The following is a 72,089-nucleotide window of genomic DNA, read 5'->3' as shown; positions in this document are numbered from 1 at the left end:
TGACCATTTTTTGTTTTTTATTTTGTTTTTATTTTTCATATTGTGAATGCTATGGTTGTGGATATAGAACTTTTACAAAATTTGACACACAGACAAAAGTTAAAAACAGTTTTCGTCAAGAGTTCAAAAACGATTCTTTTCTCACAAGAAACAAGCATGACTGTGTTCTCAAGTGTTCTTCTGATGAAGATGCAAATTACTTTGTTTACCTTGTGAGTATATTGATAAATCAATTGTTTTCTTTTTTCTTTAATTTAAAATCCATTTAGCCCATGTGCAATACCAATACAAAATGAAGTGCAGCAGCTTAGAATTTTGTAGGAAGCCAGTGTACCAAAAAGGAACTTAGCAAAACCATCGTTTCAATTGGTCAAACGTATCGACATATTGAAATAAAATAACTGTAGATTATATCAAGCATATTTCATGTCATTCCTTCTTAATAACCTGCAAATATAAAATATATATGATAAATCCTAGAAATGTATTTGTCAACATTGGCTTTGACTCGGTTGACAATGTTACCTCGGTGGATTACTCTGTTCTACCACCTTCCCAATGTTGTGTCATTTGTATATATAATGTCAATCGATATATTTTATAGAGGCTTTCTTGCTTCCACATTTTGAATTTCATTGAACATGATGAAAAAAAACATTATCTATAACAAAACGAGTTAATAAGCTTCAATTGTCTCCCTAGTTTTTTAAACAAAATGGATGCAATCATAACTTATTATTTTCTTTTACTTATATTTTATAGGTTACTTTATAAAATGTAAAATAAAATAACAATGGCGTGTAAAAATTAAGCTGATTTTTCTAATCAAACAGTCATGATTACTTATCTCAAATATTTAATGTATATCACATGTTTACACACCTGTTGCTATTTATTTGTGTCCTTGATGATATATTAATATATAATTCAAACTGAACTAGCTGCAAAATGTGAGTTACGACATACTATTCAAGCTAAATAACATATATGAAAAACTAAAACCATTTACAAACTATTAAAATATTCAATTATAAAAAATTAAAAATAAATTCGCCTAATTTGACAAAATTTCAAATTATACAGATAAAATGATAGAAGTTTGTGTAGTTTAAGTAGGGAACTAAATGGAACAAACGACTTAAATAAAACTTGTTTTCTGTTCAAAGGTTTCCTTTAAATTTAATGTATCGCAGTGCTATTTGTACTCTACAGTAACATGTTAGATATCTATGGTAATATTTGAATCACGTGGCATGGGGAAGTCCACTTCAGTTTATGTAAGCTACATGTAGCAGTGAGTAGCTGAGACCCTTTTGATTAATAACAAATATTAAATAAATGTCTATACTCTTTATGATATTTCACACACACAAAACGATACATGTAGCTTTTTACGATTATAGCAATATAGAAGATAACACTACAAACTGCTCAAAGTCTGAATTGACCAGTTTTTGTGCTCGACCAGTAAAATCGAGCACACATTTTACTCGACTAGTCTCGACATTGTCTCGACTGTACTTAACTGTACTTAAGTGTACTCGACTTTACTTAATTAGTCTGATTCAGTACCTGATGATCTTTGTGTAGTCTGAGTTTAGTTTTGACTGGTGTAAATCAGCCCATCTAACTAAATTAAATATTGATTTTACAAAATTCAAGCTTATTAGGTAGTTTGATGTGAATTGAAAGAATTTAATTTTACAATAGGTAAAAATAAACATTATTATATAAATTTAGATAGGCATCTTTAATTTTTTTTATAACTTTTTCAAATCAACTTGAATTTTCATCCAACTCTGCAGCTATCTTAGATATATAATAAGCTTACTGAATCCCATGTCATTCAGTTTTTTGTTGTATTGCTGTAAAATTTAAGAATTTAAGTAATATTGGTAAAAAAAAGCCAGGACTTGCAATTCGGAAAAAAAGAGATAGTACACTTTAATTTTTTTAATAACTTTTTCAAATCAACTTGGATTTTTATCAAACTATGCAGCTATCTTAGATATATATTAAGCTTACTGAATCCCATGTCATTCAGTTTTTTGTTGTATTGCTGTAAAATTTAAGAATTAAAGTAATATTGGTAAAAAAAGCTAGGACTTGCAATTCGGAGAAAAAAGAGATAGTACACTTTAATTTTTTTAATAACTTTTTCAAATCAACTTGGATTTTTATCAAACTATGCTGCTATCTTAGATATATATTAAGCTTACTGAATCCCATATTATTTTGTTTTTTGTTGTATTTCTGTCAAATTTAAGAATTAAATAAATCAAGGTCAAAAAAGCTAGAATTTGCAGTTCGAACAAAATAGAGATAGTACACTTTAATTTTTTTAATAACTTTTTCAAATCAACTTGGATTTTCATCAAGTTATGCAGCTATCTTAGATATATATTAAGCTTACTGAATCCCATATTATTTTGTTTTTTGTTGTATTTCTGTCAAATTTAAGAATTAAATAAATCAAGGTCAAAAAAGCTAGAATTTGCAGTTCGAACAAAATAGAGATAGTACACTTTAATTTTTTTTAATAACTTTTTCAAATCAACTTGGATTTTCATCAAACTATGCAGCTATCTTAGATATATATTAAGCTTACTGAATCCCATATTATTTTGTTTTTTGTTGTATTTCTGTCAAATTTAAGAATTAAATAAATCAAGGTCAAAAAAGCTAGAATTTGCAGTTCGAACAAAATAGAGATAGTACACCTTAATTTTTTTAATAACTTTTTCAAATCAACTTGGATTTTCATCAAGTTATGCAGCTATCTTAGATATATATTAAGCTTACTGAATCCCATATTATTTTGTTTTTTGTTGTATTTCTGTCAAATTTAAGAATTAAATAAATCAAGGTCAAAAAAGCTAGAATTTGCAGTTCGAACAAAATAGAGATAGTACACTTTAATTTTTTTAATAACTTTTTCAAATCAACTTGGATTTTCATCAAGTTATGCAGCTATCTTAGATATATATTAAGCTTACTGAATCCCATATTATTTTGTTTTTTGTTGTATTTCTGTCAAATTTAAGAATTAAATAAATCAAGGTCAAAAAAGCTAGAATTTGCAGTTCGAACAAAATAGAGATAGTACACTTTAATTTTTTTTAATAACTTTTTCAAATCAACTTGAATTTTCATCAAACTATGCAGCTATCTTAGATATATATTAAGCTTACTGAATCCCATATTATTTTGTTTTTTGTTGTATTTCTGTCAAATTTAAGAATTAAATAAATCAAGGTCAAAAAAGCTAGAATTTGCAGTTCGAACAAAATAGAGATAGTACACTTTAATTTTTTTAATAACTTTTTCAAATCAACTTGGATTTTCATCAAGTTATGCAGCTATCTTAGATATATATTAAGCTTACTGAATCCCATATTATTTTGTTTTTTGTTGTATTTCTGTCAAATTTAAGAATTAAATAAATCAAGGTCAAAAAAGCTAGAATTTGCAGTTCGAACAAAATAGAGATAGTACACTTTAATTTTTTTTAATAACTTTTTCAAATCAACTTGGATTTTCATCAAACTATGCAGCTATCTTAGATATATATTAAGCTTACTGAATCCCATATTATTTTGTTTTTTGTTGTATTTCTGTCAAATTTAAGAATTAAATAAATCAAGGTCAAAAAAGCTAGAATTTGCAGTTCGAACAAAATAGAGATAGTACACCTTAATTTTTTTAATAACTTTTTCAAATCAACTTGGATTTTCATCAAGTTATGCAGCTATCTTAGATATATATTAAGCTTACTGAATCCCATATTATTTTGTTTTTTGTTGTATTTCTGTCAAATTTAAGAATTAAATAAATCAAGGTCAAAAAAGCTAGAATTTGCAGTTCGAACAAAATAGAGATAGTACACTTTAATTTTTTTAATAACTTTTTCAAATCAACTTGGATTTTCATCAAGTTATGCAGCTATCTTAGATATATATTAAGCTTACTGAATCCCATATTATTTTGTTTTTTGTTGTATTTCTGTCAAATTTAAGAATTAAATAAATCAAGGTCAAAAAAGCTAGAATTTGCAGTTCGAACAAAATAGAGATAGTACACTTTAATTTTTTTTAATAACTTTTTCAAATCAACTTGAATTTTCATCAAACTATGCAGCTATCTTAGATATATATTAAGCTTAATGAATCCCAGGTCTTTTTTTTTTTGTTTGTTGTATTGCTGTCAAAGGAGTAGGTCCGGTAAGGACCGATTTTGGCCTCAAATTTCAGGTTCATCTGACGAAAGATTTTGACCACTTTTTAAACACTTAAGTGTCTATTTTATTTGAATTAATTAGTTTATGTGAAAGATTTTAACAGATTTGGTCATTAAAAACGATCCGATTCAAGCTCAAATATGAAAAATCTACCTAATATGCCGAAAAATGTCACTTTTAAGATGGTTTTTGGTAAAAATGAAAGTGGCCGCATCCGTGTTCATCCTCAACCTTTATATATGTTATGTTATATCATAAAATACAACTTACATTTCAATATTAAGGATGAACACGAATGCGGCCACTTTCGTTTTACACGAAAACCGTTTAAATTTAACTAAAATGTTAGAATTATGAGGATTTCAGTAATTTAGCATGACTTAATGGTGCTAGTACCGGATATATGTGCATTGTATTGTCAAAAACAGCCCATATTTATGTAGCAGAAGCATTCTACTGTCCAATAAATAACTAAAGGTTTACATTTTAACAATTTTGTAAAACTGCTATATTATGGGGCCAAAAAGGGGTCTTACTGAACCTACTCCTTTCAGAATTAAATTAATCTAGGTAAAAAAAAGATAGAATTTGCAGTTTGAACAAAATAGAGATAGTACACTTTAAGTTTTTCAATAACTTTTTCAAATCAACTTGGATTTCGTCAAACTATATAGCTATCTTGGTGATGTATTTATCTTACTGAATCCCAGGGTGTATTGCTGTCAAATTTAAGAATTAACTTAATTTTAGGTCAAAAAGCTAGGATAAGCAGTTTTGACAAAATAGAGATAGTACACTTTAATTTTTTTCATTACTTTTTCAATTCATCTTAGATTTTCATCAAACTCTACAACTATCTTTGCAATATATTGATCTTACTGAATCATAGGTTGTTATTTAGTTTGGTGTATTTCTGTCAAATTTAAGAATAAAATTAATCTAGGTAAAAAAAGCTAGAATTTGCAGCTCGAACAAAATAGAGATAGTACACTTTAATTTTTTTAATATCTTTTTCAAATCAACATGGATTTTCATCAAACTATGCAGCTATCTTAGATATATATTAAGCTTACTGAATCCAAGGTCATTTTGTTTTTTGTTGTATTGCTGTCAAATTTAAGAATTAAATTAATCTAGGACAAAAAAGCTAGAATTTGCAGTTCGAACAAAATAGAGATAGTACACTTTAAGTTTTGGATTTCCTTCAAAATATATAGCTACCTTGATGATGTATTAATCTTACTGATTCCCAGGTTGTTATGAAGTTAGGTGTATTGCTGTCAAATTTAATAATTAATTTAATCTAGGTCAGTAAAGCTAGGATTTGCAGTTTTGACAAAATAGAGAAAGTACACTTTAATTTTTTTCATAACTTTTTCAAATCATCTTAGATTTTCATCAAACTCTACAACTATCTTTGCAATATATTGATCTTACTGAACCATATGTTGTTATATATCTTTCCTTATAATTTGGAAAAGGTATATATAAAATAGTTATATAATTCCTCTTATGTTTTATTCCTTTTAATATATATTATATAAATATATCAAAAAGGGGTGAAACATTAAAGAAATTATTAAAATAGTTCTTCTGATTTGTGGTGATTTATAAAACAATACCTTCTGCTTGGGGCAAACTTATTAAAAGATCACATGTACCAGAGAGTTTTAAATTCTAAATACCATTTATTCAAAGTTGCAACATCCTGTTAAATCTAAATCACAAAGCTTTTTTTAATTCACTAGATAAGTAATACACGAGTTTATAAGAAAAGTAGGGTTTCTTTTTACCTGTAAAACTCATGTGTACTGATGTAATTAAACCATGTATAGTGTCATGTCATTAAATTTGACAAAAAAAATATTTTAAGATTTGATTAAAATAAATTTCTTTCTGTAACTTTGGAACACATTTCTTTTTTTTTTTTAAAGGTTATCAAGGATTGTTATGAAAGTTCATGAAATTGAATTTTTGTTTTAACAAAAAAAAGGTGTTTATTTTGTTTGAGCTGATTTGAAAAAGTTATGAAAGACACCTTTTTTTTGTTTAAACAAAATTTTAATATCATTTAATATATCAGGAAAGATATATTTCTAATATCGTAGCTTTTTGACCTAGTTTAATTAAATTCTTAAATTTGACAGAAATACACCAAACTAAATAACAATCTATGATTCAGTAAGATCAATATATTGCAAAGATAGTTGTAGAGTTTGATGAAAATCTAAGATGATTTGAAAAAGTAATGAAAAAAATTAAAGTGTACTATCTCTATTTTGTCAAAACTGCATATCCTAGCTTTTTTGACCTATGATTAAGTTAATTCTTAAATTTGACAGCAATACACCCTGGGATTCAGTAAGATAAATACATCACGAAGATAGCTATATAGTTTGAAGAAATCCAAGTTGATTTGAAAAAGTTATTGAAAAACTTAAAGTGTATTATCTCTATTTTGTTCAAACAGCAAAATCTAACTTTTTTTACCTAGATTAATTTAATTCTTAAATTTGACAGAAATACAGCAACAAAAAAAAAATGAACTGGGATTCAGTAAGCTTAATATATATCTAAGATAGCTGCATAGTTTGATGAAAATCAAAGTTGATTTGAAAAAGTTATTAAAAAAATTAAAGTGTACTATCTCTATTTTGTCCAAATTGCAAATCCTAGCTTTGTTTTACCAAGATTACTTTAATTCTTAAATTTTACAGCAATTCAACAAGCTTAATATATATCTAAGATAGCTGCATAGTTTAATAAAATTCAAGTTGATTTGAAAAAGTTATAAAAAAAAAATTAATGATGCCTTTTTTGACCTAAGATTAAGTGTATTTTAAAATTTGACAGCAAAACACCCTGGGATTCAGTAAGATAAATACATCACGAAGATAGCTATATAATTTGAAGAAATCCAAGTTGATTTGAAAAAGTTATTGAAAAACTTAAAGTGTACTATCTCTATTTTGTTCAAACTGCAAATTTTAGCTTTTTTTACCTAGATTAATTTAATTCTTAAATTTGACAGCAATACAACAAACAAAAATGACCTGGGATTCAGTAAGCTTAATATATATCTAAGATAGCTGCATAGTTTGATGAAAATCCAAGTTGATTTGAAAAAGTTATTAAAAAAATTAAAGTGTACTATTTCTATTTTGTTCGAACTGCAAATTCTAGCTTTTTTGACCTTGATTTATTTAATTCTTAAATTTGACAGAAATACAACAAAAAACAAAATAATATGGGATTCAGTAAGCTTAATATATATCAAAGATAACTGCATAGTTTGATGAAAATCCAAGTTGATTTGAAAAAGTAATTAAAAAAATTAAAGTGTACTATCTCTATTTTGTCCGAATTGCAAATCTTAGCTTTTTTTTTACCAAGATTACTTTAATTCTTGAATTTTACAGCAATACAACAACAAAAATGAATGACATGGGATTCAGTAAGTTTAATATATATCTAAGATAGCTGCATAGTTTAATGAAAATCCAAGTGTACTATCTCTATTTTTTCCGAATTGCAAATCCTAGCTTCTTTTTTTTTACAAAGATTACTTTAATTCTTAAATTTTACAGCAATACAACAAAAAACTGAGTGACATGGGATTCAGTAAGCTTAATATATATCTAAGATAGCTGTATAGTTTAATGTAAATCCAAGTTGATTTGAAGAAGTTAAAAAAAAAATTAAAGATGCCTACATGTATCTGAATTTATACAATAATTTTTATTTTTACCTATTGTAAAATTCAATTCTTTCATTTCACAGCAATAAATCAAACTACCTAATAAGCTTGAATTTTGTAAGATCAATATTTAATTTAGTTAGATGGGCTGATTTACACCAGTCAAAACTAAATTTGAAGGTCAAGACTAGTAGAGACAGGTCGAGACTGGTTGAGACTGAGTCGAGACTAGTCGAGACAGGTCGAGTCTAGTCGAGACAGGTCGAGACAGATCGAGCCTTGGTCAAGACCATTTCAGACTACACATAGATCATCAAGTATTGAATCAGACTAATTAAGTAAAGTCGAGACCTAGTCGAGTACACTTAAGTACAGTTAAGTACAATCGAGACAATGTCGAGACTAGTCGAGTAAAATGTGTGCTTGATTTTACTGGTCGAGCACAAAAACTGGTCAATTCAGACTCTGATCAGTTTGTAGTGTAATAAGAGCAGATATAAACAATATAGTAAATTTTGAAAATAATTCAGTATTATGCGATTATTAACTGATATTCAAATAAAAACAGATCCTTTAGTGCGCAAGGTGACCTGCACAACTTCCAAAATCAGTAAAAAGGACAAAAGCTTATAATAAACTGATGATAAAGGTTGTTTTTCAAGCAGTGTTTACTTTCAGATAAGATAATTGTTTTCCGATTATGATTTCAGGCAGTAATATTGTGATATATATTTATGATAAATAACCCCAAATTACTTTATAATCAAACGTTTCTATTTTCACAAACCTGTTCATGCATTTTTTAATATCTATGATACCTGAAACGATCTCGTTTTATAATGTTAACGTATTGTACCTTGAACTTATCAACCCTGTGTCTATAGGATAAGTTTCAATTTACTAACATGTAATCGTGCATTACTAAAAAGACAGGCTTTTTTAGAATCAGGGAGTCAACATAGTTTTGGAAAAGAAGCTAGCGAATTTCAAAGAATCAAAGCTGTTTTCTTTTATATAATATATCAGGTCAATAATCAGATTGTATTTGAGTGGAAATACAAATTTGTCCGATACTGGGAAATGTTGGCTGCAATTGAAATAAACTCATCATAGATACCAGGACTAAATGTGATTCCAATATAATGCCGTATCTCATTTACTTATAGTCCTCTAATTTTTATATATTTGATTTTAATTTGTATTTGGTTATTTTAAGGTAGATAGGGTGTCTTTCTCCATCTTGTATTTTAAAATACCAAAACAACAGTCGGTATAGACCTTTAATCAAATGTGCAAATTTTGAGAGTAGTAGATAATGCATGTGTAAGAATTTTCATTTCAATATAGGAAATGACATATTTTATTATACTTATGGTTGCATTTTAGAAAATGAAGACTACTACAATTTGATTATTTTTTTTCAAACTTTGCCACATAAGAGGAGGCAACTCAAATGTAAGGGCAGAAATTCAGATAATGTTACTTTTACAATATAATGTGTTATGAATTTGCCTTTTTTATGATGTTACAAGAAAACGGGTCCCGTGACCACATTTTTTTCTTTTTCTTATCTGAAAGCATAGTATGAAAGCTATCTTCTCATATGTTATCTCAACATTCTATAGTGTAGTTTTCGTTTTATGGCAGAAAATTGGGGTTTTCATGCACAAACTATACAAAATCTGTCGACTTTTGCACAACTTTTAGCGTGAAAGTAAGCCCCGTGACCCATTGTTTTATTATTTAAAAGAAAAAGCATGATATAAACTTGATGTTGACAAATTATTTAAAAAAATCTATGGATTATAATTTAGACACCCCATCTCCATTTCCAATGCACAATTAAAAGAAAACGGAATAAACAAACGAACTTTGTTTGATGTATTTTTTTCAATACAGTAAGTTTTAGTAGTAAAATACAAGGAATATCCAAACTTCATGGCGCCGTTTATCATTGCTTCTCTGGTTAGTGTATTTGAGTGCTTTAAAACATATTGATGCGTAATGCGACAGAGAATCAAGATTGAAAAGTCATAGTAAGAATAAATTTGTACGTCTCCTTGCAAAGCCCACTAGGTCCCGATCGCACTACGATCTGTGAAAAAGATGCAAATTTTGATGCTCGTAGTACGATCGTGTAGATCGCAGTAAGGTCGTATCATGGTCATGGTGAGGTCTTCAAGATCGTGATGAGCGTGGCCAACTTTGAACATGTTCAAAACAATCGTGTCGCGGTCGTGGCGAAATCAGGTCGTAGAAGAAGCGTAGTGAGAGCGCACAAAGATATTAAGCCCCAGTCCCACTAGACCACGATCGCACCACGCTCATCGCGATCTAAAATAAATTCAGATCGTGGTGAGGTTGCGGTATGATCGGATTGAAAATGTAAATTTTCGTGGCTTTCACAATGCTTCTACGTCCTCATTACGCTTCTGCAACGATCCCGCTACGATTATACCAAGTTCTCATCGCGCTTATTCTGCGATCTCACTACGCTTATCAAGATCTTTGTACGATCATCACGTTCTCACTACGACCATACCACGAGTTATCCGATTGCAACACGATCTTACCACGCTTGTGCTGCGATGATAGCACGTTCTTAACACGATTACACTACGTTCATACCGCGATCTTACTACGTTCTCAGCAATAACGTCAACATCATGTTCCATATTAACACGGTTCCATTCCTTCTATTTCTGATTAATACGTAGATTTCTCGGAAACAATACTTTAATGCCACTTAAATCTACTAAAACACGTGCGCGTGGTGATAGGGGTTGATGAAGAGGCAAAGGAAGCTCTGATAGTAACGAATCCTGATCCAGCAGAGATGACGGAATGACCAATTCAACCTGAATTACAACCTATTGCTGGTCCATATATTGAACGCGATATTTTAGTGAACGATAGCAGAGATGACACAGATGTATCAAAAGATATTTACAAATTGTTACTTGGATGGAGAGTTGTCTCATTGGTACTCATACCACATCTTCCTATATCTATTGACACATCTGTGTCATCTCTGCTATCGTCCACTAAAATATCGTCATTTGAGCTTTATGGACCAGCAATAGGTTGTAATTTAGGTTAGGATTCAATACTATCAGAGCTCCCTCTGCCTCTACATCAACCCCTACTACCACGCCCACGTTTCCAGTAGATTTTGGTGGCATGACTTTATTGTTTCCGGGAAATCTACGTATTAATCAGAAATAAAAGGAATGGAACTGTATAGATTTATAACACGATGTTGACGTTATTGCTGAGAATGTAGTAAGATCGCGGTATGAACGTAGTATAATCGTGATAAGAACGTGCTATAGTCGCAGCAGAAGCCTGGTAAGATCGTGTTGCAATCGGATAACTCGTGGTATGGTCGTAGTGAGAACGTGATGAGCGTAGAAAGATCTTGATAAGCGTAGTAAATTCGCAGAATAAACGCGGTGAGAACGTGGTATAATCGTATCGGGATCGTTGTAGAAGCGTAATGAAAACGTAGTAACATCGCGTAAGCAACGAAAATTTGCATTTTTATGCCGCTCATACCGCGACATCACCACGATCTAAATTTATTCTAAATCGCGGTGAACGTGGTTCGATCGTGGTCTAGTGGGACTGGGGCTTAACTGTTACGGGGCTAATAGATCCCATGTTGGTATACTTCCATAACCTGGAAATACCACGGCGGTTCAAATATATCTTTTGCTACCGACAGTATATTGCGTTTTTCAAAATCTAAAGGGGAACAAGACAGCAAGTTAAAATTGTAAACGGCGTTTTAAATCGCGTAGACTAAAATAAACTTACCAAATTTTATCAGTGACGAAATGGTTTGTTTAGAATAGTAATGTACAAGAAGTCTTCTTATATAATTAGTGGCATAATTATGCTCATTAAAATAGACCGTAAGAAAAACAATTTTAAACGATCATCAACATTAAGAAGTTCGAAAAATTATTAGAATGAAATATAATGTTTACATTATTCTTTAAACCAAGTGACTTTTCAATCTAACAGATATATATGAATTTAGAAATGATCAAGTTCGTAACATTGGTGATATTTTGAACTCTGCATCTTCCAATTTGTCATTATAATATTTTCTTTCATCATAAATATCTTTGTAGAAAACGATTTGTCAGTGCATTGTTCATCTCACTAACATTGTGCATGATGTGGACACCTTAACCAATTACTGTGTAGACAAGTGTAAAGAATCTTATGAAATCTACTGTCAAGGTGAAGCAGGGTTGTTAATCTTTGCAATTCATAGACAAAATACAGGTAAAACGCTAAAGTCGTTTGTTTTTGTTTTTGGTATGATAATACTGATTACTTGGTAGACATAAAAACTTATGATGCCATGTTTTGAATTGCTCCTCGTGAGCGCTAGTTTTCGCTTTAATTAAAACACTGTAATTTGAATTTCGACCATTGCTACACGGAAATCAAGGGCATGCAGATTTTACATTTAAAAAGTTGTGGTCTGTTTCACTGCTTTTGAACGGACGTATATGCTATTTTTATCTCAAACCCACTAAGCTATCTATAGTCCACACTTTTTTTCTGACATAAAATATGACCGAGGCACTCATTTTATGGTATCTTTTATAATAGTGTAAAAGAGGGGTAAAGATACCAGACGGACAGTCAAACTCATAGATCGAAAATAAACTGACTACGGCTAAAAATGAAAAAGACAAACAGACAAATAATAGTAGACATGACACAACATAGAAAACTAAAGACTAAGCAACACAAACCCCACCAAAAACTGAGTGTGATCTCAGGTGCTCCTGGAGTGTAAGCAGATCTTGCTGCATATATGGAACCCGTCATGATGCTTATGTTTTTACAAACCCGGTTAATAATCTAATTCGGTAGGTCACTTTCATTAAAAGGGAAGGGGATTGTAGTTACGACGTAAGGATCGTATTTGATATCATCTGTAAACGGTTATTCCGTAAACTTTACAAAGGGATGATTACGACTTCACCATTTGGAACTCTTGGTTTAATAGCTTCCTTGCGATCAGCAACCCTTTATTAAGGAAATCATGTTAGAAAATATCATATCAATTGGGAAATATAAACTCCGTATGCAGGCGCTGCTGGAATGTTGATTCTTAGAAATGGAAAGTTCGTTATTTTTGGGAAGCTGAAATCATATATGTTGTCGTAACGTTTTGTTTTCAACCGACCCTCATTGTCAGTTTCTAGATGTAAGTCACGATAAAAGGCAGACTTAACTGTATTTATTGTATCCTTTATCTCTAGTACGATGGGATAGATGCATTCAACATTATTAGATTTTAAATTATTTAGTGAGAGAACATCATCAATATAGCGGAAAGTAAGTTAAAGGATATATTGCTTACTTCTTATCTATCTTCTAAGAAGTTCCTGTATGAAGTAAGCCTTATTATAATAAGGAAACAAGTCGGTAAAAAGAGGTGAACAACTTGTTCCCATGGGAATGCTGACAGTCTGTCGTTGAAACACGTCCTGCAATTAAAATATGTGTAAATTATTGGACACATTTAAGGTGGATCCTTACAGATATAGCAATTTGTTTTCACCTATGATATTTTCTTACAATTTGCATATGTATTCTATGCAATGGGCTCTTTAAAAATTTGTGTTAAAAATATCATGTAACCAAATTTGTTTTCATAGTAACTGTCACCAAAGTTGGCACATCACATGTATGAATAAGTAGATACCTGAAATAAAAATTCTGGATTTTTTTCAAGCCTTTGAAATTATTTTGAAAGGTTTGTTCTTCATTTTTTACAGAAATAATATTGAAAATGTAAATAAAGCACAAATAATAGCAGTTTTATACATATTTATTGAATCCTGTCCCAATATCGTAAAAACTGGTACAAATGAAAAAAACTAATTTTTAAAATTATCCATTTTCTAAAATTTTCCAAAATTTGGTCCAATGAAATTTTATTTAAATTTACATAACACGGTTCAAACAATGAGCTTTGATAGTCATTGAAGACTGTGATCTTTCAGGCTGAGGCTATTTATATCCTTCATTTTAAAAGAACGCCTTAAATTATCCTTTTTGATCCACCTTCTTCTCTTCCATTCGATCAGCTAAGAGTTGTTTATCCACATTACCAACAGACGACAAATGCATTGTTCATTCATTAATTAATTAATTCATTCATTCATTCATTTCTTTATTTCCTCTATCAATGAACAACATATATGTTAACAGATTAAATTACAAAAGTTTACAAAACAGATAACACCTTACATATTACAATATTGACAATAACTATAATATATTACCAAAAGAACATTTTAAGAAAATTGCTGTCACTAACCACAGTTAATGTACTTGAACGCTACCGTATCATCCCTCTTGTAATTCGGCTATACTCAGCAAAACAGAATTCAACGTAAAAATGGCACAGATTGAGAAAACTGTCAGTGTTGATATTGACTGTTGTTACATGCTTGCCCAAATGATTGCAGTATAACTTTCGTTTCGTCTTAGAGGGTATTACTACTAAACCATTAGTCAGCACTTTGTTTATTTATTCTAAATTCCTATTTATTTTCTGTTCATAACATGTTTCAATTATTAGTAAAAACTAAGGCATATTAAACCTAAGACACATTTTGTACGTCTGTTCGGTATTCTTTATTTCAATTTTGAATGTCCTGTTGAATTTAGTTTTAACCATTTATTTTATTTTAACGCCACTAGATAATCTTCTATATACTTAATAGGTTTCTTGTATAGTAAGTTATAATTGTTTATATATGATCAGGTTTTACAATTAAAATTCTACACATATGAAACATTTTTTAGCTCCCAAGTTTTATTTTTTAGTAATTTGATAGTTTTGACTGATTGCTAAAACATGATTATATCTATATATTTTTTTATATTATTTTCTTTAGCTCATATGGACGAGCATCTTAATCTATTCGTGCAAAATACGCCCAATCTATTTGTGCAAAGATTGCCACCTTTGCATTGCAGTATTACAAAGAAAGGAAAACTTTATGAAAGGACAATGAATTATTGCAAACGAAAACTTGGGAATAATGATTGCGATGACATGGAAGGCAGCATCATTTTCCAAAGCGGTATGTATTAAATATGGAATAAACATCTAAGTTTTATTAAGGTATACGCCATAACAAGGAAAGTACTTTTTAATATGGGTTAGAAATGATAGTCAGCGGAAAAATCATGTATCTAACTTTTTTTTTTTGTAAAATATGATAACTCACAAACTTGTACACATTTATACAAGAAAAAAGAGATGAGATATGAATGCCATTGACAAAACTTTCCATCAAGTACAGAATGACAAAATTATAAAAAGCATGTCGTTATGTGGACTTTGAAAATAAGCACAACCCATTACTTAAACTAAAGATTGTTTTCCACTAAGACAAAAGAAGAAATCACAAAACAATTACTTAATTAAATATAACTACAAGCATTAACCACTGGATATTATAACTTTATAAAAAAAGATGTGCTTCTGATGTTAATATGAATGTGCTATTAGAGTTCAATCCACTAATGAGACTATTTATAAGTTGTTGTCTTTTTTTAGAAAAACAGGTATTAAATAAACATAAGTGACATAATAAAATATATAAGAAATGATATTGGATATAATTTAAACGCAATAGAACATAAGTTGTAAATCAGGTATTACATTTTTGAATATTACAACGTTATCATTTCGTACGTGAGACATCAATAATTATCTATGGTGAATGTTTTTGTTGATCTTGCAGTCTTGATGTAAAGCTATTTGGCCAATTTTGATGAAACTTGTTTAAGAATGGTATTTTTATGCCCAAATCTGGTTTATGTTCTAATGATATGCTTACATAGGTTTTGTTTTAAAAATACACACTTCTCGTATACAAAGAATGCTAATATATTGATATCTAGTAAACTGATGAGTTATCTAAAATAATAAATACAAAATACATTTGAAAATAATCATGAACGTTTAAATATGTCTTTATTGCAGGCAGTATCTATTTACAGTGGATGTGTAATCAGACGCAAGGTCATAATATTCAAAAGTACTTCAGGGTGATATCTAGAAAAGATGACGGTACTTATGTTATCTTTCTTAGTTTCTTTTTTATGCCCCACCTACGATAGTAGAGGGGCATTATGTTTTCTGGTCTGTGCGTCCGTTCGTCCGTTCGTTCGTCCGTCCGTCCGTCCGTTCGTCTGTCTGTCCGCTTCAGGTTAAAGTTTTTGGTCAAGGTAGTTTTTGATGAAGTTGAAGTCCAATCGACTTCAAACTTAGTATACATGTTCCCTATGGTATGATCTTTTTAATTTTAATGCCAAATTAGAGGGTTTAACCCAATTTCACGGTCAACTGAACATAGAAAATGATAGTGCGAGTGGAGCATTCGTGTACTGGGGACACATTCTTGTTAGTCTTGAATTCTTGTAGTTCAAGCGTTTTTTTATTATTTAGTAGAAACCAATTAAATCTGCATTAAGATTGCATTTAAACGCTACTGGTTATCAGAATGGAAAGCGTATTATACTTTAGCTGAACACGGGAAAATTAATTAAAGAAATATCTCTTTCCTATATGCTTTTTATGCTAATGTACTGGGAAAGGCGGGTGTTAAAAGTTTTGGGTTGAAGCTCAAGGTCTGCAGTTATTGATGCAATTTGCAATCTATCAAGTTGCTGTCTAACTGATACAAGTAGCGTAACTAGATAAATTGTAAATTCTATTATATCGTAGACAGTGAAACAGGTAAAGCGCTGGTTTCAATATGGTCGCTAAGAAACTTATCAGCATTGAAATACCTAGTACAAGTATATCTGCTAACAGTACTGGTTAAAGCTTTTAAAGAAGTAGGTCCGGTAAGGGCCGATTTTGGCCTCAAATTTCAGGTTCATCTAATGAAAGATTTTAGAATCTTTTTAAACACTTAAGTGTCTATTTCAATCGATTCGATTAGTTTATGTGAAAGATTTAAACTGATTCAGTCGTTAAATACGCTCGGATTTAAGCTTAAATATGAAAAATCTATCAAATATGCCGAAAAACGTCATTTTTCAGATGGTTTTTGTCAAAAATGAAAGTGGCCGCATCCGTGTTCATCATCAACCTTTATATATAATATGTGTTATCATCAAATACAACTTACATTTCAATTTTATGGATGAACACGAATGCGGCCACTTTCATTTCAGACGGAAACCGTCTACAATTTTACTAAAATGCGTAAATTTTTAAGATTTTAGTAATTTTGCATGACTTAATGATGCTAGTACCCGATATATGTGCGTTGTATTGTCAAAAACAGCCCATATTTATTTAGTAGAAGCATTTTACTTTCCAATAAATAGCTGAAAGGTTACATTCTCACACTTTTGTAAAACTGCTATATTTTGGGGCCAAAAAGGGGTCTTACTGAACCTACTCCTTTATATATAAAACATACAATATTGAAATTTTGAATTTACTGATGATAACGGTAAGAGTGTTGACATTCTGTCAAGTTTCAAGTTGTTAAATGAACAAACATGATATAACTAAACTATTCTTAACATGAATGAGACTCAATTACAATATTAAAGATTTGTGTAAATAGGATAGCAAGTTGAAAATATCGGGAAATTGGTAAACAGGATCAACCAAATATAAAGAAATATCATTCAGTCGCGGTATACTTTCTGGTCAAAAAATAAACATACACATATTATTTCCAGGTATCTTACACATACTTTACAACCAGTAACAATAAAGTTGTATGAAATGATCATCCACTGTTTTTGTTTACGCATTGGCGAACAGAAAATGACGAAAGTGAAAGAAGAAACAAGTGATTATCGAGTAACTTGAAAATTCTATGTACAAACCAGCACAAAGTCATATCCTCTTACCGTAACATTTTTACCAGTGAAATATTTCTTACTCCACATCACATACTTCTCGAATGAAGGTGACTGTGTGATCAAACGTTGAGAACTGCTCAACAAATGTGTGATACACTATAACTCGGTTATTCATTAAAAACAAATCCCAACGTCCGATTATCGTGATATTTCAGCTGAAATAAGAGTTTGTACAAACTAAATTGCCATAAGAGCATATCAACTTATAGATTTTAGTTGTTTTAGTGATAATCGATTTTTTCCCCATATACAATATTCTGTTTTATCATACGGGTGAGATATAGAATTATAACTACAGCTGATACAGTATTTAACTTGGAAAGACTTCCTTTAAGAAATTAATTATTCGTTTGAAAATCAGCAATTAGATAATAATATTACCGGCACCAATTTTATTGCACCATATACTCTTATAGACAATTCGTATCTCTTCAGTGAGACATTAGACATGTTAGAGTCTTTACTTTAAGTAGCGTCTGTTGACATCAGATTAAAACTTATATAACTTGTAAAATATGTATTTCTTTTTATACCATAGATACGTATAGCAAAAACAATTGAATATCAGCATTTATTTTTTCTATATTTATTTGTTATTTAGATGCCATTACACAATCGCCATCAGAAACTTGTGGACTGTTTATAATTATAATATAGGCAGATGTTACGAGATGATTGAAAATGGGAAATAGTTATGATCTTGAAAATCAAGTCTTCCTTTATGAGTATAATAATTCGTTCCTTACAAAGCCGTTAATAAATATCATAGTAAACATATCAAAAATCACTTCTTCAAATCCGAATCTATATATAGTGAATATGACTTTTAACTATGTAAAGTACATTTTGATTTTATTTGTTTGTAGACAGCATCGACATTGGCACTATCACGGATAGATATGGTGCAACTTTTCGTTCAGGTATGTTTTATTTTCAACTTTTACGACGTACAAGATAGCAGATTAAGTTAGTTGAACATGTAAAATATATTCACGCGTTGAATGGCATATAAGAGGTGCTATCCCTAGTATAAATTTAAAGGATTCACTATTAGTATGAAAAGGATGGAAAGATTCGAAGCAAAAACGTAGAATATTTTAACAACATATTGTTAACGCTATAGAAACTACGCATAACCGCTAAAAATTACAACTTTTCTAGAATTGTCGCTAAGAAACACTATAAAATAGCTGTTAACTACTACATTGTATCATATTAAACATAGTAAAAAGTAAAATATCAACATACCGAACTCCGAGGAAATTTCAACACGGAAAGTCCGTAATCAAATGGCAAAATTAAAAGCTCAAACAGATAAAACGAATGAGTAACAACAGTACTGTCATATTCCTGACTTGGTACATCACTTCTTTAAATCCGAACTAATACAAACCATATACGACTTTTACCTGTTTAAAGTATATTATGATTTTGTCTGTATGCAGACAGCAACGACATTGTCACTATTATGGATAGATATGTTGCAACTTCTAGTTCAGGTATGAGATTAATTTACATTAATCACGTACAAAATAAAACGATCAAATTTATATTAAGTCAAATTTAACGTGCAAAATAGGTTCACATGTTGGAGTTCATATCAGATTATCTATCCCTCATACTTTAAAGTAAAACGAAGCACGTTTCTATTATTCCTTTGTAAAAAAAATTTCGTGATGATAAAATTTTATATACCAGGCACCTTTTTATACCCACTCTTGAACGATGGGCCATACATTCGTTACACAAATATTTCCGTCTTACTTTTCGGAAGAACCAGAACAACCTTATATTTGGTCAGTAGCTGAACAGAGATGAGTTGTATATTTTTATTTGTTTGTCAAACTAAGAGCCCAATGGTTCAAATGTTTAAATCTATAACTAGTTAGACATACGTAAGGGTTCACAAGTATGATTCTGAATTGGATATAATGTTGAACCCAAAAATAATAGTGATATTATAAAAAGAATCACCAATATAAACAATTTACGAGTTTGTAAGTTATAATCATGTTCCAGATGTTAAGAAGGATTTCAAGTGTTTTTTAATGAACAACATTCCAATGGTAACCAACTGTACCCTCAATATTTTTCCAGTATTCTTAAGGTGGTACCCAACACTTTAACTAAAATTAATTTGGCTCGTTTAATTTTCATAAAATTTTGACAAAGTATTTACTTTAACACTTTGACAAAAATATAAAAATTTCAAAAAATTTTAACCAACCGTTTTATCAGAAAAATTACACTGGTTATATAGCAGTTTGACAAACAGCTATTTTGATCATTGAGAAGCTTAAGATTCACTAAAAAATACAACGTAATTAAAACGTTCTGCTGATTTTACAGAGTTATCTCCCTGTAGTGTTAGGTACCACCTTAAGAGGCTAAATTCCGACAGGAACTTCTTTAGAAGAAAGAAAAGAAGTTAAAAAAATGTAGCAATATCCTTTAACTTTACTTTCCGCTGTATAAATGATATTCTCTCACTAATTAATTCAACATTTGGTGACTATGATGAACGCATTTATCCAATCGAACTAAGAGAAAATTAATACACCAGATACAGTTGTCTGACTCATATCTTGACTTACATTTAAAAATAGACTACATAGACTATGACGGTCGAATGAAAACGACACTTAACGACAAGAGAGATGAAGCTGACATCATATCTCCGTAAATTTTATAGAACGCATCACGAGTGTGACCTACCGAAGCAGACTAGTTACTGGATGTGTACTAACATGATCAACACGACAGATGCCAACTTTGAAGAAGGATCTGCTTACTGTTCCGGAGCACCTGCGATCACCCCCAGTATTTGATGTGATTCGTGTTGCTTAGTCTTTATTTTGCTATGTTGTGTATTGTATACAATTGTTTGTCTGCTTGTATTTTTCTTTTTTAGTCATGGCGTTGTCGGTTTATTTACGTTTCATGAGTTTGACAGTCCCTCTGGTATCTTTCGCCCTTCTTCTATAATATGCACAGATGTAGTGTCCATAATGCAGAATGCTTTATTTATATAACATGTAACTTTTTTATATGCAGATACCATGGACAATGTGACAGATATCCCATTTAAACACGATGCAATGCTTTTTACAGGTTTGAAAACTATTTAAGTAAATAATGTACAATCATGTATTCCTTAAATACACAAGGTTGTGTGTCCAATTAAATGTGAAAAACCACTTGACATACTCTGGTCACTTCAAATGGTCAACTGTGACCATCAATTAAAAACAACTCGTCATCAGTCGATTGAATAAGACCTCCATATTTTGTAACGTTGTAACGTTAGGCTGGATTTATTTTGAAAGCTTCTCAAAACATATGATTCATGCTACAATAGTTATCAAAGGTACCAGGATTGTAATTTAGTACGCTAGACGCGCGTTTCGTCTACAAAAGACTCATCAGTGACGCTCATATATCTAAAGACAAACAAGTACAAAGTTGAAGAGCATTGAGGATCCAACATTCCAAAAAGTTGTGCCAAATACGACTAAGAACAACAAACGACAGGTAAGTAGTGACGTGCTAAAATTATAGTTTCATTTTTATGAATGAAAACTGATTACCAGTTATCATCATGAAGAAAGTATGTATTGTCGAATATAATGGCGGGAACATATTTGTAGGGAAACGTAAAATGCTGGCTCAAATTGTAAATGAATTGCATGAATTTTGAATAGAATCCATCGTCTGAAATTCTTCAAAATAGTTTCAATATTTGACCGTTATGGAATATTCGTTCGATTGTTGATTGTCGTTCGATATGTTCCTAATGTCGTTACTGCAATCCCGCCACCTTTTCTAGAATGTGATCCAGTTTATAACCTTGTTTGTACTAACATGAGGAACACGTTTTTGACCCTTCAAAATTTCGGTTGGGTTCGAATTGGTTAGTCTTTAGACTTCTATATTTTGTGTTGTGTGCTATTATTTTTCTGCTAACTTCTTTCTTTTTAGCTATGGTGTTGTTACTTTATTTTCTACTCATGAGTTTGAATGTTCTGAAGGTATGTTGCACCACCTTCATAATTCAATGTTTTGCTAGTTTTTTAAAATTTTTATTGGTAGGCATCATTTATATTCAACTCATGCAAAGATGAATTGCATTTCTCAAACATTATATACGACGAGGCATATTAATGTGTTGGTAAAAATTAGGTAACGAATTGCAGGTTAGCTGTTAAATGTGAATTTTAGTCTTGAAGTTTTATTTAATATTTTATAAACATAGATTATTAAAAAAAGTTAAATGTTTTATATATTATCAATTATTAGCTTGACCACAAATATGTTATCAATGTCATAACCACAATCCCATCTATTCATCATCGATTTGGGTATCATCTGATCTGAACTTATCATGAGTAACACGATGGCTGCTACTAGGGGGACCGGGTCTGTGTACCCCTTCGGTTTTGGCGTACATAAACTTTTCAAGGACGACAGGCTGAACAATTGCTTTTCGTCTTGGTATGACTCAATAGTGACGCTCGAATAGTTAAAGCAAAAAAAGCCGAGTAAGTACGAAGTTGAAAAGCATTTGGCATTCAGAATTCCGAAAGGTTTTACCCCATAGATAATATATTCCTTTGGTAGAAACATTGTGTTTGTATTGTAAGAATAAACTCATCATAGATACCAGGAACAAAAGTTAATATTAATGCCAGACGCGCGTTTATTCTACAAAACACTCATCAGTGACGCTCGAATCAAAAATGTTATAAAAGGCCAAATAAAGTACGAAGTTGAAGAGATTTGAGGACCAAAAATTCTTAAAAGTTTTGCCAAATACAGCTAAGGTAATCTATTCCTGAGGTAGAAAAGCCTTAGTTTTTCAAAAATTCTAAGTTTTGCTAACAGTTAATTTATAATTATAAACATATCAATGACAAATCAAGTCAACACAGAAGTTCTGACTACTGGGCTGGTGATACCCTCGGGGAAATAAATCTCCACCAGCAGTGGATTTACTCATTGTATTTATATTATAGATTTGTGCATCAAACTTATTATCGGAGTAGCTGCTTTTCTTGGAACAGTTATTGTTTTTCTCTTAGTTGTGTAAGTTTAAAATAATATTCTAGTAATACTAACCGACATTTTCAGTACAGCAAATTTTATTTTAAATACAATAGTTATGTATTTCGTAATTAATGTAAAGGACAAATACAATTAATTGGCTCTCGTGTTCAATTTTTTATACGCCCGTCAAAATTTTGACGGGACGTATTATGGTATACAAATGTCCTGCGTCCGTCCGTCTGTCTGTCTTTCTGTCCGTCCGTCCGTCCGTCCGTCTGTCTGTCTGTCCGTCTGTCCGGCGTAAACATGTTGCACCGTAACTTGAGAACGACTTATCCAAATTTCATGAAACTTAATATAGTTGTTTCTTATGATGGTCAAATGATCTGTATACTTTTTGGTGAAAATAAAATTAAAACTTTTTGAGTTACGGCACTTTGTAACTAAAACAGGGGTGTGTTTTTTTTTTTCACATGTCGCACTGTATCTCAAAAACGATTTTTGATTGTTGCTTAAAACTTTACACACTTCTTAATTATATTAATCGTAAGATCTGTATACTTTTTGGTGATGATTCAAAATTTCATCTTTGAGTTATTGAGTATTTTGTAAAAAGGGGGAGGGTTTTTTTACATGTCGCGCCGTATCTCAAAAATGATTTATGGTTATTGTTTAAAACTTTACACACTTCTTTGTTATATCAATCTTAAGATCTGTATACTGTTTGGTGATGATTCAAAATTTTATTTTTGAGTTATTGAGTATTTTGTAAAAAAGGGGGAGGTTTTTTTTACATGTAGCGCCGTATCTCAAAAACAATTAATGATTATTGCTTAAAGCTTTACACACTTTTTTGTTATATTAATCTAAAGATCTGTATACTTTTTGGTTTTGATTGAAAATTTTATTTTAGTGATATTTAGTTTTTTGTAAAACAAATGAGGGAGGTTTCACATGTCCCGCTGTATCTCAAAAACAATATATGGTTTATTGGTTATTGCTTAAAACTTTCTCAGAAACTATTTATGCTTATTGTATTTAACTTCCACACAAGACGTCGGGCGTATCATGCGCTCATGGCGCAGCTGTTTATTGTAATATAATGACGGTTATTTAGATGAATGATTGTTGAAGTAATTGTCAATTTACTAGTTAGTTTACTTTCTTGTCATAAAGAAACATATACACGACACAAAGTAGATAACATTTAATTTTAAAAGTCAGAATAATTTAATTTTCTATCAATATCTTTCCATGCCACTTGTCATTAGATTAAACACATCCAGTGTTGATGTAATTCGTTGATGTTTTCATCGTATTAGTGCAAATATATATCATTTAAGAAGTCAATAATTCTGGACATTTAGAGACGAATAATTTGACTTCAAATCACGAAATCAAATATTATTAAAAAAAAATCAAATTATCGATTCAAACGAAAACAAACCTATAATTCGACCAAGTACATGCATCTTTTCTACGTGAATGTATCTTATTCTGTTTACTTAAACATATAACTTTATGTTCACTTATAAATTTTTGAATGACTTAGTCTTTTTAATAAGAATTAACATATTGACGTCAACATTCTAAAGCATTTGCTAGAATATCAACTTCTAATTAGAGTTATGATAGAGCTGACATTTTACATAGCTGTTTTCCACTGCTGCAAATGCATAATATGATGCTTATTTTTTAAATTTAAAATAAGCCGGTTTTGCTTGATTTTGCATTGTTCATTTTTAATATTTTCATTTTTTTTTCTGTCCCGAAGAGGTATTTTGATAACAATATCAATACAAAGCCATCTTCACACTTTTTTTTATACCTTGGTATTAGATCGTTGGATATGAAGTAATCCTTAGCCATTATTTGTTTATTTTTTTTTAAATTTATATGATGATTTATATGTAAAATGTAGAACGATAAATATGCTCAAAGATAGGCTTTTTAGAAATAAACACATTAACGTTAAAACCAGTTGGTTTTATGATTTTTTTAACTTAGTTAGATGTCAGAATAGGTAACAAAAGAAATAAGGTAAAATGACAAAGACACATTAATAAACAATGGACTACCAACAGTGAATGAAATGCCAGCTCCAGACCTCAATTAAAATCATTAAAGAAAATATCTATTGTAGATTTGATCCTCGTGCATAATCTAACACCACATTGTATTTCATTTTTTTTAAACTAAATAGAAAGTAAATATATACATGAAAATGAAAATTTATAAATGAATCAAACAAAACCAACGAAACACATACAATGTATCAGATGCAACTTGTGAATTATTGAATACTAGTACAACAAAACAATACATATGGTACGGAACACTTATAAAAAAAATTATAACAGTCATGTCGTCTAAAAGTTAGGTGATATAAAACCAAAAGAAAGTAATACAAAATGTTGCATAAAAGTAACATGTAAAACCCCGTAAGAAAATTTTTCATGGAAAGTGTACGATAAGTTCTTATGTCTTAGATGCAGAATACATTTTAAAATCAACTGTTATTTTGAATGGAATTGTTGTTGAAGACTTATTTTCATCCACCGGTCGTATTTTAAACAAACGTTCCAATTTTAATGCAAGCGACATCATGACATTCACATAGTTAAGACTAACTGACCTGTAAACAAACTCGTGCTAAAATGTTCGATATATCTATACTAGGCAGTCTCAGATATGTACATATTACTGGCTTTTACATTCAACTCCCCTACAATTCCAATGCATTGAAATCTAGATTGATAAACACATGTCAATTTCGCTCTACTACAATAAAAAAAATTGAAGTAAAAATTACATATATAAAATCATATACATATTTATAGCGTGTATGAAGTTACTTGTAAGCAGTAGCATACAACACATTACTATGTATCACTAAACTACATGTAATATGTTGATATATATTAAATATATATCAGGAATCTGATGTTCAGTAGTTGTCTTTTGTTGATGTGGTACATAAGTGTTTCTCGTTTATATATATAGATTATACAGTTGGTTTTCCCGTTTAAATGGTTTTATACTAAACAAAAAATCGGAACCCTGTATAGCTTGCTGTTCGGTGTGAGCTAAAGCTCCGTGTTGAAGACCGTACCTTGACCTATAATGATTTAGTTTTATAAATTGTGACTTAGATGGAGAGTTGTCTCCTTGGCACTTATACCACATCTTCTTATATCTATATATTATCTTTATCGGTTTAAAAAATGCAGGAAAACAAATCAGAGGCACCTAAACAAACATCAAATAGCTTTCATTTCAGAATTATGACTAGTGAGATGCTTGTTGAAGAATCTCAATAAATGCGTTGTGTTTTCTATATACGTTTAATCATCGTGATGGCATATATTATAACGTCGCACAGTATAGCGTTGTTATCATAGCGTAATGTTTGTACTTCGCGTATGTTTAGACATTCTGGGGGCCGACAGAAGTGAAATACGAACGCAGACAGTTCAATGCTGACTGTTTCTGTTGGTTTAATATCTTGTTTATCAGCCAAATGCTGAGTTATGAAAAGAACGCTGTGCTCCCTCGTCAGATATTAAGTTTCATTATACCTCTTGGTCGTTATATATAAATGGTGCAGTTGCTGTTTTCAGAAGAATGTCGTGACTATGTTGTGATGAATGCATTACTCTAGTCTCGTTTGGTGTTTCCACTTCGTTTATCGCTGACTGTTATATTGAAGGCTCTGGTTTCGTACCTGGAATTACCTAATTATCTTTTCATATGCTAGTATGATGCATTCCGTTACACGTTTTGCATCGTTTAGTAGACTGACATGCGCCCACCCGGTGACCCTAACAGTTAAAGCATAACTGTTTCTGTTTTACAATTTGATTTCTTGTGTTTGCGTCTGTTACCTCAGTGCACTCAGTCGGATGGTGTTCACCGGAACAAAATATACATGTGCGTGTATTTAACGTCTTGCGTGTGTCTGTGTATTTATCCTTGTTGTATGTATGTGATTGCGTACCCATGAAAAATCTGTCGGAATTTGTGACTCCTTCTCCAGCTTCGAGTACATGTATGTCGATCTATTTAGTTATGTACGTCAAAATGTGGCAAATCTAATTTAGGTAATCTATGGTTGTTATTAAATACATTTGATAGTTAAGGCTGGTGTTTGTATATACGAACATTCTTCTTGAGTATTGTATGATTGTAAATTTACTGTCTAAATTAAACATATACTCATCCGAGTCTGTAATTTCTTGTTCTATGTTAATCCTCGTGTATGACTTCTATCATCTTCTCCTTTAAATCATGAAGAATCTTCTTTTTCCTGGTTACTGTATCCTCTATGGCTTTGAACTACTCCATTTCATTGTGTCAGAATTCTTCTTTAGCCCTTCGAATTTGGTCCATAGCTTCGTCACTGCTGCTCTGTTGATGGCACGTATTGCTTTAACTTCGTTTTCATAGTTGAACCAATTTCCCGTCAGTAACGGCACCATAAATGTTGAAGAATCTCAATAAATGCGTTGTGTTTTCTATATACGTTTAATCGTCGTAATGACTAAATGTATATAATATAACGTCACACAGTATAGCGTACTGTTTGTACTTCGCGTACTTTCCGACAATGCTGTAGATGACACCATATCAGCTCACATATAAATCTTTTATATCAATTTTTCAGCGTCTATACTCTAAGGAGAAAACTGAGAAAAGCTTCCTATACATGTCTGACAGTTCGCAGAGATCAAAACGCTTACAACGAAATAACATCTCATTTGTCTGATGCAGACCAATATCACGAGATCTTACCATTATCTGAAATGTCTGCCTCAGGGTCCCGACCACCTCGCTCACACAGCATAGATCGAAAACAAAACGTGGATTCTTCTGGATATCTTATTCTCTCTAGTGCATTCAAGAGAAATGAAAAACAATGTGATTCATCATGACACTACTCCGAAAATGATTTCTCGTTTTTGTTTTGGTATACACAAGGAATATATTAACACTATTAAATACCCACCAGTAAAAAACTTATAATGCAGGAAGAAAATTTCAAGGACAAAGAGATCAGAAAGGAGAAATATTATTGGAAAATCAGAGAGAATTTAGAAAATGACCAATACTTAATCATTCGTATACGTATCAAGATATCACTCATAATGATTAAGAAAAATTGTATTTCCCTTTTAGCTGGTTAACCGTATAAAAGGTACACATAGTCTTTAAATGTTTTTTGCATTATTTAGATTGCAACTGCTATTAAACTCTGAGGAGGATAGTAATGTTTAACTATTAACGTAATAAAAATATCAAAACAATTTTGAAAGAGTTGACATGAATAATTGTTATCTGAATTTTCAATATGATTTATCGTCTAAAAATTTGGACAAAATCATAAAACGACTCTTCATCGTCCGCATCAAACAAGATTTAAAAAAAAAACATTTACAACTACGTCAACTACAAACATGTTGACGACTACTCTATGCACAGTAGTATCAACTTAGTTAATCTGTTAAAATTTTTAGTTGAATTAATTAACATTTTTCATTTTTTAACATGTTATATCACCCCCAGTTTTTTGTGGGATTTGTGTTGCTCAGTCTTTAGTTTTCTATGTTGTTTCTTATGTACTATCATTTGTCTCTTTGTCTTTATCTTTCTAGTCATTTCATTGTTAGTTTATTTTCGATATATGAATTTGACTGTCCCTCAACTCTTCCTTCCCTAATTTCCAATTCAAAATATTCCACTTGTTACAAAGTATGAGTACTTGAGAGTTAAAATATATAGTTATTACAATACTCAATCTTACTATGTTAAAATACTGATTCAACACTTCACAATTATTTATATTAAACACTTCGCACTTATTTTTTATGACGAAATTTAAATATTTTGTTTCCGGTCTGCATTATGGATACACTCATTAGAGATGCACTCCAATAATATCCAATCATACATTAAGAAAAAGAATTTACTTCAAACGGAATATTATGTTAATATTAATCAATGATATATCCCATTATGAGTATAAATGATGAGACCAGAGATCAAATGATCCAGTAATTATGATGAAAACATAAGGGCCTGGGATGGTGTAATTTTTAATCAAAACCATTGTCTTATATCTGTATTATAATTGTACAAAGTTGATTTCTTTGACACATTTTTTGTACGTCATGTCACTAACAAATTGGACCCCTATTTTTGCAGTTGTATAGATTACAAATAAATGATTTATTTAATTGTCGTTTTAATTTTCTTTTTTTCTGCATAAATAAAGAAAACAAATTCAAATCATCTTGTCTAAAATACATATTGCCTGGTTAGTGGTTCCGGGATATTTTTCAAATTTAACTATATTATTTTGTATAATTAATCTCATAATAGATACCAGGATTGAAATTTTATATTAAAGCCATACGCGCGTTTCTTCTACAAAAGACTCATCAGTGACGCTCGAATAAAAAAATGTCAAAAAGGCCAAATAAAGTACGAAGTTCAAGAGCATTAAGTACCACAAATTTCTAAAAATTAAACACAAATTTAACACATTGAAAGAGACGCGCTGTTTATCATAAAAAATTAGAAAAAACGAAAGAAACATTTGAATTCGAAAAAAACTGACAATCACATTTAGAAAAAAACAGCCTAATAATACTACATAGATAACAAAAAATGACCAACACTTACCACACAAAAGATCGACACTCAAGAAATGATTTCGAAGGGTGGGATAATTCTGCTGTCATGTGCCGACTATCGTACACAAGTTGTGGAAAAAAAGTCACATCCAATGACAACAAAACGGGGATGTAGTACTAACAAATCAAATAAAACCGTTAACAATTACTCTTAGATATTCCATCATAATGATAAACCAAATCATAAGAGTCCTTTGAAAACTTGACGATTCAATTTTGCTATCAAGACAACCACGAAAAAATATTTTATCCTGCAATGAGCCTTCTTTTGTACAAATAACAGGTATACTAGGTAGATTAAATTATCAAATCATAATTCTTGTACCTTTGATAACTATAGTGAAGGATTTTCATCAACTGATTTTTATGTTGGATCGGTAGGAGGTTTGCCATATTCTGTGATTTAACTCTCTTGTGATTCTAAAAAAACGAAACTCTTTGTAATTGATTCTGTTAAGAATCAATGTATATAATTTTCAAACAATGTACAAAGGGGAATTTAAACTTTTATTATCCCATGTAGTCAAATGAAAACTTTGATCTTGAAAAAAAATCTTCTGAAATTCACCTGCTCATAATGCTATAATTGCACCTAAACTTTTGTAAGAAGCACTTACCTGCGATGAAGTTAAGATCTAATGTATGTTATGCTCTGTGTTAAAGTTCCTTCATCTATATTTTATCTAAAGCCATATTGTAGTGCTTAAAGTATGATATATATTTGAATAAATATCAAATTTGTAAATACAAGACGAACCATCTATGAAATGAAAGGAGGAGCTATACTAAATAAATGTATCGCTAAAATCGATATCTAAAACATTAAAGTTTAACATCATAAATACTTTTTTTTCGAAAAATTACATTTGTGAACGAGGCGAAATATACAGAAGGAAAATTCAAGCTCATAAGTCGAAAACAATAAAGTAACAAAAAAGAAAAAATGCGACGACACAGCAGTACACTAAACACAATATTGAAAACTTAAAACCGAATAACTCACACACTCAAAAGCTGAGGGTAATCTCATAAAATCAGGTAGTATATTGGATACAGTACACAAAACACACCTTGTTTGTTTCATTTTTCAAAATGAAATATTTTTATTTGTCGTTATTATTATAGTTTAATATATAACATGTTTACGATTGTAGGAGGAATTTTTTCCAAACCATTTCACATGCATAGACCGAATATTTATATTGTTCTACATGACCTTTGAAACAGTGGAAGTTGACACTTTTAAACTTAATATATTCAAGTGGTTTAAGTACACCGTTGAATCGAAAATTAAATTATTTTGATAAAATGTTCTCCGCACGTATATCTTTTTAATCAGACTCCACAATGCTTTCATATATTAGCCGTTTTTTGTTCACTATTATGATGATAAATCTTGTTTTAAATCCTGGTAAGTATGCATATAATATATAAGTTTAGATGTTAAATATGTCAGCTTGTTATACGAGATATTTAAGGGGCATTAGCTGTCAATTCATGTTCTATACATAATAATCAACAGGAACTGGTTTATACGACTTAAAGGATATATAAGGCATACAGGTTTTAGATTATCTGTAGACGTGATTGGTATATGTCCTGCGCACTGATCGTAAACCATTAACCAAAATAAAACTCTTTAAATAAAAGCAACCATAGTATAACGCTGTTCTATAATGACAAATTGTTCGAGCGAACCAAAATAAATCGATGTAACAAACTAAAATCAAATCGAGGGAAACACATCAACTATAAGGAGAAAACCCCTGAAAAACAGAGACATTGAACTGCAACAGAAACAAACCTTCTACTAACATTTATTTGCATATCAAATTATAACGGAAATAAAAGATTTCATGTTTCAGTTCTTTGATAGTAATACTAAACATTTTGTTTACTTGTATTGTATTATGGACATATTTTTTGGTAAAGTTGTATCTTTATAGCAGCTCAAATACAGACAACTATAATGAGAAATCCAAAAGATATGTCAAAACATTTACCATGGACCACCAATATCCCACTTCAAGCTTCTACAAACGTGAATGAAGTATCTTCCAGAGAAACAATAGAGGTATCTCCATGGATTTCATTTGCAGGTATTACACTATATCAACTTAGATCATTATCATGTTACTCTGATAAAACTAGAGCAATGCGACAATTAAAAACTAATAGTCAGAACATCTTTATAATTTTAACAAATCGCAAAAAAAAACCAGGTGAAAAACATATTAACTTAATCTTTTTAATAACACTATAATTACACTTACTAATTAAAGTCACTTAAACTTGCTATTACCAGTCATAAAAATAAAATGTTTTACAGAAACGCATTTGTGGAATTCAATCGGTCAACTTGTTTGAAAGACATAAAGTTATATCTATGAGGAAATATATTGTGTCATTGGGGAAATGCATAATATAAAAAATATAGTGTTTTTTTGGGGGGTTATCAACCCGGTATTTGAATAAATTTGATGATGGGCAGAGTTTTGAAATTACTTTTCACCTAAAATTCTAAATGTTTTGAATGGTTTGCTTTTTGATGTACATATTACAGTAATAAAAGATAGTACATGTACATGTATGTGTTATCATTCCATTGAATTCAATAGATTAATAACAGAATAGATGGTAAAGAAGCAATTGTTTCTTGCGTTTCATATACGATATCATGGTAATCATTCGATCGTTATATGTTAAACGTTTAAGATTATGATCACGTCACAAAACATAACATTGACAAATGTTCACAACTGTTGAATATTTCTTTTTTGTTTTTATTGTTATATTTCATATTTTGAACACTATGGTTGTGGATATGGATTTTTTTCAAAATATGATACACAAACAAAGATTAAAGAATATTTCCGTCAAGTGTTTCAACACGAGTCACTTAGTGCAGAAAACAAGTATGAATGTGCTGTAAAGTGTTCTTCCTATAAAGGTGCAAATTATGCTGTATATATTGTGAGTATATAGATCTCAATTATTTCGTGGTTTTCCTTATTTCATATTTAATTATATTAGTGAAAGGTTCGGTAGTTTAAATAAAACAATATGCACTGTTTTTTTAACTTTAAAACACGAACTTCAAATACGTTTTACAGCGTTTTAAACATTTTGCTTATAGTTCCTTCTGTATATTTCGTGTGGAAATGTACGGGGAGCATAACTAGATGATAAACCGAAACAAAATACGTCAAAGACATAAAAAAAAAAGGAGATGTGGTATAAGTGCCAATGAGACAACTCTCCACCAGAGTCGAAACGACATGCAAGTGAACAACTATAGGTTATCATACGCTCTTCATCATGGATCAATCGGTGATTCTGTTACACCAATTTAAATTCATTAAATGCACCTTATACCGAAGAATGTCCAATTATCTTATTTAAAATTGCACTAAATTATAGACTAACTATGAACCTTATTATCTATATTTCTTTGTTCTGATTTGAATTACATATACATTAGAAAAAGGCACATGCTATAGTAAATTATATCGATCAATTTATCGTTGCAATTACGTAGGTAGCTCATCCAGAGACAATGTTGGTACGTTTTCCATCGCAGTATAAGACTTTTTATTATCACTCTCATTTTCAATAGTGTATATGCCATGCAACACAATTAATTTTTTTTACATGCTTACATATATAATGAATAAAATCTTCTGAAATACCACAGAAATAACAAAAAATCATTGAACATGTTAACTGTTTTTAAAAGATACCCGAGATCATTTCTTCTCGATATAAATCTCTGAATTAAAAACAAAAAAGTAATTATAAAATCATGTTAAATTATATCAATTAAAATCTGGTATCCGCTTCCCCGCCAAATTTGTAATAATACATGGAAGATAATTATAAACAAGAATGTGTCCATAGTACACGGATGTTCCACTCGCACTATCATTTTCTATGTTCAGTGAACCGTGAAATTGGGATTAAAAATCAAATTTTGTCACTTAAAATATAAAGATCATATCATAGGGAACATGTGTACTAAGTTTCAAGTTGATTGGACTGCAACTTCATTAAGAACTACATTGACCAAAACCTTTAACCTGAAACTTGCACTATCATTGTCTATGTTCAGCGGACATTGAAATAGGGTCAAAAATCTAATTGGACATTCAAATTAGAAAGATCATATCATAGGTCACATGTGTACTTAGGTTCAAGTTAATTGGACCTCAACTTCATTATAAACTACTTTGACCAAAAACTTTATCCTGAAGCGGGACATACCGACGTATGGACGAACGACCGAACGGACACACAGACCAGAAAACACAATTCCCCTCTACTTGTGTATGTGGGACATTAAAAGATGTGGTATGATTGATAATGGGACACTCATCTCAAGATTCAAGTATAATAGTATTATATACTGTGGATTAAACTTAGATCTACATAGCCACGTTTGTAATTATATAAAGCTTGTTTGCATTTCTTTTTAAAAGAAAACAGTTTGTCAGTGTATTTTTAACCTTGATGAAACACTGGACACAATAAGCAACTATTGTGTGGATGAATGTTCATCCTTTTATGACTATTACTGTCAGGGTGAAAGAGGGTTGTTATTCTTTGCAATTGAAAGAAATAATACAGGTAAGGTTTTTTTTCTTGCTGTCAATTTAAATAAAATTTACATATTATAAGCTGGGTTATAATACTGATAAACATATTAATCGTTTGACAGACCCAGAAATATACTTTTGACAATTAATTCGTATCAACATTAGTCTCCACATTTAATAAACCAATTTATTGCGAATTTTCAAATACAAAAGTAGCATAATTCAAAAGCATTCAAAATGCAATTATTACATAGTCATGGTAGCGGACAGTAAATTATTTTTTTTTCTTTATATTCTAAAGTCGCATGCATATAGTTAGACATTTTATATTAACATTTTTCTCATTTTATGATAAAACAAATTAAATCTTGTATTATTACTTTAAAACTCGTGATATCTTAAATATTCGTATAATTCGATTGTACCATATACTAAAAATCAGCTGATTTGATTTTTTTTTTATAAAGAAGAAATGCTTGATGTGTCTATTCACGATCTTGACGGTATGACACATTTTAATTGTCTTGTCGTCGCGAAAGGTCTATATCATACAGAGCCGATTAAATATTGCCGTGAAATACTAAAGACTATACAGTATTATAACATTGATGCCAGCTTCATATTCCAAATGGGTAAGTATGTACGTTTTGTGTCAATGTGTATTGATTTATGTTCTTATTTTGTTTAGATTTATATCATACTGCACGTTTTATACAAATTATCTAACATAGGTTAATTGATGCTCTGAAAACTATCTCATCAATTTGATAGTTTAGTAAGCTAGAATACTGATGTTATGTAGCATTAGTAATTAAATTATTTCTAATGTTGGAAATCAAATATATGCCAAAATAAAGAAAAAATATAAATAGTTCACATATTTATTATAAAAAAAAACACAACCTTCTTTGAAATATGTGTGAATGTAATAGCGTACACAACTTTAGAGTTTAATTTTAAATTTTAAAAAAATGCACGTAATGATATTATTAAAAAAGTCTAAATTAAATCTTTATTTAAGGCGATAGATATTTACAATGGGATTTTCATCAGATCGAAGATTACGAAGAACGAGTCTACTTCAGAGTCTTATTTCGAAAAAATAAAGGTATTTGGTTTGATTTTCTTTAATATACATTGGCTGATTTAGTTTAGTGCAATTCACGTGTTATTAACAATATAGTAGATGTGCAAGTAGGTCTTAACGATTATTTTACTCGACAAAATATATGATTGAGGTCTGCAATATCCTAAAAGGTCAGCATTTCGTTTTCGTAACAATATTTACTATATCGGAATATGAAGCTGTCACCCATGATATCATGACGTAAAGTCTTCCGTTTCCTACTGCAATGTTCGATCTGCTCTAGAGCCAGGGATATATATGAACTAAATCAGCTGACGAACTATAGATGTGCATATATTGATTTTGTGGCAACAGTGGATATGCAATTTCCTGTTTTGTCTACTATTTTACAAAGAAGGATCTAAAAAAGTAGCGAAATCCACCATAGGTCAACTTTTTACGAGGGAGCTCACCATTAGTTTCTATATAATTTTTAAAAAAAATAACGGACAACGTTAGATAATTTTGATAAAAATAAACTACTTACGTTTGAGCTGGTGATACCCCAGTGGACTGAGATACAACAAGCAGAGGTATCGACCAGTGCTGTATAAAATAAAAACAACACATTGAAAATGTCATGCCTCTGGAAAGACCTTCATCGTAAATGTTCAAAGCCGTATAGTTGAAAGCCAAGAATGTATAAGAACCAGCAGTTGAACAGCTGTCTGACTAAAGATGATACAAAAAGTAGACAAATCCATCTGATTACAATTTTGTCAGCGTTGCTTATTTTTTTTTTTTTTTTAATTACATTACCACTCTTAATGGGCATACTTTAAAGGGTTCGTTATAAATCATGTATTTTTCGAAGTACTGCCTACTTAAGCCACACCAATTTGATTAATAGTTCTTTGGATTTCCCGCTCCAGTTTTTGAAAATTTCAAGTTTTCAACAACAACAAAACTACCGCTTCCTTCCGCATTTTTTTTTTTGGTCCGCATGCCACTCCGAAATTAGTCTTGCCTTGACATTTTTTTTCTCACAGACGCTTTCTTTTTGCATATAATCAAATCTCGGTTCAAACGCACGTGTGATCAATCAATCAAAAGTGAAAGGAAAAATCAAAATCAAAATGTCAAGCCATCAGTTGTAGTTTAGGCTCAATGCCGAGGACAGGCAATCATTGAACAAACGGCAATCCGTTGTTCGTCATCATTTACATTTGAAAATTTGTTTTATAAAGCCAAAAGGGTAAAGTCTGTCAATATTTCGTTTGATGATATCAAATATACTTGAGTGATGGGTTAGTGACGACATAGCTTATGTCGTAGATATAGATGTAGATGAACACATACAAATTAACAAATTCGACAACACTTGTCGGCATGAACTATCATAGTCATATGACAGACAAGCTGGGGATGGGGCTTGTCTGGCAAAACAGCCGTTTGACGTCAGAGAAACTTCTGACTACACTTATCAATGTTGGCACTGACATGAATATTTCTGTGCTGGAAGAGTTAAACTGTAAATTTGTGAATTTTGAAATAGATAGAAGAACACCCTCCGATCCAAACAATAATTTAAAAGAATTACCAACAGGTCCCCCTAAAAAAATTGTGATTACAGTGTTAATGAAAAAACAATAGAACTTCCGAAAAAACCTAAACTAAAAGCGTGTGGCAAGGGCAAGGAGAAATTGATAGGCCCAGAGAAACTGTTGTGTGACCTTATTGACATAGACATAACTATAGAGTGATGGTGGTCTTCAGGTTCTTTAGAATCAGGGACAATTGTGTAGAATAAACTTTAAAATACTTTGTGGAAATGTGAAATATGTCAAAATCCTACTATCAAAATAAAATATGTCCGATATTAAAAGTGTATTCATTCCCAGAGTACATCTTACAATTCACAGTAGAAGCTAGTTTTGATGGGAACACATATCCTTCTGTTTGTCTTTTAGTTTCCAAGCACTGCTCTTAATATAACAATAAGGAGATGTGGTTAATTCATGTAATTGCCAATAAGACAACTATCCACCAAAATTTTAAAGAAGTAGATGTTAACAATGATAGGCAAGCAAAAAAGAAAATCCCATGTTTTGTGTAGGGTCTTTCCAGAATTAATTGAATTGGGGGAGGAAGGCACCTGTATTAGAATTCGATAGTTGGTGGTTATTGAAGAAAGATTGCTTGAACATTTAAATGAAATATCCAATTTAAAATGTATGCATGGTGGGGTCAAATAAAAAGTGCCTTAATTCCTTCCCCCATACTTTTTGTTTTTGGAACAGCCCTTCGTGGAATTTACAAACATTGTCAAAAAAGGCTGTTCACCAAAAAGTTACAAACTGAAAGTATCAATTTAATAACTGTCATGTGTTTTGCATGCTCTAAACATGTGAAGGTCATTGGTATTGCCATTTTTAAGTCACATTCAAAAGGTTTTTTCAAATATTTGCTGCTGCAAGGTGAAAGAGTCTACAGTTTTTTGCTTAGAGTCAGAATAGTGTATTCAAATGAGATAACAGGACTCATGCATCAAAACATCAGTGCTTTTCCTTCTTATTCTGTTTGATAAACCTAGCATGTATCACATTAAAAAAACCATAACATTACAAACTGAATAGATAGATTTCGATTATAACTTCTGTTGTATTGTAGATGCAATAATCACGTTTACGGACAGCAGAACACCTACAACAGCAACTAATATGAATGCTGATATTGCAACTGCTGGTAAGTGTACTTATAGTATGTTAGTACCGAAATGTACTGATTACTCAGTTGATGATTTTCTAGTGACTGGCAGTCTGCTAGCAAAGGTACCAACCCAGTGCTGTAGAAAAGTGAAAACAACATGCTCAAACAGGAAACCATAAAAAAATAGATGATTTAATAGGGAAATTAAGTAATAATATCAACAACTACAAAAAAAGCTGTGACCAAAACGAAAAACTGTGAAAAGATAAATAACAATTAGAAAAAATTATACAGAAAACTAAATCATAAACAATACCAATCCTTCAAAATCCGGGGTTCATCCAGGCGCTCTGGAAAGGTAAGCAGTTTCTTTTTTCCATTAGGAAACAAATATACGAATGTATGGGCACATCATTAAAACATGTACAAAATATATATTATATATATATCTACACCTTCAAAAATAGTAAGTAGATAAATGATAAACAAAACTAGCAGTGATTCATTGCGATGAACCTCCATAACATTACAAGCTGAATAGATATATTTCGATTATATCCTTTTCTGTTGTATTGAAGATGCAATAATCACGTTTACGGACAACAGAACACCTACAACAGCAACTAACATAAATACTGATACTGCAATAGTTGGTTAGTGTACTTATTAATATTAGTATCGGACTGATGTTAATAATCATGTTATATATCTAATGTTGATTACAGTGAAAGTAAATGTATGACACTTCTACTAGAAATGAATTTACGTTTAAGCTGTAAAGTACTCTTTTTTTTATATTAAATATTGTAAACTTCGTACAATAGTTAAATTGGTTGATCACTTTCAGCGCTTCTGTGCTTTTTCGTGTCGGTCAGGTTTTATTGATGGAGGAACCCAGAGTGCCTGGAGAAATTGAAAGCATGAATTTGATTTTCTCATAAATTTACATGGTTCAGTGCTTAAATTCACATTGAAAAGTTTCATTTCACCCTAGAAATCCACTTTATCAAAGAAGATCAAAGGATACCAAAGGACATTCAAACTCATAGATAAAAAATATACTGACAACGTCATGGCTGAAAAAGAAAAAGTCAAACAGACAAATAAGCTCTCAATTATGAATATGGTGGATCATCTTATTATCTTTAGATTAATTCATAACTGAAAATAAATGAATATAAAGAAAAATAACAAAACAAACTAATTCTTAAAAAGACTGTATCAACCCTAAACAGTGATATGTACATACATTGTAATATTTGTTTGTAGGGCCACTTTGGTTTGAACTGAAATCGTCACTATAATTTTATTCAATATAAGATGGCACATGTTTGTTTAAACTCAATCATAAAATATGTCTGTTTTATGTCACGACTAACTGCTACCTTTAATCAAAACGATAAAATTCGTAACGCTACAGCAACAACCATATATGACATGTCTATTTTCTGGTCAGGTAAGGTCACAAAAAATTTACAGTCACATGATACGTAGAAAAACTGTTTTGGGAGATTGAGAAATATATAATTGATATTGTCTTCATTCCAGCGATATTCCCTTGCTTGTATTTCCTATCTTGATTTTCTTGATAGAGGGTTACTGCTCACAAGGAAGCTATTAAACCAAGAGTTCCAAATGGTGAAGTTGAAATCATCCCTTCGAAAATTTTACGGACGCCATCACGAGTTGGTTGACCGTTATGGAATAACCGTTTCACAAATGATATCGGATATGTTTCTTACGTCGTAACTACAATCCCCTTCCCTTTCATGAATGTGACCTACCGAATTAGACTATTTACCGGATTTGTTATCACATAAGCAACACGACGGGTGCCACATATGGAGCACCTGATATCACCCCTAGTTTGTGGTGGGGTTCGTGTTGTTTATTCTTTAGTTTTCTATGTTGTGTCATGTGTAATATTGTTTGTCTTTTTTTTCATTTTTAGCCATAGCGTTGTCAGTTTATTTTAGAATTCTGAGTTTGACTGTCCCTTTGGTATCTTTCGTCTCTCTTTTAAAATGAAATATGTGATAAACAAGTCAAAAGCCTTCACACTTATCTAAATTTGCACAATGCTAACTGAACAAATTTTGTATGTTTGACTCTTTATATTGTTTGCGACAAATTAAACAGGTCAACCATCTAAATCATCTTCCACCTTCGTAGATTAAAGAGAACCACTTATATAAATAAGGTAATGATATTTGCTATTCAGGTTAACAAGAAATGACATTTTTTATATAATGGAGGTTCAGAACTCCAATTGTGGTTTATTGGCTTACTTTAAATAACTTGTTCAACAGTTTAAATATTGCATTTAATTTGCAAATTTGCATTATTCTATCAAATTTACAAAAAAGCTAGACGTTTATGTATGTCAACAGTTGTTTATATCTTAAAGAAAAATAAATAACAGGCATTCTTTAGAGCAAAACATTCTAAGTGTAAACTATCAAGGTCATTTTCAACTATAAGCGACTCGCAATACGAGTTTACAGTATAAAAAAATTGTTATTTAACTGATTTCCCAGTGTAACAATTATTTTCTATTTTACGAATGTGGACTGTTTGTTCCACAAAATGATTTATAAAGTTAACAACGATTATCAACCTGTTTTTATTATCCTATTTACACCTCTTTGTAAAAAAAAACGATGCCTTGTCGATCCTCTTTCATATATCTACTGTATGACTCACATAAACATAAGCTTGATCAAGATGTTAAGCATAACTCTCAATAATCAGCTTTGAGTGAAGTTTAAATTTACATTGTGTTGCAATTTACTTTTGTACATACATGTGTATATTTGAAATGACATGGAGCAATACGTTCTCGTAGCAAATATCTTTCCAAAAATATATTGAATTTTATCGTTATGAATACCAACTAACTTTTTTTACATTGTAGATATATGTTTACGAATAAGTGTTGGTGTATCTGTATTTTTGTGAACTATTATTGTATTTCTCTTAATTATGTAAGTATCAAAAAAATTGAAGTATTACTGACCACGGTGAGTGGCACCATTTAAAATAAGAACCTCTGTTGTAATTTTAAAAAATATTGTCTTTAATTGGAATCTATTTCTATCATAATGTCCATGTCAAATTCTTCAATTTGCTTCAAGTTATGAGATATGTTTTTATGAGTCCATAGATATAGTTATTACAGGAATCTATAACAATTGGGATGATTTCAACCCTCGATTATCACCAGTATCATATTATCCGCTAAGTCATATGGTGTTTTCATGTCCAAATTGATACGTTACGCTACGTTACGTTATCTGCATGTTTCACTAAAGAAGTGTCCAGTAAATTGACAAAAATACTGCCCCCAGTGAAAGAGGGTCTTCAGCAATACTGTGATACTGTTTAATCGAGTAGTGGTATTAATGTTGATTCTCTTAAAAAATTCTGATAATTTTATATCTCGTTTTTTTCTGAAATAAGTCCTATCGAACCTTTTGATTTTTCAACCCTGTATACCACCATTCCCCATGTGAAATTGAAAAATCGTATATAAAAGATAATCCACTATGCTTTTTAACATAAAAATGGTAGCATACCCTATAAATTTATGACTTTGGGATACCATAAAGCATATTCGTTCTTTTTTTTGGAATTTCAACAAAGATTAAGAACTAGATCTTCCATCACTGTATTGGATACAAAAATAAATAAGTGTTCTTACAAGCAGCAGTATATTGCTGAGTATACCAAGTGCTCCACGAAACCTCTTTCTAAATTATTAACATCTATTTTTATCAGCAATCAAAGCCGATCATCAAAGTTATTGTGAAACTGCTTATTCTAGAGGTGGCGTGAATCAGATGTGGATACTAAAAAATTCCAAAGATATTTTAGAGTACTTACAATTTAAGACTCTCACCTTGCAATTGTATTGAAAAATGTGACTTTTTTACACTTACCACAATTATTTGAGAAATGATTTTACTTTGTAGTCACGTATTGTTTGTGAAACATTTTATGTTTTAAAAGGACGAATTTTCTGTATAAAGTCAATAATTATGTGGACTTTTGAAGCCCAAACTTTGTATTGCCTTAAATACATACATGAAAGTTCCGAAAACTGTACCAACACACAACGACATGTTTATGAAATGATAGCAAAACTTTGGTTTGACAAATTTTTATTCGTTATTGCAAAAAAATAAACTTTGAATATCTTACATTTTCTCCCTACCCAGTTTACCCCTATTACTTATTCTGATGTGGACCGGTCATTGTTATTGAAAATTATGGAATTTGATTGGATTAAATTATTACTAGTTTACCTTCAAACTGTTTATGCTTTTCGTACATGACTATTGGTTAAATCAGAACGTGCATGAATGTGACAGTAAGTAAAATGACCTTCAAACTGGACACTGGATGAGTCCATGTTATGTTTTATCAATGGAAGTATAGGTACGGAAGGTAAGAATTGCCAATTCTCCTATTTTCACAATTTTCTCCAAATACACAGTAGATAGATTATTTTTTAATAGGCAATTGCGGAGAAAAACAGAAAAAAAGTTCAGAAATAAGAAGTTTTATTCCAATCAACAAGTCATTTTTCGAAGAGAAATGCCAACATACATTTTACGCACGGCTACGCCAGGTAAACATATTATAATCTTACAAAAAAAATATCATTTTTCAGTCTCATAGGAACATACTAATTACAATAAATCCCAAACTAAAGAAGTCATTATATAACGTCAAAATATGTCCGATCTACCTATGTTGGGACCCAAAAAGTCAACACGATCGTTTTAAGGTCAATTTCGTCTACCTCACAAAATCCTATTAGGCACTATAGTAGTTCCGTGAAAGTTTTGAAATTAAATTATATAATTTAGTAAAAACATACAATCCAACAGATCTTAGAAAGGAGTGATACCACGGATTAATTATCATTCATCAGCCAATCAACTAGCATTTGTGTCCATAAACTTTATAACTTTTACAGTTCAAGTATTTTTTCTCGATAAGCGTACGATTCGTTTCGTGAATAAAGAGTTCATATCACATATAAAATTTAATATTATGAAATTAGTGATAATATAACGAATAAGGTTATAACATAGTTTTTCCTTGAACTATTTGATAAATAGCCAATTGATACCAGTACAGCAAAAGTGCAAACCAATCTTGTTAAATAAGTTAATTTAGTATATAAAACGTTTTCAGTTTTCAGCTACATTTTTTTTATTTTAACAGCCCCAGAAATCATTGACAACTGTTAAAATAATAAGGAACTATTGTGAGATTGTATATAAGGCACATGCAAAATTGACAGAAATTTTGACTATATCTGTTCAGTAAAAAATAATACAATATCATCATGAAGATAGGAAGGACACAAGAACAATCACATTGAAAAGAGACGTGCTTTTTATCATACGAAAGTAACAATCAATCAAAGTCAAAGAAAACCAACAATTCAATATAAACAAATACGATGACAGTCCATATTTTTATAGTTTATTAACATGATTATGATTGAAGAAGGAAATTTTTCAAACCATTATACATGGACAACTAAATGTAAATATTGTTCTACATGACCTTCGGAACAGTGGAAGTTGACACTTTTAAAATTGTCAATTGGTTGACGTACATCATTGAATTTAAAACAATTCTTATTTGATTTTATAAAATATACTCCGCACGTATATCTTTTACAATTAGACACGACAATGCTTTCATTCATTAGCCAGTTTTTTTTCATTCTAATGATGAGAAATTTTGTTTTAAATTCTGGTAAGTATGCATATAATATAAAATTTAAGGTGTTTAATATATCAGCTCGTTATACATGGAATTAGAGGTGCATAAGCTGAAACTGGTTAATATGACTTCAAGGACATTTCGGGCATACAGGTTTCAGATTAGCTGTAGATGTTATTATTGGTTCTGTCCTGTCACACTGATTGTGAACCGTTAAATATAGTTAAAAAGTCTCTTTAAATAAAGGCAACCATAGTATACTGGTGTTCAATAGTCATGAATTGTTTAAGTGAACACAAATTGGCGTTACAAACTAATACCAATGAAAACACATCAACTATGAGAAAACAACTGAACAATTGAAACATTGAACTGAAACAAAAAAAAAACTTGTTTTGCATATCTCATTATTACGGAAATAAAAGATTTGATGTTTCATACTAACCATTTTGTTTGTTTTGTATTGTATAATAATCATATTTTATGTTAAGTTGTATTTTTATAGCAGCTCACATTCAGACAACCATAAATGTAATGAGGAACCCGAAATATATCTCACAATATTTACCATGGACCACAAATATCCAACTCCCAGCTTCTACACACGTGAATGAAGTTCCTTTCCGAGAGGAAATAGTGGTATCTCCATGGATTTCATTTGCAGGTATTACACCATGTCAGCTTTAATCATTATACATGTAATGTTACTCTGATAAAACTAGATTAACGAATTGGTAGAAAATCTTTATAATTTTGACAAACCGCAAAAGACACAGATAGTACATATTAACTTAACCTTTCTAAAAATACTTGTATACTTACTAATTAAAGTAACTAGAACTTGCTATAACTAGTCATAAAATGAAATTTTTACAGAAATAGTTACCAAAGGTACTAGGATTATAATTTAATACGCCAGACGTGCGTTTCTATTACATTAGACTCATCAGTGACGCTCAGATCAAAATAGTTATAAAGCCAAACAAGTACAATGTTGAAGAGCATTGAGGACCCAAAAAGTTGTGCCAAATACGGCTAAGGTAATCTATTCCTGGGATAAGAAAATTCTTAGTTTTTCGAAAAATTCCAAATTTTGTAACAGTAAATTAAAAAAAAAAGACCACATAATTGATATTCATGTCAACACCGAAGTACTGACTACTGGGCTAGTGATACCCTCGGGGACGAAACGTCCACCAGCAGTATTTTTCATCGGTCACTCTTTCCACTTATTTGAAAGACAGGAATGTAAGTTGTTATCCATTTGTTTGATGTGTTTGAGTCTTTGATTTTGCCATTTGATCAGGGACTTTCCTTTTTTCTTTCTCCGCGGAACTCTATTTTTGTGATTGTACTTTCTACTTTTTGTGTACATGTTACAGCAATGAAAGACATTGGATTAAATAGATTAATAACCGAAAAGATGGTATAGAAGTAATTGTTAATTGCATAAACATGTACGATATGGTAACCGTTCGTTCGTGATATTTTAAGAACATTACAGAGCATTTACACATCACAAAACAGAACTTTGACCAATTGCCAAATTGCCACAACTGTTTAATATTTCTGTTTGTTGTTATTACTATATTTCATATAATTTTCGAAAACTATGGTTGTGGATATGGGAGTTTTTCAAAATATGATACACTTACAAAAGTTCAAGATTATTTCCGTCAAGTGTTTAAAAAAGAGTCACTTAGTGCAGAAGACAAGTATGACTGTGCTGTAAAGTGTTCTTCTCATGGAGGTGCAAATTATGCTGTATATATTGTGAGTATATATAACTCTCATTTATTTCCTGGTTTTCCATATTTGATATTAAATCATATTAATGAAAGCGCCTGTAGTTTAAAATAGCCAATATAAATAAACTGGTTTTTTTTACATTTAAAACACGAAATACGTTTTACCGAGTTTTAAGCATTTCTGATAATTTTCTTCCTCAGTATAATCATTTCTGTTTATTTTGCGCTCCCATTTTCAAAAGTGTGTATGCAGTGCTATTTTTGTAAAAATTAAAATGGCTTACATATTGAATAAAATCTTCTAAAATACCACTGAAATTACAATTGTAAATAATATAAAGTTAACCAGGACATTGCATTAACAATCATTGAAAAACGTTAACTGTTTGAAACATTAATCAAGATTTTTTTTAACGCCACTGATCTCTAATTAAAAAATTAAAACGTAATTATCAAAATTATATAAAAACTATTTCAAATAAATTCCAATATCCGCCACCACACCAAAACAATAAATGCAGAGCTAACTTCAAATGTTTGCTTCTAGTGCGTTTTCCAGTGAATAATTTGACAGATGTTATAATTCTGTCGATGTTGCAACCAATGTATTTTTGGTACTCCCTATGGCGATATGGCCAGTTACAAATTATGAAGTTTAAAGTCATATGGAGCTTCAAATTAAAAAAAAATGTATGCATATGTTTTTATAACTAGTTGTTATTAAAAAAAACTTATGAACATATACTTTTTCTTCAAGAAAATTCTTTAATTTGTCAATATTAATATTTTATAATAACTTGCTTCCAGCAAACAATTTGCAGACATGTTTTCCGTACGCAGCGTGACCTTTCTCGTAAAATCTATATAAGCAAGTGCGAATGGAAAACCAAACGTAAACAACGCTCCGTCATAAAAATAAACTATCTTATTGTACCTGTAATACACATGCTTAACTGAATATACATCCTTCTTTGTTGATTGTTTACAAACGGGTGACAATCGTTAAACTTCGGCTTCAAAATTCGATCATTTATTGGCTGCCATATTTTTACAACACTGACCGATTTAAATATTTTTTGACGATTATACGAAATTAATGTGATAATAAATATCAAATCGTGCAAAGAAGACTACGTTTATGATAATATATATGCATGGGTTCCAAAATTGGATTAATTCTATTTTAACCTGTCACTCGTTTCATATGACTATGCAATAATATCAGAAACACAGTTTTGGCAGTATTTGGCCACAGCTTTATTACAAACTACAAAATTATAAACACATATAACTAGATAAACAGTTAAGATATATATAGCAAACAGATAGATAATTAAATGAACGTAGTCACCTTTCATATTGGCAGACTACAAAAGATAACTAGATAACTAACTAGATAGATAACTAAATATTTACAATAAATGAAGCATCCAATAAAATAAAATAAAATGAATCCTGGGATACAGAGATTCATTATTTTTTGTGTGGTGGGTCCTGGGATACAGAGACCCCCAATATCAAATGTTTTGGATGCTAATTGAAATATGCGACAAAATGACGCATATCTAAAGTAAACGCAGCGAAATGTCTCTAAAATACTTAATCTTGAAACAGAACACACACATAAAGTTAAGATGGTAAACTTCAACCAGCAAAATACGGACTTGAGATAAGTACACTAGATACCAAACTGATACGCTCCATATACAGTTGACTGCTTAGTAGACGTCCCGAACCATTTATTGTAACAGGAACATTCTGAAAAAATACATCAACACACAGCAAAAATTGTCCAAATATATTATAAACATATAGCGGTGGGTGGGTGGGTTTTTAAAATCCTCAAAATAAATATACGTCTGCTATTGTTGAATGTAGCTATTGAAAAGATTGCATTCGCAGTCATACTGCGCGTGATCAATCGGATAAGTGATAACCCACATTAGACAAAAAGTAGCACGGTCAATGACACACATTGCTTACACTAATAACCGAATTTATGCTGAATCATAAATTCTATTATTATTGATGCGCAAATATCAGAAACACAGTTTTGGCAGTATTTGGCCACAGCTTTATTACAAACTACAAAATTATAAACACATATAACTAGATAAACAGTTAAGATATATATATAGCAAACAGATAGATAATTAAATGAACGTAGTCACCTTTCATATTGGCAGACTACAAAAGATAACTAGATAACTAACTAGATAGATAACTAAATATTTACAATAAATGAAGCATCCAATAAAATAAAATAAAATGAATCCTGGGATACAGAGATTCATTATTTTTTGTGTGGTGGGTCCTGGGATACAGAGACCCCCAATATCAAATGTTTTGGATGCTAATTGAAATATGCGACAAAATGACGCATATCTAAAGTAAACGCAGCGAAATGTGCCAAATTGACCAAGGCAGTCATAAATGACTGACGGGTCAACCGCCATTCCAAGCGGATAGAGCTGCGTAAAAGCTGTGGGCCAAATACAATAATTATATAAGATATAAAAGAGCTATACATATCTAATAAAAACTGAATTCAAATGAATATCTTAAAAGTTCATGATTTACATTCGGGAAAAGTGTGTGGTGAGTAGACAAGGAAAGCCTCTAAAGCGCCTTGAATTGTATTTATAAAAATGTAATTACCAATATCAGTCAGATGTACACCATCTTGACATATAAATGTAGAATTAGGAGATATATCTGGGTATCGTATGTAATGTCCCCCGTGGCGAATGATATAACTTGCTAGAGAGCTGTTTATTCGCTGCCTGGATCTATCCATTGCATCAATATTAGCGGAATAACGCCAAGTGAGTCTTGGCAAAATTTGTGACCATACCAATGTTGTATTTAGTAAAAGTTCTGTAATGTTATTTACATAATGTTTTAGTCTATTACGTAACACTCCTGTCTTAATTTCTCCTAAGTCATTTCCCCCAATGTGTATAACTAGATAGTTCGGGGGTTCTTCGTATCTAAGCATCAGCTTGATCCTATTTAGTAGATCCTTAAGCCGCATTCCGCTTTTACCTAACCACCACAGCCGAACACCAATGTGATCTAGGCCAAGATTAATGCCACCTGGTCTTCTTCTAGCTTGAACAAATCATTTTTCACTAAGGAGGAACCAACAATCCAAATTGTAATTGGTGAACCTGCAATTCTTAAATAGCGGTTAGTCCCACTAAAGTGATTGCAAGTTCATTAAACAAAATTAAAAATAAATCTAACAGTTATAGACATTGTTGTATTCGAATATATGAACGAAATGCATCAGACTTCCACCTACCCATAGCCTGAATTTCAGAATCAGATAATCCGTTCATGGCAGCGCTTGTGGCAGCACCTATCCTGAATGAATGAGAACTATACTTTCCTTGACTTAAACCCAAAACATTCAGTGACTTTTTAAGGACTCCGGAAAATTGGTATCTAGTGACAGGAGTTCCATCAAAATGACAAAACAATTGACCAGCAACATTTGGTCTTACTTTTAAGTAATTACGTAAAGCGAAAACGGCACAAACATCACCTGGCCTAACATCAATAACAATTGTAGTTCCAGTACAGCACTGGTCAGTCTTAGATGAACGTAAGCGGATTTCAATACTAGATAGATTTATTTTAATGTCGTTATATTCAATTGCATGGGATTGGGTTGAGGCGTGTTTATGATCAGCGGTTAGTTCGCCAACACGTAGGAAACCAAAAAAGGCCAAGGAAAACGAAGCTTGGAAGAGTTTAGTTTCAAAATCGTTATGACAAACAGCAGGTAGAACGTTATTAATTTTTAACAATAAATCAAGTGTTATGGGTAACCTTACGTCCTTTGGTCGATTTTGAGAACGCTTCATTCCCTCGAGGAGCTTTCTGACAACAAAAGTATTAAAGCAATCTGTATAGTTGTTAATCTTACTGAAAAAACTCAACCCAGAGATATATGATTTAACAGTTGAGGCCGCAGTTCCAGTGAATGACATATAGGCAATATAGTTAGTTATGTGGTGTAATGGAATAGGCCAAAGATCTTCAAATTGGAACAAGGTCCTAAATTCTTTAAATGACCGTAACGCTTGTTGATAAACCTTCGACGTATTCGGTGCAACTGCTGATACAATTAGTCGGTCAATTTCACCTTGGAGATCAGGTCTATGAACTCCTGAGGGATTATTTCTGGTGTATCCTCCGCCAATGGTGCTAACCTTTTGAACTTTTCTAACTGAAAACGAGAGAGAGCGTCAGCTATGTTATTTTTGGCACCTACAATATGTTTTGCCTTAAACTGAATGTTGTAATTCATGGAACGCAACACGAATGGTCGAATTATTGACATTATCCGTTTTGATTTCGATGTTCTCTTGTTTAGTATATCAACCAACGCGATGTTGTCTGTTCGAAACAAAATCTTACTGTTTTTCAAAAGAGGAGCCCATATACAAAGTGCTAAAAGTATAGGAATGAGTTCCAAAAATGTTATGTCTTGTAAAATGTGTAATCCGACCCATGAATCTGGCCATTTGAACTGTGCCCATTTCCCGTTAAAGTAAGATCCACAACCAAGTTCAGCGTTGCCTGCGCTGTCAGTATATAGTTGCAAAATGTCATTATCTGTCCAAGTTAGACCAATAATATAAGAATCTCCATTGAAAGATTTTAAGAATTCTAACCATACCAAGACGTCCTCTCGAATTTCAGAGGTTATTCTAATTGAGAAAAATGGTTTTTTGACCTTAAATGATGCAATAACATCATAAAATCTCCGCAAAAACGCTCTAGAGGATGGAACCGCACGTGAACAAAAAGCTAATAATCCAACTAGCGACTCAAGATCCTTAAATTTAATCTTTCGCTTTATTGTCATTGGATGAAGTTGAGAACGTAATTTAATAAGCTTGGCCACTGGAATACGAACGACCATGTCAACTGTGTCTATTTCTAAGCCAAGAAAAGTTAATCTTGTTGTAGGATGTGTTGTCTTGTCCTCAGCTATAGGCACGCCCAACTCATTACAAAGCTCCGCTCAGTAAATGTGTTCATTAGAACCAAGCAGTCTTCCGAATTTGCAGAACCGCCGAATATGAAATCATCTAAATAATGCTTGACTGAATGCTTACCAGCAGATGAAACAACCAACCAATGCAAGAATGTAGAGAATTTTTCAAACAAGGCGCAAGCAATAGAGCAACCAAATGGGAAGGATTTGTCCACATAAAAATTACCACCAAAATATATTCCAAGTAAATCGAAATCACCTGGAGAAATAGGCAAAAGACGAAAAGCGGACTTTATGTCCTGGACCCCAAGTCTGGCCCCTTTGCCAAGAGATGACACCATGTCAATTACTTCGTCAAATGATGTGTATTTAACAGATGTTTCATTGGGATCCACAAAGTCATTGACACTACAACCGCTTGGAAAAGACAAGTGCATTATAAGCCGAAAACTCCCATCAGATTTATTAACCAATCCAATTGGTGAAGTGCGCAAGGTTGATATAGGCCTATTTTTAAAAGGACCACACATTCTACCTAAAGTAATTTCTTTATTTAATTTCGACTGCGTTTCTATCTTAAGCATTTCAGCTGATTTGAGATTTCTTGAAATAAAAGGAGTACGAGGACCGGAATATTGAAGACTAAAACCATTCCTGAAACCATCCAATAACAATAAAGAAGTTTTTGAGTCAGGGTAATATCTTAAGTATTTTTCTAAACAAGCAACTTTAATAGGTGTTCTGCCTAGCTCCCATAAAGCGTCCATTTTGTCTTTGGTAATTTGGTCGTGGGGAACGAAAATTAGACCTTGGTCTAGTAAATCTTGGACCATTGAATCTAGGTTCAGTCCTAGTTTGATTTGACACTTGGCCTTGAAACTGGTTTTGCTTATAACAACTTATAATTGGATGATGCAGCCCACAACGCAAGCAAGAATGGTTGTAAATACAATTAGGCTTGTTACACACACCGTCGAAATTAAAACTGTAACATCTTGATGTAGTAGCTGTTTGGTTTGTGTATAAAGCACGACTATTTGAGGCTTGATTTGGGGCTTGGCCTTCGAGTTGAACCGATGTGGACTGCATATACCACATCCAGTATTCCGAATCCAATTTACCCTACGACCCACTTGGTTCTCGAGCTTTTTTCAAACGGTACTGTTCATCATAGTATTTCCAACCGATACCCCCATGACGTTTAGCACCTTTTCGGACAGAAGACATGTACTTTACAAGTTCTTGGAATTTATGAGGATGCACAGAACAATATATACTCATAAAAATTAGAAAGGCATCGGACCAAGTTTCGATGTTTGTAATCTTTGTTTGGGGCGAAACTGGATTTATAACTAGTTGTCCTTGCTCAAAAGTGACATTTTGTTTGTCATGATCAATAACTGAGTTATGCAATAAAAGAGCCAAATCGACATACTCGCCCTTATGAATTTTTTGTCGTAAATTCTGATTAACATGTAAGGTAATATCATCGTCAAGGCTTGGCGAGAAGGACGGTGTTTGCATGAACATTAAATTACCGTCATTACCTTGTCGATTTGTGACAACTGGGTGCATTACTGCTCCTGAGGTAGAAGGGATATTATCATCTGTATCTTGCACTGTAGTCACCATTGGAGGCGGTGTGTCTTCTTGTGTAGCAGCTTCTAATGATGATGTTTTGGTTGTGGATTTACGCTTCTTCTTTTGACCTCTAGTGTTCATCTTAACTAAAACTATAAGAATATAATTGAACAAACAAACCACATTACTTTTATAATACTATAAATAAAGTTTTTATTACAAAGCGACCTCAAAAAGTTCATTGACGCCTATAACCAAGTACATTAACCTTTCAATGTCGTAAATCAAATATTTGGGTTACTTTACGCAAATGTCGGTCAGCATACGAAAACAAAAACAACCTTATCTATGTTACACGTACCAGGAGGCTGATTAAATGTACCAAATGATAAGCCACTAAAAATAGATCACACGAGGTAATAACGCCAGCATACACATATTAATTACCAGAATATTATACATTTGACAAATCACAACTTTTATGATAATAGTAACTTCATATAATGGAGTCTGAATGTATTAAAGCTCGTAATAAAGACAGACACTGTCACAGATTACCATCGGTATATCAAAATACAATCTTTAACGATGCTTCATAATATTAAGTAATTAAGTGATGATATAAACTCAGATATAAACACGAAGAACAATTAAATATTAAGTAGATACATAAATAAATTAATAACATAAAAAATAAGCTGTGACCGCCGGAGTGAATTTGTTTGCAGATCGGAGTCAAAGGTAATGAAATAAATAAAAATAATAAAATAAATAAAGATATCTACTTAATTAACATAAAGAATCTAATACAAGACGCCGATCGCTACCTCCGGATAAGACAAAATATAAAAACATGTAAAATAATCAATTAATTGAAATTTAATTTGCTTTTAAACATTCATATTTAAATAAAACATCCCGTTATTAATACGGGAAACTAATATTAAATATACAACCTGAGTCCCGAGTTGAAAAAGAAGTAGTCAAAACCTAAACAATCAAAATCCTGTTTTTTAAAATCCTCAAAATAAATATACGTCTGCTATTGTTGAATGTAGCTATTGAAAAGATTGCATTCGCAGTCATACTGCGCGTGATCAATCGGATAAGTGATAACCAACATTAGACAAAAAGTAGCACGGTCAATGACACACATTGCTTACACTAATAACCGAATTTATGCTGAATCATAAATTCTATTAAAACAAAATATACACGAGCAATTTTTTTTTAGTTTCGGTGTTTACTTCTTGAATGATTTCTCTGAAGCATTTATATCTATTATTTATTTAAGATTTTTAAATCAATTCTACCTTTATTGTTCTTTTAAGTGAAAAATTGTTGATCTACGAAGTAATTGTTTTGTATTTTTCAAATATTTTATTTTAATTTTGAAAAATGCTTTTAAATCTTGTATGCATTTAATGAGCAGGAGGTAAAAGTGTCTCATGAGTCTTTTAAGGCAGGAATCTAATATGGTTTTATGCTGATTTTATCTGATGTATAATATATAATGTATAATGGTAGATTGTGAAACTGTAATAAATTGATTACTTACTTACTTACTCGAAGTTTAAGTATAATATTATTATAGACTGGATTCACTTTTGACCTGCACAATCACATTAAACTTTGTAAATATATATAATGCCTTATTATGCTTGTTTGAAATTTTTTTCAGAAAACGGTTTGTCAGTGTATTACTAATCTTAATGAACAACTAGACACAATTAGCAACTATTGTGTGAATGAATGTTCATCCTTTTATGACTATTACTGTGAGGGTGAAAACGGGTTGTTATTCTTTGCTATTGAAAGAAAATATGTAGGTAAGATATTAATTTTCTTGTAGTAAATTTATAATACTGATAAACATTCTGGTTGCTCGCTAATAAGTCACACAAAAATACGCGTGTGTCCATAAATACGTATTAACATTTGTTTCCACATTATATAAACTAACTTATTTTGAATTTTCACATATAAGAGAAGCAGAATTCAAAAGCACGAAAATCTAAATGCAATTGTTTTATAGTCATGGGGAATGACAGTCACTTTATTGATATTGGTTTTATTCGAATGAACCGTATACTAAACATCAGATGATTTGTTATATTTTATTTTACTTAGCTCAAACCGAAGACATGCCTAATGTGTCTGTGCACGATCTTGACGGTATGACACCTTTGAATTGTCTTGTCGTTGCGAAAGGTATAAATCATACAACGCCGATTAAATATTGCAGTCAAAAACTGAAGAATGCACAGTATGATAGCATTGATGACAGCTTCATATTCAAATTGAGTAAGTATTCAAGTTTTGTGTCTATGTGAATTAATATATGTTCTTATTTTGTTTATGCATTAGCAAATTCAGTAATAGAACTATACACTTCAAAGCATATAATTATTCATATCATACTGCACGTTTCTATACAAATTGACGCTCACCTAAGAAAGGTTAATTGATGCTCTGAAAAATATTTCATCACTTTGATAGTTTAGTAACGTTAGAACACTGAGGTTACTGTAACATAAGTTAATTACATTTTTTCTGTAGTTGGAAATCAAATACATGCACAATTCGTAAGTCGCTACAGAATGTGTTAAAACATTATAAGAAACACCACCTCCTTTAAAATATCTGTGAATGTGATAGCGTACACAACTTTACACTTTAATTTTAAAATCAAATAAAATACACGTATTGATATACGTAAATAAACTCATCATAGATACCAGGACTAAATTTTGTATATACGCCAGACGCGCGTTTCGTCTACAAAAGACTCATCAGTGACGCTCGAATCCAAAAAAAGTTGGAAAGGCCAAATAAAGAACGAAGTTGAAGAGCATTAAGGACCAAAATTCCTAAAAGTTTTGACAAATACAGCTAAGGTAATCTATGCCTGAGGTAGAAAAGCCTTAGTTTTTCAAAAAGAGTCTAAATTGAAATCTTCATTTTAGACAATAGATATTTACAATGGGTTTTTAATCAGATCGAAGATTATGGAGGACGAATCTACTTCAGAGTCTTATTCCGAAAAAATAAAAGTAGGTTTTTGGATTCATTTTATTAAATATAATAAGGTTGATTTAGTTTAGTTTCTTTCAAACTTGCAGTGTCGTGTTATCAAGAATAAAGAAGTTGTTCAAGTCGTTCGTCATGATATCATTATGTATAATTTTCAGTTTCCTACTGCAACATTCGATCTCCTCTTGAGCCAGGGATGTAAAAGTGCCAAAACAGTTGAATAACTTTAGATGTGCAAGTATTGATTTTGTGTCACCGATGGACACCCGATATCCTTTTTTCTACTATTTGATCAAAAAGGATATAAAAATAGCGAAATCCACAGGTCAAATTTTCATGAGATAGTTGAACAAGTTTCTTTACAATTTCAAAATTTATAAACGAATAATTTAGAAAATTGTAATATTAAACTAATGACTACTGAGCTGATGATATCCTAGTGAACTCACAGTCCACCAGCAGAGGTAAATGTATCGACCAGTGCTGTAAAAAATACATAAAGGTTCAACGCCGAATATTTCAAAGCAAACTTAAGAATGTATAAGAACCAAAATGGATACTAAAAATAAGACTAATCCATCTAAGGTCAATTTTGTCAGAGTAGCTTTTTTTTCAGATACTTTTTTTTATAAACCATGTCAATTCCGAAATACTGTCCACTAAGCTGATGATACCTTCGTAGACAGACGGACAACCAGCAAATGTATCGACAAAGTGCTGCAAAAAATAAGATTTAAGGGGGTAATACAAAGATATTTAAAAAAAATAGACAAATGTATGGTCAACAAAAAGTTGAGAAATGCATAATATAGCATCGATTCATATCAAGGAAGCTTCAATCCATGACAAGCTGAATAAATATATTTCGATGATGTTCTTTTCTGTTATATTGTAGTTGCAATAACCACAATTACGGACAGCATAACACCAATAATAACAACAAATATACATGCTGATATATCAGTACCAGGTTAGTGTACTTATGGCAATGATGTGTATATAATATATAATCTGCTCCTAGAGAAAATATATGTATGCTACTCCAACCAAAATTGAATTCATGTAAAAGTACTACCATTGTATATTTCACAGAGTAAGTATCACACAATTTTCCGATTGCTTCATTAGTTGATTAAACTCTCACGACACTGTCGTACTATTTCGTGTCGGTCAGTCAATATTGGTGAATGAAGCCGGAGTTCCCGGGAAAATTGATAGCATGAATTTGCTTTGCTTTACTTAGCTTTTTACTACACTTGCCAAAATAATTTTGTTCAAATTAAGATGGCACATGTATGTTTAAACTCAATCATAAGATAATTCTATGTGTGTTTTATGTCAGGGCAAACAGCTACCTTTAATCAAAACGATAGCATTCTTAACGCTACAACAATAACCACATATGACAGACCAACACATACAGGTAAAGAGTTGCAACTATGTCAGAGTATATCTAATATCATTTTTTAACAACATAAAAATATTTATTCATCAAATATTGCTTGTTAAATATTTCACCAAGATTCTAAGCATCTCTTTATTTGTCCTCTTACCCTCTACTGATTATCTGAATATATCTAATTTTCACATGATCAATTTCACTTGATCGGCAAAACCCCTTTTTTGATATAGAAAATTTCAAACCCGAACGGTAATATGATAAAAAAAAAACAGTTTAAACAGATTTATTACTTTTAAACTCCGGTATTCCACTATTGCATTGAATAGTCGCAGTCGTATTTTCACATATTCTAAAGATTCAATTTCAATGTATATGTCTACATTCGAGCAGCACTTGCATATGAAGTATATATGTCGATGTGGATACGATATTTTGAGACTTGCATTTTCTTTAATGACTTAGAAAAAAAGAGTTGCTGCATACAAGGAAGTCATTAAACCAATAATTTTTAATGGTGAAGTTAAGGTCATCGCTGCTTCGAATGTTTTTCAGACTCCAATATGATTTGGTTAATTCTTATACAATACATTTTAACAAATGACCACGGATATGCTCAACTTGTCGTGGACAACCTACCTCTTTTCCCTCGAGTTGAATTAAAAAATGCGGGTTATTTCCGGATTTTTTTTCTGGTCATAAGCAGCTCAACGGAAAACAAAAGTGGGACATGAACTGGCTTATTTTGCAGACCTTGCGTTCACCTACTACTTAGTTTAAGCATAATCCATATTTCTATTCTATGAATTAAAGTATTCTTTTCAAAAGTTTATTCATTATGCTCTAGATAAAGTATTATCTACTTAGATGCATAACTGTAAATTGCAACACTTTTCATTTCAGTTAATTACGGTATGATTATTTGCAACTGTGTTCTATGTATTCTGGTTCTCCTTGTCTGGGTTGTTCTGTATTTGAAGCATCACAGGTATACCTAATATATATTTAAAATCTCACTTACTTCATCATTTCGAAATAAAGAACATTTTAAATAGATAATGATACATAGACATTAAAAAAAAATTGAAAAAAATCCCGTATTGTTTCTCTCAATATAGTCATTTTATGACGGTCGACAATTTTAAGTGTATGGTAGATAAGTTCATTCAGTTGATCTTAAAAAATTTGATATCTAAATGATGTTATTGCTACTATATCTCTCCTTTTCAGTTTCAAGTTCTTCTTGCCTCAAAACTAGTAACCAAACGATGGATAAATATATTGTTAAATATTTGTTTTCACATCGTAATGTGCAGCATAAGACGACCTATGTGTAAACATTATAATGTTTAACCTTTGCTTGTTGATTTAGATCAAGAAAACAAGTTTCGATGCAAACGACCGAAGAGACATCATCAAACAGAGAAGCATCAATGGTGTCAAATTACGACACAATTAGTTTGAATACCATTCAACATCCTATTCATATCACAAACGAAACGTCTGGTGCGGCATGGGTATAATAAACGTGTAGACAGCTAACAGCAGGATAACAGCTGTCCTATACAAATCTCGATACAAATAGATAAATGACTGAATTCATTTTTATTAGATTATTGTCTAATTTGTATTCATTTGATATGTTTATTTAAAAAAACCTCAAATGGTAAATATAGTATTGAGAAACTTTCTTCATGTATTGGACTACGCGTAATCCATACTTGTATTTATGATATATTGTTCATATTTTTGACATTTTAAATTTTTTACACTCTGAAGTATTTGAAACCTTCCTGTTTGTATTTAAAGAGTGTGAAAAAGAAAATGTGATGTTAACAAAACGAAGATTAACAAATTCAATTGAATTTTTGGTCCTCATTGCTTTTCTACTTCGTTCTTTGTGTGGCCTTTTTAAAGTAAAGTGTTAAATAATTTCAGAAAGTCAACAATAATCTTGAACAAAATGCCACCAAATAGAAAAGTGTACACAGGTTAATAAAAAGTAAAATCACAAAAAATATTGAACTCAGAGGAAAATCTAATCGGAAAGTCCATAATCACATGGCAAAATCAAATGACAAAAAACATCAAAACGAATGAAGTGAATTTGTGTAAGGTATACAGTATAAATGGATAACAGACATTTTTTTTACAAAATACATGTGTTTAGCTCACCTGGCCTACAAGGCCGAGTGAGCTTTTCTTATCACTTGACGTCCGTCGTCCGTCGTCGTTAACTTTTACAAAAATCTTCTCCTCTGAAACTGCTGGGCCAAATTTAACCAAACTTCGCCAAAATCATCATTGGGGTATCTTGTTTGAAAAAATGTGTGACGTGACCCGGCCAACTAACCAAGATGGCCGCCATGGCTAAAAATAGAACTTAGGGGTAAAATGTAGATTTTGGCTTATAACTCTGAAACCGAAGCATTTAGTGCAAATCAGACATGGGTAATATTGTTAATCAAATCAAAATATAGCTGCCCTGAAATTTTCAGACAAATTGGACAATCGGTTGTCGGATTGCTATCCCTGAATTGGCAATTTTAAGGAAATTTTACAGTTTTTGGTTAATATCTTGGGTATTATTATAGATAGAGATAAACTGTAAACAGCAATAATGATCAGCAAAGTAAGATCTACAAATAAGTCAAACATGACTAAAATGGTCAGTTGACCCCTTAAGGAGTTATTGCCCTTTATGGTAATTTTATACCAATTTTTCGGAATTTTTTTTTAAAAATATTCTCCTCTGAAACTACTGGGCCCAATTTAACCATACTTGGCCACAATCATCATCATTGAGGTATCTAGTTTTAAAAATGTGTGTGGTGACCCAGCCAACCAACCAAGAGGGTCACAATGGCTAAAAATAGTATATAGGAGTAAAATGAAGATTTTGGCTTATAACTCTGAAACCAAAGCATTTGGAGCAAATCGAATTGGGTTAAATAGTTTATTAAATTAAGATCTATCTGACCTAAAATTTTCAGACGAATCTGACAACCGGTTGTTGGGTTGCTGCCCCTGAATTGGTTATTTTTAAGGAAATTTTGCCGTTTTTGGTTATGATCTTGTATATAATTGTAGATAGAGAAAAACTGTAAACAGCAATAATGTTCAGCAAAGTAAGACCTTCAAATAAGTCAACATGACAAAAATTGTCAGTTGACCCCTTAAGGAGTTACAGCTCTTTACAGTCAATTTTTAACAATTTTCATAAATTTTGTAAATTTTTGTAAATTTTAAACAAAATATTTTCCTCTGTAACTAATGGGCCAAGTTCATTAAAGATGAAGATAATTGTAAGTAGCAAGAATTATCAGTAAAGTAAGATCTACAAACACATCACCATCACCAAAACACAATTTTGTCATTAATCCATCTGTGTCATTTGTTGAATATGCACATAGACGTGAGTGACACAGGCTCTAAGAGCCTCTAGTTTTTGTTTTCATAGAACAAGAAGTGAAAATCTAGAGTCATACCAAACACTTATCAAAGCTGGTGTATATTTAAAATAGAGAGACAAGATATAGTATTAAATAAGTAAACTTTAAATAACAAAAAAGCATTCCAAATTTTATCAACAGGCCAAATAAACACGAAAGTACGATTTCAGAGTGCTCGCAGTTACTGAAAGCTATTCAAAAGTAAAAACAATATTTATTATAAAAAATCATGCATCAGAGACTTTAAACACTTTCTGTTTATTTATTTAATATATACGAGCCTAAAAAGGCGAAACTACATAGAACAATTAAAACTTCTAAGACCGAATTTAATGTACTGATCTAAATTCCTTCAATTCTCATATTTTCTTGTGAAAGTTCACAATCATTGTTCTGATCTTGATCATTTGTACTGTTGATGTAAATGTCCTTTGGTTTTTGTGAGTCTGTTTACTCTTTGGTTTTGATTGTTATTGTCTTGTATATCTAAATGTAAGTCAGGGTATTTTGCAAGTCATACCTTTATCGTTACCAATAAAAACTTATTTTTAAATTAAATTTCAGGGATAAAACTTAACGGTCGCCCAGTCGCCTATGGCGAGCATAATTTCACATGCACGACTTCACATAACTTTCCAGATTGCCAAGATGGCGATTGCAATATATTTACTTCTTTACCCCAACTGACAAGTTTGTTCTATCGCTATTCGACGGTTATTTAATCATCCAAAACACATTATGGAAAAGCTTTCCGTAGAAAAAAACATCGCTGGTTTTGTTTTTAACGGAAGTCACATGTTTTTAAACGGGGAGCCAGTCAACGATTGAACAGACGAAGTAAAATAGGTACTGCTTACTCAATCCGGATGCATTTCGTTGCATGCACTTTGGGGTGTTGTGTCCATGTTGTCATGCAATATTCTAAATTAGAAACAATTTGTAACTTCATGTATCAAAATGTGGAAATATATAAGCGGCGTTACGCCTCCACAGAAAAGGAAACAAATAAGGATGAGGTTAAATACTTAAGCGAAATATGAGCAAAATAAAAGCGATGAGGAATTAAACTCATGGGCAACTGAATGGGAAAAGACAGGTCCTGGTTAAGAGATAGTGAGGAAGGAATTATTTGTCCAACATGTCAACAATTTGGTGATCCAAAGACATTTTTAGAAGAAGAAAAAACTGGACCACATACAATTTTGTTGGGCCCCAGGAAATAAAAGGCAAGTGCTTCAGCTGGATCTTATGAAACAAGTTAAATTTTATCATCATTATTAATGAGACAATTATCAACCAAATGACTAATTGGGTTTGAGCACTTATGTGTCATCGCACGGTCATCTTGAATACACATGTTGTTTATACCACTACGCAAGTAAACAGTTTCTGTACAGAATTTTTTTAAGCTTGGGTATCCATTACAAAACGTGAGTCTTCCGATTTGCTGTTTGATGTAACGTTCATTGAATTACTGAAAGTCTTATGATTCGTGAAAAAATAATCCTTGTCAAATGATATAGTTTTGTTGTAGGATGACATGATTGCTCATTTATTCATAATTGTTTATCAAAATACTTATTGACAAGTGGTACGATTTACATACAAAGACAATATTATTTGAAGCTTTGCCAGCAGTAACACAACATAGTTAGAGAGATGATAGACATTTCATAGCTTCTTGCAATGTCTTTGAAAACGGATTTTGGTCAATTATTCACAGTTTTTTTAACTTATCAGAGATATGATAGTTTTGACCCATTCGGAAAAGTGTCCTTTTCAACTTCTCGTTTAGCCAATGCTCTGGCGTAGTCCTCCATGGAATCCATAATCATATTGAAGTTATGGTTCCAATAAATATGTTGGGGGTTCCAATAAATATGTTGGGGTTCTCATAAACTAAACTCGTAAGAAAATTCAAAAAGGAAACTCAATTTCAATTTTGCCATTTGCTTAGGGACTTTCTGTTTAGAGTTTTCTTTGGAGTCAGTATTCGTGCTGATTTACTTTATCCTTATCAAATGGCCAAATATAAAGTTAAAAAAAACGAATGGATAACACATACATGTATCATCTTCCTGATGACTTGGTACAGTCATTTTCTTATGCAGAAAATGTTGGATTAAATCTGGTTTTAGAGCTAGCTACATAACATGACTGAAAAGGTGAACATGTTTCAAAATAGGAGTACAGCAGTCAACATTGTGCTATAATCTTAATCAGTTACTATTAATACGAACAAAAATGTTACAAAGAAAACCAAATAGGCATCTAGCAAAGCACATAAGCAAAAACGAAAGACAAGAACACAAAAACGTACAAGTACCGAGCCACGTCAAATATACATTACATTTTCTATTCTGTCTATTAATACTTATCTGCGCTATCCAAGGGTTACAATCCACTCCCGTTCTCTTAACGGGAGTGGATCGTAACCCTTGGCTAGCGAAGATGATTAATACTGTAACATACATTTTCCTAGAAAATACAAGTATTTTATATATTTTATAAAGAGCAATATGAGGGAGGGCTACAACAGTTTCATAAACATTTATAATATCTTTTGACTCCATACTCAACAGAATAATTATAGAGTCCGAGATGATAAAAAGGAACAGCAGGCAGTGGCTGGCTTCTGTAAAGTTTTCCTAAGTGTTGTCGTATTTGAGTTTATACATAAGCAATGGGTTAATGTCGAGGGAGTACATGTACGTGCAATTGAAGATAAGAAAAACGCCTCAACAATGCGAAATATCCATCAAATAATATCCCCCCCCCCTTTCTGCTCTTAATCTATGGATAAAAGATAATTTGATGTTTTGTAAAAGATGTCGTTACAGATGCTACTATTTCTGATTTTTATAACTATTTTTTTGTAGATGATTTTATATATTATAGTCAAAATTGAGAAATATTTTAATGTGTATCAATGTCATTTCTCAGATAAACAAGATGTGTCCACTGGACACGGATGCCCTAAAAGAGTTGCGAAAGATTCAAGAGGGACAGACACTAATGGCACTATCATTTTCTATGTTCAGTGGACTAATCATTTTCTATATTCAGTGGACTGTAAAATTGGGGTAAAAACTCTAATTTGAAATTGAAAGGCCATATCTTCTTATGTATAAAATGTTGGACTAAACCGCTACCTTGTATGACAGTCGCATAACATTCCATTCTATTGACAACATAATAGGTGAACATGTGTCAAAATAGGAGAGAAGCAGTGAACAAACAAACAAATATATTACAAAGAAAAACAAATAGGCATATATCAAAGAACATAAGAGAAAAAACACAAAAGACAATCACATAAAAACTTACTACAGAACAATAATGGGATGTACAAGTACCGCGCAACGTCAAATAGATATTACATTTTCTGTCATGTCTATTAATACATGGCATATAATTTCCTACAAAAAACAAGTATTAAATAGGGAAAAATGAGGGAGTTACATAAGCATTCATAATATCTTGTGACTCCATAAGCAACAGATTAAGTGTAGAGTGGTCAGCCCGAGAAGAATAAAAGGAACAGCAGGCAGTGGCTGGCTTCTGTAAAGTTTTCCTAAGTGTTGCCGTATTTGAGTTTATACTTAAGCAATGGGTTAATTTCGAGGGGAACACACATGTACGTGCAATCGAGTATAAAGAAACCGCCTTGATAAATGCCCAAGGTATGTCCATCAAAAAATATTTCCTCTTACGATCCTTTTGTACATTTATTGACCACTTTTAGTATTTCTCTTTATCTATAGATAAATAATACCCTTATGTTTTATTAAAGATATTATCGTTAAATATGCTATTATCTTTAACAATTAAAACTGTTTTTGTAGATGATTTGATTTAGGTAAAATTGAGAAATATTTTCAATGTGCATTTCTCAGCAACACAAGATGTGTCAATAGTACACGGCGTCCCAATCGCACTATTATTTTCTATGTTCAGTGAACTGTGAAATTGGGGTCAACACTCTCATTTGAAATTAAATGATCATATCATGAGGAACATGTGTACTAAGTTTCAAGTTGATAGGACCTCAACTGCATCAAAAACTACCTTGACCAAACACTTTAACCTGAAGCGGGACAAACGAGAAAACATAATGCCCCTCAAAATAGCATACAAATATAATTTTCATTCACTTTTTCAAACACTATGTATGTTCTTCTTTGCCATCTTTGATTCTTTATATCTTTCAAATCAAATTTCACTAATGCTAGTTCCATATTTTCCAGTTCTATTCGCTATGTTGGGACGTATGCTTTTCATAAATAATTTTACATAGAGGCGTCGTGTATACCAGAAATGAGACAGAAACCAAATGACACGAAACTTAAGACTTGACATACATAGGTCCATAAACAGCTTTAATTGGTACACAAACGTCTTTATAATAAGGCAAGGTCAATGGCAAGGTCAAAATGTCTCCGGTCTTTTACAAGTTATAAATTAATTTAGCCGATACTTTTGTTTACTTGAGTTGTAAGGATGTTGTCATATTGGCATGTCCTGATCTCGCATTAAACTACTAGAAACATTCAATTCCTCAAATAAAAAGAAAACATTCAGATATACACGTCGTGTTTCTTCATTTAGACAAATTAAAACAACAGAACACAACTGAAAAGAAAATATTAAGAGATAAGAGAACGAGTTGACATTCCAAGTAGACATTCAAAGTGTATCTGATGATTTGAAAATCTTTGAGGAGGAAATAGACGCAGTAGAACAACAGGAAGAACAGTGGGCATCTACGAGAGCAGCAAGTAATGACGTAACCTCCTGAATGTCATTGCCACTTGTTTCTTTTACGAGTTTTAATACTGGACTTCTTTTACATTTTGTTTGTATATTATTTTATTTTTTTTGTAATTGCTGTTATCCTTTTTAGGGATTAGGAGATGAGTTTTATGAAAAAAAAATCTCAAACGATTATACATGTGAAAGTCTTACAAGTTGTACTACACAACACTTTTTTAAGGATACAGCCCAGAATTCTAAACTTATTTGGCTACCATTATCCTAACGAATAAAAGAAAAATGAAGAAAGGGCAGAAAATGCGAGAGGAAAATAGCTAAAGAGGAAAAGATTGTTCAGATATACTTTCAAAGAGTAGACAAGATCATGAAAAGATAAACATAGAAAATAAAACTACAATGGAAGAAGGAAGTAAATAGAAGAAAACAGATGAAAAAGATTGAGAGAAAAGCTAAAAAAAATGTTGGAGAAAGGTATTCTCCTTTTTCAACTGTACACTATCGTCATTCTTCTCCTTAAACGATTGCATATGGCCGCCCTTGACAGGACATTTATTCTTTTACAACACGTGTCAATGATATATAATTACATCGTAACATAAACTCTAAATTTAAGATCCTTAATTCAACCAACATTTTTCGCTTGTTAAAATACGAAGTAAATTTAAAAGGAGTAAGGGCTATAATGGCCCCAGATTTACAAAATAATAAAAAAAAAAACAAAAAAAACAAGAGCGGTTTTTTTATCGATTAATTTCTCGATTAATTTTACGAATTCGAGTCAATAATATTTTTAAATCTCGCATAAAATATTTAATGAAGTCACAATGTTAGGTGTAAGACAAGAAGATTAACATTCTACAGTAACGGGATGCATAAGTACCAAGCCACGTTAAATGGCTGTTACCAAAAATAGACTGAACAGTAGATGTATTTTAAATTTACAAAGACAAATAAAAACACTATAACACGTATTTAAGGTGATAAACAACGTCAGTACCTAGAATTTATACTTTTAGACCAACGTGTATTATTTATGAATTTGATACAGTTCCTACCACTTCTGGCTATCCTGGTCATTTTGTGTTCGTACTTCTTTCGACGTTGTTAGTTCGTATATTTTTGCAAAGTAAAGAGGCGATGTGATATGTTTTACTTTCCATCATTTTGGGTTAATTGCTGTTAACCTTTTCAGGGATTCGGAGATAAAGTTTTATAAATATTTTTCTCAAACGATTATAAATGTAAAAGTATAACAAGTAGTACTAAATAAACATTTTATAGGATGCAGCCCAGAATTTTAAAACATTGGGCTATAATCAAGCAAAAAAATGGCGAAAGACTACAAAATGAGGGAGATTATAGCTAATGAAGGTGCGCGGATAAGATTGTCAAGTTGTTCTTCGAAAAGAGTCTATAATATCACGAAAAGATACACAAAGGATCTTAAATTACAACGGAAGAAGGTAAAGAGGAGAAAATAGATGAAAAAGATTGAGAAAAAAGCTCAAAAGATGTTGGAGAACGGTATTTTTCATTTCGAACTGTACACTATCGGAATTCTTCTCATTAAACGATTCGATATGTCCACTTTTGACAGAACGAGTATTATTATATCCTGGCATTGGTGTTTGAAAACACCCTTCAAATTACAGTAAATTTAAAAGTACAAATGTAGGTGATATGGCATACACTGGCCCCAGACTTACAAAATAATAAAGATTACTTTGAGCAGATTTTTCTCCATTGTAAGAATACGAGTTAATCTCAAATAAAAAAATATTTAATGAAGTCACAATGGTGTGTGTAAAAGGTACCAGGCATATATGTTAATACGCCAGACACCCGTTTAGTATAAATAAGACTCATCAGTGACGCTCAGATCAAAATGGTTAGTCACCAAACAAGTATAAAAGTTGAAATGACGTCATAATCGAAACATTATACGCGTGAACAAAACAAACTGATGTAATAGATCTATCATGTCAAATAAAGGGGTACAGCCGTTTACATTGTGTTTATAATCCTAATCACTATAAAAACAAGCAAACAAAAAAAGCAACAATTACCATGATAGCACAATTACACAATAACGTGATGTTTAAGTACTGAGCCACGTCATGGGTATTAACAACAGTGATAAACAAACAGTAAAGGTATTAATTTACAAAGACAAATAAAAAGTACTATAAAACGTAATAAAGATGATTATCAACATCAGTACCTAGCAACTATACTTCAAGACTATCGTGTATAATTTATGATGTTGATTCGGAATATTATCAACCAGGTCTTGGTATCTTCCAATAAACATTTTTATGAACTAATAATTGCTTTTACAGAAATACAACGGATGGAGAAAGAAAGTGTAAAAAATTGAAAAGCAGGAAAAAGACCAAACTATGGTTTTTAAGAACAGTCACAATGATTTAATGAAAAGCAAAACAAAGAAAAAGACGGGGAATGAGAAGAAAGTGGCACAAACTTTAGATAAAAGAGGGACGAAAGATACCAAAGGGACAGTCAAACTCATAAATCTAAAACAAACTGGCAACGCCATGGCTAAAAATGAAAAAGACAAACAGAAAAACAATAGAACACATGACACAACATAGAAAACTAAAGAATAAACAACACGAACCCCACCAAAAACTAGGGGTGATCTCAGGTGCTCCGGAAGGGTAAGCAGATCCTGCTCCACATGTGGCACCCGTCGTGTTGCTTATGTGATTACAAATCCGGTAAATAGTCTAATTCGGTAGGTCACATTCATGAAAGGGAAGGGGATTGTAGTTACGACGTAAGGAACATATCCGATATCATTTGTGAAACGGTTATTCCATAACGGTCAACCAACTCGTGATGGCGTCCGTAAAATTTACGAAGGGATGATTTCAACTTCACCATTTGGAACTCTTGGTTTAATAGCTTCCTTGTGAGCAGTAACCCTCTATCAAGAAAATCATGACAGGAAATGCAAGCACGGGAATATCGTATCAATTGGGAGATATATACCCCGTATGCAGGTGCTGCTGGAATGTTGCTACTTAGAAATGGAAAGTTCACAATTGGAAAGCTGAAATCATCTCTTTTGTCGTAAAGTTTTGTTTTCAACCGACCCTCATTGTCAATTTCTAGATGTAAGTCAAGATATGAAGCCGACTTAACTGTATCTGTAGTATCCTTTATCTCCAATTCGATGGAATAGATGCGTTCCACATAGTCACCAAATTTTGAATTGTTTAGTGAAAGAACGTCATCTATATAGCGGAAAGTAGAGTTAAAGGATATTGCTAACTTCTTATCTTTCTTCCTAAGAAGTTCCTGCATGAAGTCAGCCTCATAATAATAAAGAAACAAGTCGGCAAGTAGAGGGGAACAGTTTGTTCCCATTGGGATGCCGACAGCCTGTTGAAAAACACGTCCTCCGAACGTTACAAATATGTTGTCAATCAAGAAATCAAGCATCTTGATAATATCGGGTTCAGAGAATTTTTTGTTTGAATCAGAGTGATTCTTTACAAAGTATGATTTATCCCTCCCTAAGACAAGATACTTGTATCTACGTTGGCCATTCTATTTTATGAAGCAAAGTAATACCAACTCTTTCAATTTGTCTTTTAGTTTGGAATGTGGAATACTTGTGTAAAGAGTAGAAAAGTCAAATGTTTTAATCCTGTTACAAGATGAAAGAGAGTTAGATTGTATGTACTCTAAAAGATCTTTGGAATTTTTAAGTATCCACATCTGATTCACGCCACCTCTAGAATAGGCAGTTTCACAATAACTTTGAAGCCCGTCTTTGATTGCTGATAAAATAGATGTTAATAATTTAGAAAGAGGTTTCGTGGAGCACTTGGAAGACCCAGCAATATACCGTTGTTTGTAAGGACACTTATGTAGTTTAGGTATCCAATACAGTGATGGAAGATCCAGTTCTTCATTTTTGGTTGAAATACCAAAGGAACAAAGAACAGACCTATGATTATCCAGGATTTCCTCTTTGGTAAGTGTCGTGAGGGTATATGTTGAGTTTCCAAGTGAATTGTCTATACCTAATTCGTTTATCAAGCAATTAATGTAGTGACTTTTACAGACAAAAACGATGTTATTTGGGGCTTTGTCTGCGGGGACAACAACATATTTATCATGGAGGTCGGATAAGTGTTTAGCAACATTTGGGTCTTTAAAGATTGACGTAGCATGGGCATTGATGGACCCATAAGATAGAGACTAAATAGTATAGAGAATGGCAAAGCAAACTTTAAGAAAGAGGCCGAGAAAAACATACATGAAAAGCCGGAAGAGCCCCATGCTACGGATATTAAGACGGAACACATTGTTAAAATGATACCACCAATAGCGAAAAGAAAAACAAATGCAGCTAACATTCGTGCATTTTTTCATATCAGAAAAAATACTGCTGTAGTTTGTTAAATAGTATATTATGTTAAATTTACTATATTTTTATTAATGTTTATATCATCATTTTATGTATCATGGGCTAATGGAAAAGAAGTTGGACACACTCTGGTAAATTGTCGAATTCATAAGTTGAAAAACTTTTGAATGATAGACAAAGAAGCTGTGAAACGTCTATCAGCTTTTCATGATAATTTTTTTTTTTTTTGTTACGGTGGTCAAAGCTTCTAATAATATTTTCTGTATATAAATCGTACTACCGCGAGTGTTGTAAAAGAATTTGTGATAAATGAGCACCCGGGTAATACCACTTTCAATAACATATCATTTGACAAGAATGAGATTTTGACGGATCACAAGTCCTTCATGTATTAAAAAAATATGACATTGAATTTCAAATCGAAGGACTTACCTTGTTTGTATTGGTTACCTACGCTTCACATTTAAAACAACGGTACATTGCCGGCTCAGCTATATGCATGTTCGACCAAGGTATTGTCCATTAGACTGATAAAATTCTGTCCGCAGTAAAAGATGGTCTTCTGAAATACCGCGAAACTGTTTTCGTTTCGAGGTATTAACCATATGTTGGTTTTTCAAAATTCTATAGAACTTTTACATAATTTTAAATCTTCTTTGAAATTAATTCTATCTAAAGTTAAGGTTTTTCAAATCTGTATAGTTCCCTGCATTCCCCATTTGAAATTGAAAAATCGTCTGAAAGAAATGATCATGCTTTTCAACATACTAAAAAAAGTAAAATCACAAAATACTGAACTCCGAGAAAAATTCAAAACGGAAAGTCCCTAATCAGTTGGCAAAATCAAAAGCTGAAACACACCAAACGAATTGACAAATGTCATATTCCTGACTTGTAACATGATTTTACTCTATAAAGGAGTATGTTCGGTAAGGCAGCAACCATTTGATTTTCTGGGGGGGGGCTATGGTTTTTTTTGGAAAAAAAAGTTTGTTTCAAGTTTTTGGAGAAAAAAATAATTTGTTTTTGATTCTGAGAAAAAAAAATTGTTTGTTTCACCCTCAGCTGCCACTATATGTAATGCTATAATTGAAAGAAAAAAATTGTTTTCGACTTGTCGCGAAAAAAATAGATTGTTTTTCGCCGCAGGCGAAAAAAAAATTTGTCCAGAAAAAAAACCATAGCCCCCCCCCAGAAAATCAAATGGTTGCTGCCTAAGGTCCTAAAATGTCCCCCTTTTTTAGCGTAAATTTCAAATTCTGATTTATTGACCAATATCACAAGAATTTATAGCTAATACAGTGATTAGATAGGAAATAACCCATATTGTTGAAAATTTACGTTTCTGCGTTTCATTATGACGTCACAAGTTGCACTCGTGTCGATTTTTCACGAAAAAATCAATGAAAATGGGTAAATTTCCAAAGATTATTGGACAGGAAACATAGAGCGCATACGTCGACAACAAAAATCTTTTAAAATAATGTTTGTGAAGACATTTCACATGTCTTATTTCAATATTAAGTTTGTCGACGTCTGCGCTCTATGTTTCCTGGTCCTTAATTTGGTTGAAATCCAGCTGATTAAATTTCACCAAAATCCCTCATCTTGACCTTTTTGGGATGTAAAAATCAACGTGTAAAAGAATAATACACGATGGTCTTGAATTATAGAGTTTATGTACTGACTTTGTTAATCATCTTAATTACGTGACTTGACTGAAAATTATTACGAAAAATTATTTGAAAAATGTTTAGTCTATTTTTGGTAATTTGCATTTCACGTGGATTGGTACTCATACATCCCGTTATTGTACTATGGATTTTTTTGTATTCTTGTCTTTCGTTTTTGCTAATGTGCTTTGTTTATATGTATGCCTTTTTGTTTTTGCTTTGTTAATATATTTATTTGTTTTTATAGTAGTGGAGCGGCGGAGAGGACAATTTTCGAAATTTAAATTACCTAAATACCTCATGGGATTTTACTAGCTCATTGAAAAGCTAAAATCGTGTAGTTTTTGAAAATATGTGTCGTAAATATAAAATCTGGTACAATTATACCGAAAATCAAGGTCAAAGGTCATCACTTAAAAAAGTTCTATTTTCATCTCGAGAAATAATACAATTGATATGTTTCAAAATTAATAATATATTCAATAAACTATATGAGTAGTTTTATGCAGGAATGCGTTGGTCCATACAAAATCTTTTTCATATTTGCACATGACGTCAGAACAACGTTTTATTTTTAAAACTATTTTGAAGGTAGTCCGTGGTATACAAATTATAAAGCTTAATAAAAAACAGTAACAGAATAACCTTGATATTTGACCTCGACAAAATGGCACAAGTTGTACGGTACAATTACTAGACAATTCCAGTGGCAAGACATATCCCTCTCGGCATATCATTATACGAATTACCCACAACCTATCTGGAGTCTGGCCGATTGGATCCTCTGCAAGTGTTTAAAAGTTTAAGTGCAATTTGACATCGCGACGGTTCGCCTCTTATTTTTTTGTTTTGTAATGGGTAAGCACTGCATCAGCGAGGATACTTTTTCGTCACAGAGTAATGATTTATCCGGTTTCCGTTCAAACCGTTGTCTGATACTAAATCCGAGTGTTCCATGTAGAACTGAATTTTGGAATATAGCACGCGCCATTGAGTGAAATGTGCTTTTACCGTCAATCGTTTCGGCATTAATGTCAATATTGTCCACACCTTCTTGAAATAAGGAACCACAATTAGCTATACCGAATGGGACATAACAACCACCTTGTATTTTTGTTATTTCAGCATTCGCTACACTAGTCAAAAACCTCCGAACCTCGTCATACTTGACATAGAAACCATGTGCATTAAAATATTCAATCACAGACTTCGATCCGAGCTCATGCAGGAGCGGATCCAGCCATTTTAAAAAGGGGGTTCCTTTACTTATATAAACATTTTCCACTTTTTGTCTTATTATTTATTATTATTA

At 31.6% G+C, this 72,089-nt stretch overlaps 3 protein-coding genes across 6 annotated transcripts; 2 read left to right on the top strand and 1 right to left on the bottom strand.

Annotated features, from left to right (window-relative positions):
* The first annotated feature begins 12,086 nt into the window (after positions 1-12,086).
* On the top strand, positions 12,087-22,953 carry LOC143046569 (uncharacterized). The gene is made up of 6 exons (XM_076219727.1): positions 12,087-12,227; positions 14,867-15,055; positions 15,964-16,050; positions 18,734-18,787; positions 20,922-20,978; positions 22,880-22,953. Exons 2-6 carry the CDS (start codon positions 14,872-14,874, stop codon positions 22,951-22,953), a joined length of 456 nt encoding a protein of 151 aa, XP_076075842.1. The 5' UTR covers positions 12,087-12,227; positions 14,867-14,871.
* Positions 22,954-45,337: 22,384 nt separating this feature from the next.
* Positions 45,338-58,035, top strand: LOC143046953 (uncharacterized). Its single transcript, XM_076219988.1, has 8 exons — positions 45,338-45,484; positions 53,730-53,877; positions 54,179-54,352; positions 55,015-55,101; positions 55,977-56,051; positions 56,424-56,504; positions 57,384-57,468; positions 57,853-58,035. The coding sequence occupies exons 3-8, from the start codon at positions 54,193-54,195 to the stop codon at positions 58,001-58,003; spliced, it is 639 nt and encodes a 212-aa protein (XP_076076103.1). The 5' UTR covers positions 45,338-45,484; positions 53,730-53,877; positions 54,179-54,192; the 3' UTR covers positions 58,004-58,035.
* On the bottom strand, positions 46,689-53,146 carry LOC143045222 (integrase/recombinase xerD homolog). 4 transcript variants are annotated; one of them, XM_076217575.1, is made up of 3 exons: positions 53,005-53,146; positions 52,015-52,200; positions 48,708-49,693 (listed from the first exon to the last, which is right to left on the bottom strand). In XM_076217575.1, exons 2-3 carry the CDS (start codon positions 52,187-52,189, stop codon positions 48,708-48,710), a joined length of 1,161 nt encoding a protein of 386 aa, XP_076073690.1. In that variant the 5' UTR covers positions 52,190-52,200; positions 53,005-53,146. The 4 variants fall into 4 exon arrangements, with proteins under 4 accessions (XP_076073694.1, XP_076073690.1, XP_076073691.1 ...); XM_076217576.1 differs by having other exon boundaries at positions 53,039-53,057; XM_076217577.1 differs by lacking the exon at positions 53,005-53,146 and having other exon boundaries at positions 48,708-49,137; positions 49,189-49,693; positions 52,015-52,998.
* Positions 58,036-72,089: the final 14,054 nt, after the last annotated feature.

The sequence above is a fragment of the Mytilus galloprovincialis genome, chromosome 9 (assembly GCF_965363235.1).
Source record: "Mytilus galloprovincialis chromosome 9, xbMytGall1.hap1.1, whole genome shotgun sequence".
Lineage (NCBI taxonomy): Eukaryota > Metazoa > Mollusca > Bivalvia > Mytilida > Mytilidae > Mytilus > Mytilus galloprovincialis.
Note: the sequence above shows the minus strand (reverse complement) of the source record. Positions and strands in the feature narration are given on the sequence as shown.

Excerpts from the sequence above, each read along its gene's own strand:
- LOC143046569 (XM_076219727.1), top strand. The coding sequence starts at position 14,872 with ATGGACGAGCATCTTAATCTATTCGTGCAAAATACGCCCAATCTATTT. Across the intron at positions 16,051-18,733 it reads GATATCTAGAAAAGATGACG|ACAGCATCGACATTGGCACT; the intron begins GTACTTATGTTA and ends ATTTGTTTGTAG. Across the intron at positions 18,788-20,921 it reads TGGTGCAACTTTTCGTTCAG|ATACCATGGACAATGTGACA; the intron begins GTATGTTTTATT and ends TTTTATATGCAG.
- LOC143045222 (XM_076217575.1), bottom strand. The coding sequence starts at position 52,189 with ATGAACACTAGAGGTCAAAAGAAGAAGCGTAAATCCACAACCAAAACA. Across the intron at positions 49,694-52,014 it reads AGTTGTCACAAATCGACAAG|TTAGAAAAGTTCAAAAGGTT; the intron begins GTAATGACGGTA and ends TCTCGTTTTCAG.
- LOC143046953 (XM_076219988.1), top strand. The coding sequence starts at position 54,193 with ATGCCTAATGTGTCTGTGCACGATCTTGACGGTATGACACCTTTGAAT. Across the intron at positions 56,052-56,423 it reads TGCTGATATATCAGTACCAG|GGCAAACAGCTACCTTTAAT; the intron begins GTTAGTGTACTT and ends GTTTTATGTCAG. Across the intron at positions 56,505-57,383 it reads TGACAGACCAACACATACAG|TTAATTACGGTATGATTATT; the intron begins GTAAAGAGTTGC and ends TTTTCATTTCAG.